Source organism: Triturus cristatus, chromosome 1_2 (genome assembly GCF_964204655.1).
Source record: "Triturus cristatus chromosome 1_2, aTriCri1.1, whole genome shotgun sequence".
NCBI classification, from domain to species: Eukaryota; Metazoa; Chordata; class Amphibia; order Caudata; family Salamandridae; genus Triturus; species Triturus cristatus.
Window position 1 is genome coordinate 435,816,638 of NC_140580.1, and position 72,089 is coordinate 435,888,726.

Consider the following 72,089-nt stretch of genomic DNA (forward strand, 5'->3'; position numbering starts at 1 on the left):
AAATAATATGTTGTCTGATTTGGAAAAACACTATGATCATCACTTTTTGCATAAATCTGCTAATCCTAGAAATGTGGGAACATTGTCTGACACTGCCGAAAGGCAGTTCAAAAACATTTACACAAAAGTTTCCATATTTTTCAGGGTTTAATATGTCTGACCCAGCGTCATATTATTATAAGGTTGCACCAACATTAGCACAGAAGAATATGTTAACCAACACCAAACAGATTTACTCTGCATCCTTTATTACCCAGTTGTCTGAACAAGGTTTCGACTCATGGAAAAACACCATAGACTTAAAATGAGTCTGGGCTACTAGAGAATGGCAAGTTCAGGGAACTGAAGCTTTGTTTAGAGCATGCCTTATCCCTCAACAGATCATGTTTTTGAACGAGACAGTACAATAAACGTCTTGCCTTGGACTAGCCAAGAACAAAGACTTGAACACACCTCGGCTGCCGACTTCATTACACACCAAGGGTAACATAACATCACAGAAAGAGATTACAGTAGATGACATTATCCAATACAACAGGTCAGACCCCGATTGGAAGAAATGGTTGATTTGGCCCACAGACACCAATAGTTGTCAGGCGAGGTTCATGGCTAAAACTGAAGGATTCAAGAGCAATAGGCCAGATCCACATTATGTAGAGAGAGAACATCCAGGGGTAGTGACATCCTACAGTGTTGGGAAGTTGTGCCTCGATTGGCTAGAAACCTTAACACTTACGAAGGTGAAACAACGGATGTTGACGATACAACACAAACATTTACAACGCATGCCTTTACAATGCCGTTTTTACATCGCAACATCCATTACAGCGCATGACTTAAGATCGCACTTTTGGAAACTACATTTACAATGCATTTCATTACAACGCATATTACTTTTAGGGCAACAGTGTTATAAGTGTTGGATAGTGTAAGGGTAAAAATGGCTATTCCCACTCCAGTGAGTGCAACAGTAGGGTAAGTGTTGGATAGTGTAGGGGTAAAAATTACTATTCCTACTTCAGTGAGTGTACCAGTAGGGTAAGTGTTGGATAGGGGAGGGGTACAAATTGCTATTCCCCATTACTTACCTTATATTGCGTTGTAATGGCATGCGTTGTAGTGACATGCGTTGTAGTGACATGCAATATAATGGCTGCGTTGTGATGGCATACGATGTAAAGGATGTTGCGTTGTAACGACTGCGTTGTAAAGGCAGTGCGATGTAATGACTACGTTGTAAAGGTTGTTTCCTGAAACAACACTTATCCTTACTGTCTCAGGATGTGGATCCCAGGGATTTTTTACTAGGTCCCAGGAAGCCACGTCAGAAATGTTTCATTTATGCTGTCTACAATGAAATATGGAAAATATCACAACAAGAGGCCGCAGAGAGATTACGAGAAATAGACCGTATAAATCTAGAAATCTGTAATAGACATACTAGAACAAGATTTGGCCATATTACAACATGTTCTATTATGTTGTTAAGCTGGACGCTGCAATCTTTGCGTGCAGGCTATATGCCTTGGTGTTATATTAACAGCACGTTTCTGTTCTCTGAATACATTCTAACAGATAGAAATGGCACAAAGGGGATCAAAATATACAATGCTGCGTGCGTATTGAAAAACTGAATAGATTAGCATTTACAGTGGCAGAATTAGCGTCCACAGAATGGCTAATCCTTGGCCACATAACTCTACCGGTCACTACTTTTCCGTTTCAGTATTGCCTTGAACAAAAGCAGGCAGACAGATATGAAGAAATGGGTAAGGAATACATTAGGGAATCATTGGTATTACCATACAAATTTCGATGCTGAAGTGGGGATTGAGAAGTGTTTCTAAGCGGTACAAACTGTGAGAACACTTTAAGTGGATCACTCATATGCCAGGATATATTGCTGCACGGGGCTTGTAATGGTTCCTTAGCAAACTTGTCCTGCCATTTGAGGGGTGCACCAGCTGCAGTGATTACTCTAGCATTCAGGCTACTTTCAAATGGGAGTTACTTGAAGCTGAACTGTCAAGGCTGCTGCTCCCGAGCATTGCATATCTGGTAACCGTGAGCTCCAGGGTTGCTTGTTGTAGGCAAGTATTGTTTCCACCAACACATACAGTCAGGGAGGCGCCGTTATGACCTTCACTGAATGTTTCTTTAATACGGTTTGATACTCTAAGCAGAATGAAAGCCATGCTTTTACAGAAGTCTGTGCCCTTAAACTGCGCTCGAGAGACTTTTGATCTCCAGATCGCAAGATCTTCGGCAGAGATACAGGCGCTTATCCATACAAACTGCCCTTTCCATTTAGCAGAAATGGTAAATCGTATCTTTAACATGTCTGATACGACAGGCATAGTCCACCGATTTAAGAACATAGGTTCTGGACTTCTGGGCGCCTTTCAGATGGTACTTGGAGTTATACCAAACTTCATACACTCCGTATTTGGAAGCATCTTTGGAGGACTTCCGCTCATCCTCGTTCTAGTAGCAGGTATCCTGATTGTTTTCCATATGCTACGCAATGGACGTCCCAGTCACCAAGGAGATGGAAAAAGCACTCCTGGAGCTTAAATACCGTGACTGCATGGTACAACATCCAGGCACACCTCGCCTAAGAGAACTAAGTGCATCTTGGTTCTTGTCATTTCGACTAGTCTGGATGGACTGCATCTTACCTGTCCTCCAATGCCTGTTTTGCGGAGAAGAATGCATGTTAGACCTTTGTTTGACACTTCCATCATGTGCGCAACCGGACGTGAATGCTTTACTGGACCCGATAACGGTTCATGTTCTACAGTGTCCCCAGCATATTCCGATGTTGATGGCGACATTCCTTGAGCCCCCACAGGTAGTTATAGCACCTGTTGGTATAGACACCTGCTCCTCCTCTGTCACCCAGGCTTTGGACAGCGCACAGGCTGCCCCAGCACCGGCTGTGGACAGTGTAGAACATCATCAGTGCTCAATTGACGTACTCTGCGAGGTGCTACAGGGGCCGTCTACTGCGGAAGCAAGCAACGAAAATGTTGCATCTACCTGCCAGGACACATATATATTTGACTCATTTGGCTCGTCGTGTGCTGGAAGAAATTCACTCTTTTTAAACAAGCTCAAATTTGGAACTGAAAACAAAATTGACATTCATTTTATTTATTGGGCATACATGGCTTTCTAATGCTTATAGTGATTCTGACTATAATTACGGACACTTTATAGCTATGGATTGCAAAATTCTTTTTTAACATTTTAAAGTTTTTTAGACATTTTTAGAAGTTTTAAACATTTTAGCAAAATAAATGTTTGTGCGTACCAATATCTAGTTAGGCTAGTAGTACGGTGATAAGTTACATATGTCGTCCAGTCGGAAGAGGAGTGGGTGTTATATTCCATATAGGTACCCTATATAGGCGTAGGTAACATTGCAACCTTTCACCTATATTCTTTCCTACATTACATACAAAACGGTTCTTAGGGACTGACCTTTTACCTAGATACAACACTGAATTCAGAACACAGGTTTTTCCCTATTTCAAATTTAATCCATTATGCATGGGGCTTCTTGGAAGCACAGCAGTATTAACAGCAGGACTAACATCTCCTGTATAATATCTCTGTATAAAGTTCAGGCCCAACGTCATCCTTTACGCCGACACACTAACACAGCAAGGTAGGACCCCTGGGGAGACCTATGGGTATATATACATCATATCTTGCTGAAAAGGGCAGAGGAGACCGGGACTTCACGACTGACACACTGACCAGAGATGCTGAGGGTCCTGCATTCAGATGCTCCAGCTCGCAGTGGTACAACATCCCTCGCGGGGTGTCCAACTCGAGACCAGGACGGGGTCCCATATTCTATCATTCACAGGTAATGGGGTTAACTAGATCCTAGAGGGTTTCTTGGAATAACACCTACACAGACGCAAGGTACATTTAGGTAGATCTAGTTAGGGAGGCATCGTAGGAGTACGCACTTTCTTATCATGTGTTTTATATACTTGTATGTATTCATGATTATTACAAAATGGTAGAACTTTACCTTCCCTCACTTTCGTAGTACTTCTAATCATATATCTCTGCTATTGTCTAATGGTTGTTGCAGCTCATCTATCCTACACTAGAATAACAACTGTTCAATACATTCTTATTGAAAATGCCCAGCCTGTTGATTCTGTGTATCTCTCTGAGATAAACTAAGTGAGCACGAGTGACTGAGTGAAAAGTAGGCCTGGGCTAAAATTTCGTTCCGTTCGCGGAAATTTCGATAATTTGACATTTTCGCATTCCGCGGAAAGCGCGAAAATGTCAAAATTTCCGCATTCCGCAGCTTGGCGATAATTTGTTTCTTGCTCGCGCTGTAAAATAATACATTCTCGCGCGCGATCGCCTTACCTGAATCCCTGCGTTCGCCGACAAGTTTTCTTGATCCGGTCGCGTTCTCCATGAGATGTTGTATTGTTTTTAGCCATTTGCGCTATCTCGCGTCAGTTCGCGCCCGCAGTGACGTCATGCGTCGCGCGATCACGTCTTTCTTCTCGCGATCATGCACCACGAGAAAACTGAAAACAAGATGGCCGCGCCCGCGAGCAACCACATGGGTAAGTTGGCGAGCCGCAACCATGCAGAAAATCTCGCAAACATGCGGGAAAAAAACTTCCGCATCTTCACGATATTTCCGCGTGTTTGTGATAATTTTTAACATTTTCGTGATAATTTGCGAAAGTGGATTTTGCAAATTCCGCCCACCCCTAGTGAAAAGTAATATATTGTTTCCACGATTCTGAGCGATCAGGGTTGTCATGTTCTGAGGTTGCCAAGAACTATTCTCTCCCCGATAAGAGGAGATTCTAGTGGCACTGTGAACTAGCTGATACAGACAGGCTAACGTATCCGGTGGGGGTGCACAGAATCAGTCTGCCACCAATCCCACAGTTTATGTTATCCAAATGCGCAGATCCTGTATAGGTCGTATAGGAACTACACGACAGTTTGGCCAGCCGTGAAATGCCGGCCAAACACTAATGCGCACTATGATCTCTTCACCCGAGCTGTGCTTTACAGCCAGGTGGAGAACCATCAGAGGGTCATAGACCCTTAGTGAACGCCTAACTAGGGCGCTCACACCAATTACGGCACTGCTCTCATACTGGGTAATACCAGCATGAGAGCAGTGTCTGGATTGCCGTAGGGGACCCTGTAGCATGCCAGGAGTCAAGGTTGACGAGGAGAGGCCAGAAGACCACTGACGCTGGAAAATGCAGGAAAGCATCTTTTTTTAACATTCATTTCCTCCCGCTCTACCTCTCCCCTCCCGATGCCCTCATCCACGCTGCCCCACCACTTAAATGCTGTATAAGTCACAACAGCCTATTGGTCATTGACAGCAATCCCCTCTCACAACCCCACATTTAGCCCTACCATTAGTCATGTCTGTCCTCCCTCACCTGAATCAAGAGATGAGCTTTGAGCAGCAGCGTTCCGATATACTACTTTAAAATGGTTAATCAGGCATCAGGTGCGATCACTGTTTCAATCACAGACGCAGAAAATTATTAAAAAAAGGTTGATTGATCACCTGCCAGAAGGCCTGGGAATCGTATAGCCAACTAGGCAGTAATAAAGGTTCACAAGCATTTGTTCTTTTTTCTGTTATCCTACTCACAATGGCTTTTTTGTAGGCTTCTCAGCATTTGGGGAAATGGTCAACATCACGTGGGATCAGTTTGATGACCTTTAGCAAGCCAGCATGTGTTTTTGAGCATGGAGCGCCAAACCATCTATGATGAATTTTGGTTTACCAAGAAGGACCAAAGCCATCAGTAGCACCCTAACAGAGAGACCCAATGAGTTAAAATACCTTGTAACGTCAGCCACCTTCCCCTGCTGCATCCACTCTGTTGCTGGTAACAATGCTGCAAAGCAGTTTGGACTAATGAGCATATTGCCTTCTCTGCATCAGACCCTTATTTTTTGTAGCACAAAGGGGTACAGGGACATTTTGAATTTCGGTGAGAAGGTTGGCAAATTGGCAAAGAAATTGCTAGTAAATTGTGGTCACTCAAAACATTATCTAATACAGAGGAATCACAGAAAATAAGTGGAAAGATCGTTGGAAAACAGGATGGTCTATAATATAATAATGATCCCTACCCGTAAGAGTTTGCTTTAAGATAGGAGATTTAGCAAAATAATCAAAGGCAAGATGCAACCCATATTTGACAATACCAAATTAAGAGCTTCACCATATGGGTCATGGCTAAAATGCTTTAATGGGTCTCCCTGAAGGTCTGTCAAATGCAAGTAATGGAACTTGCCCTCTCTCAGTATCGTATAGTGAAATCACCCATCCACAGCAGTGGAGTGGCCTCTCCAAATAATGAAATACCCCCCTCAGTTTCTCCACTTAAAATACAAACAATATTGATGTTATTAGTGTCGAAACAATTATTATAAAAAATAATTTAATAACAGCTTCTTATATTTTAACTCTAGTCAAAGAAGTTGAAAATGAGGTAGAGGCTAGCTTTGACCAGAAAACTCTGCATGGGAATACAATAGAAACTAGAATTGTAAATCCACCCTTGGCTCTTCCTGAGCTCGAGGGAATGGCAGGTGTAAAGTAAGTCATGAAACCCTGAACATGGTGGGGAGCTGTGGCCCATGTCTTTCGTAGTGCAACAATATTGTGTCCACTAATACATTTCATCCACTGTGGATATTTAATCTTGGCTCCCAAACCTGCCAGATTCTAACCAGCAATGTCTTCCTCTGTGGTGGATAAGGTGGAAAGATTATGCCTGCACGGGGACGAAATTATAACATCATGCTAAGCCACACAGGCCAACCCAGCACTGCTGGGGGTCATGTATTGGGCTAATAAAGCTTTGTCGGCAGGATCTGTCATCAATAATATTGGCAGTGGCCATGATGGTAATAGCAACTCTTGAATCAATGGTACTATGGTGGCAACATAGGCCCTCTGCAACCACAGGAATATAAACAACTTCCTCCCTAGTTAGCGATGGGCTTAGACCGCAGTGAGTAGTTTGTCGATCTATATTGTCAAGTTGAGCCAGAGCAGGAAATGTATTGTGGGATGGTATTAGGTAAACTGACAAAGAGGGGTGACCTAGACCTAGTGCCTGAGTGGAATGGGTGACACTGGAACGGCCCTGGGCCTGTACAAACCCCCAATAGGATGGCCTCAATCATGCAATTCTTAATAAAATGAAACTAATTGTCTAGATAAGATATTTCTTATGCTAGATTCTTCACTAAAGTTAACAAAAATGCAATTGTTAGTATCTGGCCTAGGTCAATTTCCTAACCAGGCTACTCAGCAAACCATTTTAATATCATTGTGTAGTGTAGAACTGTCTCGCAGTTGCTTCTTGAACTTATAAGACTTGTAAGTAACCTTACTGACTAGTTTGTCATATTTTCCACTTGACCCAATCTAAGACTCTAAGTGGTGGTACGCCCTTCAAAACTATAGTAGAGGGAGTAGCTTCAGGCCGTAGTTGTAGCACACAATTATTTCCAGTACTGAATGGGCATGGACGGTCCTCATCGCTCCATCATGAGCAGAGGATGCCTGTGCGGAAAAACCAATAAAAAGGAACAGGGGCATTACAGAAGCATCAGTAGCCTTAGAGGCCACAATGACAGAATTTGGCTTGTGAGGCAACCAGTACGCCTGTGTTGATATTGATGCTTCCTTCCTAAGTGAACTGGCCGTACAGACTGCACTTGAACCTTGTCCCTTGATCAGGGCTTCAATCACAACTTGTCTCATGGTCACAGTATGCATAAAGGACTGCAACCTGTTCTCCAGCTTCTCTAGCATAAAGCAGATTAAGGAAGAATCTTTATTGGTTTTTCCCCATCCAGCATTGGTTAGACAATTACATAAAGCCTCAGACTGTGCAGTACTCAATGTTGTTTTCCATCTACCCCACAATATTTTTTGCTACCCTTTGATTTCTTAGCTGGCAGTGGTGTACACAGGGAGTCAGTATTAGACTGGGAATCCAAGTTATCTTCTTGTACTATCAACAGAGACAAATCTGCACCAAAGTATTAACACTTATAGCGCTAACTTAGCTGGGGAGCAAGAGAGAGGGGTAGATTAATGGGGTATGGATGGGGTGAAGAATAAATATATATGATCACATCAATCAAGTTGAGATTTACACAAGGGTTGGGATGCATATATACTATCACTCCAATGTGCTGAGATTTACACAATTGGATATCACATACTTATAATTATATTTCACATATTTACTCTTGTTAAGCCCGAAAAGAATGCTACTTTGCCCAGTCTTAGACGGGGTGGTGCGTCCATTGGGGCGCTTGGGCGTTGCCCCACCAAGCGTTGCCGTGACCGTCACTCTAACTCTCTCACACAATGCAATCCTGGCCTGTATCCGATTCCCAGGCCGCCAGAGCCGGAGGCAGTCAGCTTAGGAGGGGGCGGGGCAGCACTAGAGTCCGGCTGCAAGTGACAGTGTCTGATTGACATCCACAGATTCCACACGTCGGACGGCAGAGCGCACAGCATGAGTGTGCATGTTCTGTTTTGAGCTTAAACATTTTGCGACCAGCCCTGAACATGCGCACACTAGCTGCTCATTAGAAGAGCGAGGGTTGTTCCATGCTGCTCTTCTAATGAGCAGCCTAGTGCGCATGTTCGGGCTGGTTGCAAAAAATGTTAAGCCCTAAACAGAACATGTGCACTACTGCTCATGCTCAAGCCAAGCCTGGCGCTGCTGCTGGAGCAGCGTCTGGATTGGCTGAGAGCAGGTGGTACCAGGACTGGGCGGTACTTGCCAAGGCGCCAACATGGGAGTCGGACCCCACCCCAGCCCAGGAGGACTCACATAGGCGGCGCGGATCTGGTAAGTTTAGTTTTTTCTTAATAATGGTGGTGCTTTAATCTCCCCCGCCGCACTTGATCCCTAACACTCCTACCCCACACGCGAGTATTGGAGCACGAGCCGCGACAATGCTGTGCTTTTTACACAACGTTTCTGTGGAGTGGGGAGGGTTCTTTGAACCTTACTCTATGGTACATCATGACTTTGGGTGGTGATGGGTTTTAGCTTGGGGCACAATGAAGAAACTTTGGGGAGGTTGGTCAAACTTCCTGTCATGGCCACTTCAGGATTAATACTTTTCCCACTTGGCTGCGTTTAATATCCTTAGGATGCTGTTTAGCCACCCAGCTTAATAACGCTCGTATTTTCACATTTTTTCAGAGCAGCTTAACAGTACACCTCTATGAGGTAAGAAGCATGCCATTGTTTTCGTTTTTAACGATTTTCACATATTGGTGAGCTCGTACTGGTTACTTCAGGATCCACTCGTCTTCAGTTACTTTGCCATATTTTATATTCTTGGTATGTTGTTTCTTCACGAATTGCCATAACGCACGTTTTCTTACATTGTTTTTACTATTTTCAGAATAGCTCTGCAACATACCTCTTTGAGGTAAGATGCATGCCATCCAATTAACTTTTAGTGCGGATTACTATTTTGTTCGTTCTATGTAGTTTAATTACCCGTTTCTCATCACACAGGGCACACAATCCCTCACACCTTAATACGACGCGAAGGTAAGCCCAGTGATACTGGTCTTGATTTAAACACACAACCAGTGACAGTAAAATACAGACATACAATCCACCTTATTCTCCATTACTTTTTTTTCAGAGCACCTTACAATAGCGTATCAATTTCTGACTTTTGAGGTATGGACTCTTTAAACATACTTTTCATTCCCACATGTACCCTAAGCCACCATGACATATAAATTGACAGGATTGTTTTATGTTTTCATTTCAGATTTCCCCTGAAGAAGGAACAATAGGTTCCGAAATGCATTGGGCATACAAACAACACTTGTATTTATGTGAATAACAACATATGTATTTTTGTGAATGTATAACACATTTGCACAACACAAGGAATTATTGTAAAAGTATTGAATGTTTTTTCTTGACCTATTCAATTTGAAAACTTTATTTTTTCTCCAAATGTCTGTTAAACAAACAGCACTACATGTTTTGAAAACAAGTTAATGAAAATCACTTTAACTGAATATATTGTTTACGTTGTATTATTATGTGTAAATGAGAGGTGTTTATATAAACACCAGGTGAACAGTGCGCAGCCACAAACAAGTTCACACTTGTTTATAACCCCACGAGTATGGCAGTGGCATGAGCTGTGGGCCCTCTGCTGTGTCTTGCCTCCTGCCAGTTGGTTCAGTGTGTGACATTTCATATGGCCCGGCCCCCACGGCAGGAGAGAAAGGTCGGTGTGACAGTGATTCACCCTGTGTGGCTTCTCACTGAAGTGTGCGTCAGAAGCCCTCCTGCAGAGTCCAGACTCCCAGGGCTGGATTGCTGAACATTTCTCAGGTACTGTAGCTTTAGCTGACTGGTCGTTCATTGAATATTGTACAGATAATAAAGCGGAAGTGAGTTTAGTGCGCAGCGTGCACGGCTCCATCTACTGAAAGTCTCATCTCCACATCCGCTCTCTAGCAGCGGGGACTCTCCTGTACGCAGAGCAATCTGCAGTACTAGAAGGGTGTGTATCCCCTGTTGTTGTTTTTTTTATTAACTACGCAACATATTATAACATCAGTGTGTTAAAAATACGTCATTGTGTTTGGAGGAGACATCAAAATAATGTGATACAAATATTACATATTTTATGAGGAATTTTAGTATTGACTTTTCTTATTTTTAATGCTTCAAACTAGGGTGGGAAAGTCAGCCGATCTGGCTGTGCACACACAGACCTGCAGAAAGGTTCTGTGAGTACATAGCATTTCTCTCAGGTAACGTGTTGGCCAACCAGAGCAAGACTGTCAGAGCAACATGCGGAATTTCTGTGATGGACAGTGTGGACTCGGGTTTCAAAACCTCTGGGCGTTTACTCTTAAATGCGTGATTGCCAAGAATCTTTCAAGCAGTCAGCTGCGGACAGTATTGTGTGATGTTCTGTGCATTATGACATGTATTATCCCAACAGGCAACCTGGTGGAGGATGCAGTTGTGTTCTGTACTGCACTGTACTGTATGTTACTGTGGCGGTGGGTGACAGAAGCCACATAGCTCCTTGCCTTGTTTTTTTGTCTGGAGGTTCCAAGCCGGAGCATATCCACCTCTAGTAGTTTTGCTATATTTCAGGATAGACTGCATGTTCCAGAATGCAAAGAATACTGGCTAAGCAACTGTCACACGGCATAAATACCTGAGAGACTGCATTATAAGTGTGTATGAATACCCAAATCTCATTCTCCTCTGCCTGGTGCATGTAAATCATCAAATAATGGTCTTTGTAAACATTCTTGCATTTGCAGTTATTGATTTTTTTTATCCACATGCAATGTGAGTTGCTGTATGTACCTGATGTAATTTCTGACGCAGATTCTATGTGGTTTTGAGGCTTCTAGCATTGTGGCATGCTTCATGGCTGTGTAGTTACATTTAATGTGGAATTTTTAGCCACTTTGCTGTTTTGGTTGGAACCACACTGTGCACCATTGTTAGGATATGTCGTCGATTGTGTGGTTGTGTGTGTGTGGATTTGAGTTTTGTGGACATGTGTATGCATTTTGATGTGCATGAATCTGCATTTGTGTGTTTTATCTGGTTGTGTGCTAGCGCAATTGTGTATGTTTCTTTCTGTAGGTGCATGTTGTCTGTTTTTGCCCATCATCATAGCTGTGAGGATGAGTGCACTTATTTGACATTATAGAAGAATTGCTTTATTAACCTTCTTGCTTTCTCAATTTTGCTTGTAAATGTACCATTTTCACACTCTTTCTTCAAAAGTTTACCGGGGGAGAGAACCCCCCCTCAAGCTCCCCTAATGGCAGTCGGGCTTGGCCGCTCGCCATAAGGCACGCATCCCAAACTTTTACGCCCCTCCACTTTCAAATCTCACCAGCCACTACTGGTCTTAGTGCCTTCCAGTCAGGTGCCAACCCAGGACTTAGAACCGAGGCCCACAGATTCCAAAGTCAGCATTTTACGAGTGGCCTCATAATACTGAGTAGTGAATATTGAGATCACACAATGTTATGACAGAATACAGAGTACCAAAATATTGTCAGGTAGATTATAGCTGTAGGACATTGGGGGATTAATTGTGTGGCCTGCACAAGTAATATGCCCACAATTTTACTGGGAACCATGCACCCCATTGTAGTGCTTGACTCTCTCAGGGTAGTGAAGCAGAGCAGTCCAAGTCCTACTCAGGGGGTAGTGTGGGCTAGTGATAACCATTCGCTGGCCCGCAATAGTAACACTCAAAAAATGATTATCTAGTCAGTGCTTTTTCTTTAGGAAAAGTAAGGTTATTACACACGCACACTACAAAATATTATGCAGTAATTTGCAAATATATACATTGTCAGATGGAAAATACCATAGGTGATGTTACATGATCACTTTTGACCACATAAAGGGGCCATACAAACATATAAGGTGCTGGCTTGTACTAAGGTTCAAGAGCAGCAAACTACATGTTAAAGACATTATTTTGTCCGTAAATTCAATCATCAATAATAATAATCAAATGTAACAGCACTTATTACTGTTAATAAAGCATATTCACTGTGATCCAAAATCACGGTCAACATTATTTTAGCATTGAAGCATTTTAAAACGTGAAAAACATGTCTGTGTGCTTTTTATATACTTTCCAACCAGGAAAATGCAAACATAAAAACAGGCCCTACAGGGCATCATATTTTGGTCACATAACATGCAACCATAGACTTAGCCCCTGAAGGAGTTCAAACATGCACCATCTTCAACACCTTCAAGCCACAATCAATGCAACCACAGGACATGCCCCTAAAGGGTTCTACACTTCCAGCTATAGAGCAGACACTCCTACCTTGGGAGTGCTTTGAAAACATTAGAAAATCCTAGAAGGGTCCTGGTTTTTATTACACCGTAAAAATAGGTTCATTCCTTTCAAAACTGTTTGGGGAGAGCTTCTGCGCACCTGCATCCTCTCCCATGCTTTCATTTCAATGTTGGTGGTGTCCTACCATCCAAGGGTCACCACAAGTGAAGAAAAGTGTGCTGCAGTGGGGAGAGCAGCTGTTGCTTTTCATTGCCACACGCCCGCATGCTGAATGGCTTTTTCTCCTTTTACCTTGTTGTTTTTGGGGGTGCCTGTTTCTATCTGGGCACCCCCATACCTCCATCCCTAGGGGGCAGCCGAGGGATCCCACTCCTTGCTGCCCCACCGGCTTCAACGTGGCCTGCACATCCGCGTGCAGTTGCGGAACCCGGCACCTTCTGGGCAGGGTTCTCTGTAATTGCAGTGGTTGCCTTCTCCCTCTTGACATGGGCTCGGGAAGCAGGGCAAACCCACCATCACTTGGGGCACAGCGGTCAGGTGTTGGGGTTTTGTATCATTCCTTTGCAGATATGGCCTAGGGGATGGGGTCCCCAGGCCAAGGTAGAGTCTAGGGAGGAGGCACCATGCATGCCTTTTCCCTTGAAAAAAACAAATAAAGGATCCTGCCCTGACCCTAGGGAATCTTCGGACAGGTTGAGGAGCCCCACACCCTCCATTTGGGGACAAGGTCAAAGGTCAACAGTCTTCCGAATGCCTTAACTTGAGCCCGTTGGGCCCATTACTCCTGGTGGTGAGCTCTAGCCACCAGGGGGAGTTTTAGTAGACCTCCAAAGCAGTGTAATCCACAGGGAGCTGGTTCTTCTGGCTCCCTGTGCCAACCTTCCTCCTGGTCTCTTCCTCTGGGTGTAGAAGTCCAGGTCTCTCCCCCAACTGGCCCTCAGGCGGTATGAGGGGGCCAGCCTCACTGGCAACCGGTGAGACCCACTGGTCCTGGGGTCCACTGGGCAGAGCCCTTAGTCCCTCCTGGGCATTAGGTGGTACCTCCTTCCAGTTGTACCCTGGGTCAAGCAGCGAAGTGCAGAAAAACACCGACCAAGAGTCTTTAAAGGGGAGTGGATGGTTCCAGAAGCCAGACACCCCTGGCCAATCCTAGGGTGTCACATCACCTCTACACCCCTGTCCCAACCCTCTTACACAACATGCTGGGACAGTTCACAAGGGTCTCATCCAGGAGTCACTAGTCACATCTCCTCTGGGACTTCGGCTCCACCCCTCATCAGCAAATCTTCAAAGGTGTGCCCCTCCTGTGTTGGCTCCAGAGCCTCCTTTGTTCAGTGGGCTTGGGCAGGCCCATTCCTGGTACAGTGTGACAGCTGATTGATGCAGGGCCTTCAGCACCACACCTTACCTCCTCAAGAGCTGAGTGAGGCACTGTTAATTGCTCCCTTTTTGAGGGGAGGCCAGGTGAGAAATGTAATTAACTTGGCACAGCACGGTGACAAAAGGCCTGGGCTCTGATCCTGAGCCAGAGAAATATGACAATTATGGATGACCCATAAGGGAAGCGTAACTGCGCTCTAAGTCAGTTTGCCCCTATGTTTGTAATAAAGTGTCACGACAGACAAAACAGTAAATCACACTGACTTTCCCCATTAGTGTACACTAACATTATACGGCCTACCCCGGGTTAATATCTAATCCTGCAGAGTCCCCTCTGCACCAGGCTACCTGTGCACCTTTATCAGGCTGTGCACGACAGTAGTCTTGTATGCACAGCCCTCACATGTGTGCACATGTGTCCATGTGTAACCAGCCAGATGCCCCTTTCCCTAGCAGCCTTATCTCAAAAGGCAGACAGTGGTGATATACATGCGCGGTCCATTTACCATGTTATTACCTTGTATGAAACACATGGAGTGAGACTCACCCCCAGTAAAAGTTTAAAAAATGGGTGATCCAAAAAACAAAAAATATGGGCGTACTGAATGGGTGGCACCCAATTGCAACAGTATCTATTTGCTATACCTAACTTCACGTATGCATACCGTGGCGATATATACAGATCTGGAGTTACGAGTAGTAAGTCTGTTCTTCCCTCTGTGCACCTTCTCCTTCTTTCGGTCCTCAAGGTTCTGGTCATGACATTGTGTGACCTTGATATTCCCTCCTTAGTTGTTCATACTACAATCAGCATTTTAGCCATTAATCCACAAAAGCTCTTAAAACGTTTTGAAGTAGAGGACTGTAAATGTATTTTATGTTTTTTCTTGAAGTGATTGGTAAAAACAAATCTCCGTGCCTTGAAGGACTAATAACTCCCTGTATCACACACTTCTTGCTACACAACCTATCTGATGGTTTGCTGTTTTACCTCGGAGGAAGTAAGTAGAGCACAGGAGGGTCACATAGGAAGGGCAAAATTGATTTGTACTTGTGCAGTACAAGATGTACCCCTTGCAAAGCCCAGAGCGGCGATAGTTTCACAGAGAGAAACGATTCCTCCTGCCCTCGTTGTTCTGTGACGTGCACAACAGACATTAGTTGAGTACATCAGAGACACTGCGCTGTCGTGCAACACATCAACCCTTAATGAACTAAACCAGACAAGGAAACGGCTTCATGGCACAGCAGGGTCCGCCTGACCTAGTTATTTTTACATCCAGCATGCCTCTTCAGCAGTAAAAGGTTACAAACGCGAGTTACTCTGCGCCATTTCTCTTGTTGGATACAATGTGGCGACAGCAGTAACGACTCACAAGAGGCTTTTAGTCATTGGCGCAGCAAAAGCGCCATGGGCCAATCTTATAAACAAGGACAATGGTCCCGCCTCACCACTGCTTGGAAAGTTAGATTCCTTAATAGTCAGGGTACAGTGAACATCCAAGGCCTCTGGGCCCGGTGCAGCCGTACCTGATGCACCATTAATAGGTACGCCCCAGCCTTCCAGAACCGACTGCAAGGACCGGCGCGTCTGCAGCCACCCTCATGCTCGCGGGAATAATTAACCACACTTTTAACCTATGCCTTTCCCCACCTTCAATGAGCAATGGGTTGTTTTAAATGTATTACTGAACAGGTGTAAGAGCGGTAGATGAGAAAAAATAAATGCGCTGACCGACTCTAGTTTGGGGCATTTTTAAGAGGTAGGAAGGGCAACACAGCTAAAGAGTTGCATGTTCCAGTCTATTTAAGTTTAGCAATGAAGAGAGAAGCTTTTTATGTATCCTGGAGAGAGTAGGTTGGAAGCAGCTCTTCTGTAAAGAAGCACAGACATAATTCCAGGCAAAAGGAAAAGAACGGCGCAAAAATATCCAGGGGCTCGTGGCGTATGAAAAAAAGTATCATCTATCAGACAGACAGACAGACAGAAGTGGAAATGAACGTGCAGAATTGTTCTGCTCTTACTCAGGCTTTGGCGAAATGCGTTAAATAAACCGATATCAGTGATGACACCGCTATGTCTCTTGTGCTGAATGCAGAATTCAGTGCTGTGCTGTATATTGATGCAACAGGTGCATGGCTCTGGGAGCTAGGTCTGTGAGAGCCTAATACAGCACAATTATAGTTGTGTGTTATGTTTAACTACCCAACCGCTGGTTAAGTGGGGCCATTTTCTGGTTGTTTATCAGAATATCAACACCAAAATGTTGTTCAACAGAAATATCGTATCTATACTTATCTATATATACACTTACCTTCAAAATATTGTAGTCTATATTCTAGTTACAATATTGCTGTAAATTGATATTTAAAGTTCAACACTCTGGGAGTATGTCCATTTTTGCCTTTCCTGTGTTAGGATCCTTGGTGCACTTCGCGGTTACAACACTACTGACTACTTTGAAGCACACCTGGAAGTTCAACTTGCAGATTGCAACTCTTTGTATTTTTTAAACTTATGTTTTTTATCAAAAACCTGCTCTGTAAGTGCTAATGCAAGTACTATAGTAAATTTCAACAACAGTAAATAAAATAAAAAAAGAGTGACCCATACCTGAACTCTTGCCATTATTTAAGGATCTTAGCGCCTGATTTTGACTTTGGCAGACATATTAAGTTTTGCCGCCATGGCGGAGAACTTTACTCCCGCCAGGGTGAGGGTACTCTGTCCACCAAATTCAGCAATGTCCACTAGCCCAGTGGGCATCTCTTGCATTTACAGGAACTGCTGTCACAGCGGTTCCTGTAAATGCACTAAGAGTTTGGCAGAGCGCTCCGTCACCATGACGGAGCCATACGACAAATTTTCACCATTTGTTTTTATTTTCAAAAACATAATCCCAAAGTTGGATTTTGTTTTTGATAATGAAAAAAGTAATGCCCCCCCCCCCCCCCCCATCTTCACCCCACATCATTTCCTCACATGGTGTGGGGACATTTTGTAGTTTTACTGCTCATTGACAGAGAGTGAAAACTGGCCATATGTTCACCTACTCTAAATAGAGAGGACAGGCGCATGGCCAAACCTTTGCCAGCTATTAGTTACAAGCCTCTAGGTTGCTTGGTTAAAACGTCAGCACAAACAAGCAATTCAAAGGATATGTTATCTATAAACCATATTATTCCAAAGGAGCTCCAAAAGGAACGTTTTTTCCAAACAATTTTTGAGAACCATACAAGCTCTATTATTGAACAATGCCTTTGAGCACACAAAATTAGAGCCCACTGTGATGATTCCAATCTTTCATCCATTAATTGAATCTTCAAGCTTCTAGCCTCTAGCCAACACGTGTTTCGTTTTACAGAGGTATTGCCTATGACTTCATCAGGGCTATGAGTAAACAAAGCACAGCTGATTCTAAGTAATTTCTCCCAAAAAAAACAAGCTAACATTGTCTGTCCTCGCATAGCAACATCTTACATTACAAAATGTCATGTGTTAATAGTGAAAAGACACCATGTGTGGGAAACCCATGATTCAACCAACATCAACACCATATATAAAAATGTTTGTAGGAAAGGTGTAACCATATATAAAAAACAAGGGTAATAGTAATCCTGCTAAATGATCCATTAATATACATACAATTTTTTCAATGCACCCAAGTGGGAAACATTAAAAATTGTCTCTCCAATACCAAAATTACTTTGTTGGGCCATCGGTGGTGTATGTAGGTGGCAGAGATGGAGGTGTCTTCACTGTCTGCATATTGCAGTTCCATCTAACCAAATGAGGCACGCAGAATTTCACTTTGGCCGAAAGAGTACTCCGTACCCTTTCCATTCAAGTGTAAATCAGGCCCTAACCGATTTGTATGGTCTGGTTTGACAGCTCAGCTGTCGCAAGAAAATTGTGTGAGAACCACCAGGAGAGGGGCTGTGGCCTCGCCCGCATGTTGGGGGCCAGGAGTACTTGTTTTGATTGTGCAGAAGTTGTGTGCTTCCACAAAAAAAGTGCTTATCCTACACACAGCGTTATCATTTGATTTATTTAGCCAGCTGCCTGAACTTGAACTTTCAGGGCACACACATGGCTTTGTAATGCTAATCAAGTCTTTTAGATAGCTGGAGAATGTTGGATTATTTTCTCCAGCAGCAGTATAAATGGGAGGAGGGCAGTCATTAACCTACGTGGACTTTTAGGTCTGGCTTGACAGAGAAACTGTCATATTACCGTTTAACCGACACCAATGTTAAACTACACTTCTTTGCTTCCACAAAGCACATATCCATTTCCATGCCATTTGTAATGCTTCACATTACCATACAACATTTCTTTGAAGCTAGACCTATTGGCATTGCCAATGATAGTTTGTACCGAGAGCTACCCTGTACCTGTGTTGTGCACAGCTGGAAAAAAATAATACAAAGTTGGTTGATGCTGTACACACCTCAGATTATGGCCATAGATGACAAAGACATCAGAGCAATTTTTTCTTCATCTGTGGGAATTTTGTCCTACATAATTGTGTTCTGCCTAAAATTGTTACTCTATTGAAATTAGGCCCAGGTAAAATCTTGATTGCGCCTGCATAATCATGCGTAATTCCCAACATTTCACTTTATACTTGCAGCAAGAAATGCCAAACATTACACCATTTTGTGTAATTTAGATTGCGTTTGGGTAGAAATCCTACCACGGGAGCACAGCTACAAACAAATCATAAGTGGCTGTTGTTTGCATCACATGTGATTGCGGGTCATATTTTTTAATATGAAATATGTGAAATAAATCCTTGTATGGCTCATTTCATGCAAAGAAAAATAGCACACAATGCCAGATGGCATCTTGTGTAATTTCACATCATTTGTGCGTATTTTTCTAGAATTTCACATCATTTCTGCACAGGAAATTATGAAAATTTCACCCAGGCCTACTTTATCCGGTGTTGGAGGTTGATGATCAATTTGTTGTTTTTAAATTTCACTTGCTTTGTTACTGTTCTGTTCAAATGTGTGGGGCAGATATGTAAGTAATTTGTAGACTACCAAAGTCGGTACATATGCCTGAAGACATAGAAATGTAGCTCTCAACAGGGCTCCTATACTTTCATTGGGGAAGCCCAGGGGGCCTGGAGTAAATCGTAATGGATGATACCGAAACGTCTCAACAGCATTTGCATACTCTAACTCTGCAGTCAGGCACATCAACAAGCCCGCCAGCCTTGTAATGAGATGGCACGGGCATTGCCCCCATTTTAATAAAACACTGACTCCATTAAAACAAATATATTTAGGCAGTTAAATAAAGCAGCACAGTTATTTATTAGCAAAGCTTCTACACTTTCAATGGGACACTACTAGCTCTTTTTTACAGGACTGTTGTACTATGGTGGGATCGAGGTAACTCTTATCTGCAAGGGTGCTAAATATTTCATTGGAAATTACAGTAATATGTAAGCTGTATGAAATACTTTAAAGGGGAAGATACTAACAGTTCTCAGCAGGATTGCTATATTCCTATCAGTACTAGTATCTAGCTGAGGGCATGGCCGCTACATCGTGTTAGATATATCCCTTGACAAAAATATAAAATCGATTACATTATGGTAACCATTACATAGCGGTTGACCTCAAAGCCGGGGAACCTGTTTCGAGACTCAGCAAGGGATGCTCAAACATCCAGTGATTCTGGGCAAATCACTTAATCTCCCCTTATCCATCTGTAATGCAACTTGTGCTCATGTAAAGCGCTCTGATACCTTCGGGTGGGGTTTGCGCTATATAAAACTCATGAAAAAAATGGCATGGTAAGTCTAAGTCATAGGTAAAGTAGTGGATGCAATATTTTTGTAGGTTGGTTGACCTCACTGGAGTGACAAACATCCTGTGGGGGCTGTACCTCTAAAGGAATCTACTGGCACGTCACAAAAGAGTATAGTGATAAATATTTTAATGGAAAGCTGCTGGCACCTCGCATAGGAGATGCTACCCTTTAAATTTATCGAAGCCATCTGAACCAACGCTTCTCAGCAGCATTTCATAAATCTACCTAATCTTCTCTATTTTCTATTATTTATCTTAACCATTGCCTCATTTTATCTAAACATTTCATTTACCCTCCAACTATGTCACAGAGAGGAAACTAAATATTTAACCAATATCTGGACAAAAAATTTCCTTTGACAAAATCTTTTCACACCAAAATCGATCCTATGATTGAAGTTCATGTGCGGTAACCAGGATACCTTGCTCCATAGGTGGGAAATATCTTCCGGTGACTTCTTAAGCTAAAAGTTGTAGACTCACATCTATCTCTCTTTAGAACAAGTCTCACCGACCTTGCCATTCAGCTGCCATCAACCAAGCCAAACATAAATACCTTATGCCAGAAGCCAGAACTGACCAGGTCATCCACTGTTTGAAGAACCTATCCAAGGTGCTTGCCCACCTCAAAATACCAAAAGGCATGTCCCCTCCTTCGTTAGAGTCTACATCTGGGAGCATCAAGATAAGGGGTGGGCCGAATTCGTTTTTACACTCATGGAAGCAGGTGAAATCAGGAAATGTTGGTGTTTCCGGAAGTGGTCTGTTACCTGATTTTTTTTTTTTTTTATTTTATATAGCGCAAACTAGATCCAAGACATCGAGTATCAGAGCGCTTTACATGAGCACCAGTTTTGTTACAGATGGACACATTCATTTTTTGTTTGTTTTTGTTAGGCACGGGGAGATTAAGTGATTTGCCCAGAATCACAGGATGTTGAACGTCGTTGCTGAGACTCTAACCCGGTTCCCCAGCTTCGAGTTCGATCGCTCTAGCCGTAAGTCTACATCTTCTCCCCAATTTCAAAGGACCACTGCGTTCCTGGGGGTGGAACAACCTGGAGCAGGAAAATATGCGATGGAATTTGCACTCAACCAGTGCAGCTTCCGTCCCATCATAAGCGGTGCAGAGATGGTAGTAAAAGGGTGCCGGGCAATGTGAGGTATAGCATGATTGGCAGGGAAAGAAGTACCAGTAGCAGTGCAGGAAAGCCTGAGCATTTGGGAAATCTTAGGCATTTGTGGGTACACAGGAGGGCTTGGCTGGCTAGAGAGAGACAACACTCTGAGGAGTTGGATCAAGAGCTTGGAGTAAGGTGGACTTCAGCAAGGTGGTACCAGCCCCCACTGTGGGTCGCAGCAGTGGGATCAATTTCCCAATGGCACCATATGCATATGTCCTGCCTTAATGTTTTTTTTTTTTAAATAGTAACTTTGAGCTTTTCATAGCCCTTTTGTTTGGTCTTCTCCACTCCTGAAAGAATTCTACAGCTCTACCTCAGTGGAAGGACCTGGAAGCAAGGTTTCTTAATATAGGTCACCACATGGCAGGGCCTGGGCTCAGAAGAACTCGAGGCTGCATAGCAGTAGCTTACAAACGTTTCACACCAGCTGATGTTTTAAAATTGCATAGAATGGTCAGAGAAGAGGAGGTCTTTTTGCTTTTGACTCCTGCTTGAAACTCCCCTCAGTGTGGCATTGAGGAGCTTCCGGTAGGTTGTTAATTGTTTCGGACAGAATTCTGCTACTCTTGGTGTAGCAAATCTCATTAAATTGCTGACTGTTGTGCGTAGGCTAGCCATAGGTAACTGGAACGCAGGAGTCTTTGCCCATGTTTTATGCCGCATCCTAGTTTGCTTAATGCTCGTACACTATTCCAGGACTACTCTAAACTGAGGGGTTTATTTGAAAGTCCTTTGTGCCGCGGTGCGTCACTTTCTATATGGGAAAATGAGATGCACCGGCGGCGCCAGGGGCTTGTAAATAAGCCCCTGAGTATCAGATGTACTTTGACTGGTCTGAAGACATGCAGTGACAGCAACTCACTAGGGTTGGTAGAGCAGACTGTGGTCCAGATAAGGTGAGAAAGGAGGTTAGGTTACAGCAATGGGGGTGGGGGGGGCAATAAATATGGATTCTTGTCTATGGATACTTCGAGCCCTAATATTGCAAGTCAAGCGGAACAAAATTAATATGGGCTTTCATATCTTAATTTCACTCTTCTTGATTTCTAGGTGCTAGGTTTTTCCACATCCGTTTTTTCCGGCACTGGAAGAGCCTGACTTGATTTTTTCAAGTGGTAAAAACGGACTTAAGGATCACATGATACTTCGGCTGCAGCACAACTCTCTTTATCCCCTCCCTCGTCCCCCACCCATGCATTGCCCATGCATACATTTACCACCTGCTCAGAGCAGCTGGTAAATGTAGGCAGAAAAACCCCATGGATGCCAAACTCCGTACGGTCTTACAGCCAGATAAAAACAGCCTGGCAGGGTAACTTCCTTTTACGTGGGGTGTAACTCACAATTGCATTGGGTTTACCTCAGGTAACAGTAAATTTGCATGCACAGTTAATATGCAGTAGCTCTAACCCAGTACCATGCAACTCGTAATTGGGGCCTTAGTGGAGACTTCAGAAGGGAAATCAATTGCTACCATGACGCCACTTTTACTGATTGTTGCATCAGACCACTGCTGTCAGGAATTTAGGAGGATGCCAGGAATATGAAACATGGGCACGGTCAGATCTCCCAGACCAGTGACTTGAATTTGTAAACTCAGGTGTCATGGGATGGGAGCAGATTTAGAGAGGAGGATGAAATGTCGATGATTGGCCTCTGTCGCTCATAGGGGGACCTTATTGGAATGATCAACATGATGTTACTTAATGGTAACTTATAGCAACACATCAATACAATAAGACTTGTAAAAGATAAAATATATTTAAAATACATTCTACAACAAAAGTAAAACCCACAACTCACAAACTCAAAAATACCCACAGTAAAATCAGAATAAACACACCAGTTTCCTATACTTTACTCATCCTTCCCACCACTAACAATAATACACGCATTCCCTACATAAGAAATCGAACACACCCCACCCAAATGATCCATAAAACAACCCCACCAACATTTCCCTCACAACAAGGCAACAATAAAAATGAAACAGGTTTGTCTGTTCAAAAAATATTTTTCAGTGTTATTCACTCTTTTCTCTATGGTCATCAGACCCTCTGCCGTCATCCCATAATTTCAGAGGATGATCTGCAGCAAGAGCAACATGGAGAGCTTGGGTCTATGGCTGTAGCTGTGGTGATTGTTTCTACTTGCTAATTAGTGGGACAGCTCCTCTTGCTTCTTCTTTTTCAACAGCAAGTGGTAGGTCGTAGCAACAACCTCTGGGCAGTCAATTCACAGGCACAGCCTTCGTCATGTCACAGTTTGCTCCTGTATCTTTTGGAAGGATAAAAGGCACTGAATTACTCTCTGCACTAAGCTCATGTTAGTAAAGACACATAGACTGACCGATTCAATAATTCCCTAACCCTACTCTGCCCACATCCTATCAATTATTCTTTACACCTTATTTAAGCTTAGCTTTTTATATTGTTTAATATTATTCTTGGTCGAGGTACGCGTTAGGTAGTTTTACTGTTTAGATTACAGTAAGGGATGGTGTAGAGGAAAATGTTATATCTTGGTTAGGGTTGGCGCTAGCGTTGGTATTGTAGACTTGTCAGATGAACTGCCTCCCTCACAAAGATGCCAGCTCGTTCGGAAGAGGAGTGCTAGACGCATACCCCGGCAGGAGAATGTCATTTCAAAGAAGAACCCACCCAGAGACGGCTCTCTGTTGGAGCAGAGGCGTGTCGCCCCACTTAAATTACCCCCAATGCCCCAGAGATGAAAAATAAAATGGTAATTCATTACCATTTTAATTTTCATACCCCACCCCAAACAGAGCATCAGGACGGGGTGGAGCCTGCTGAGTGACATCAACAGGGAGGAGGTTGGGCTGTCTATGCACTATTTGAACTGTGCATGTCTTTTTGGGTGGCCATCTTGCGACAGTCAGCCACAGATGAGCACTTTAAGAATCTCTAACTCAGTTGTCTTAAGACAGCTGGGTTAGAGCAAGTGCAGGCCTCCAGAGCACTGATGAGCACCGAGTGAGGCCGCTCCCTTCAATCAGGGCGCTGCTCTCATACTGCATGAGAGCAGCGCCAGAATTGGTCAAGGGAGTTGCAGCATCCAGTTCCTGGAAGAAGAGTTCCAGAGCAGAGGACGTCGGGTTTGTCTTCAGGCAAGTGTGAGTGGTTTTTAAAAATATTATTTTCACGGACCCCCATCCCTCCCCTCCCCGTAGATGCCAGCTGCCGCTGAAACTGCCTTTTGGCAGGCGGCTCAAAAAATGACATCTAATACTTTGAAATTTAGGAGGGGAATCAGCTGGACAGGATATTCCTGGAGAACCGCTGTCCGTGACCACCAGTGTCTGCTTTTGTAGCCCCCAACAGGATTTGGAGTGAGCACTGTCCTCCTTCTTAATTGAAAGGGATTAGTGTTGTTGGTTAGGTGAAGCTAAGAGGAACAGATCTCCACAAACCTTTTCAAAATCTGCACAGCAGTTATGAAGATATTTTGATTTAAAGACCGACTGTGTGTAAGCACGTGGTTGCCTGAGGTGTCTCCATGGCTCTATGGGTGGCTCTGGAAAAGTTTAATATGATCGCACTGTTCAGAATTATAGACATTCAAAGAATTGTGCTTCATAAATAACTTGACTGTGCATGCAGTTTTACAAATACCAAGCTTTTGAAATGGGTCATGTTGAAAATGTATTAACTGAACTGAGCAGTTTCTGATATTTTTCTGTTAGATCATTTTTCACTGTCAGGGCCGGGAATTCTAGAGCACGGGTCCTGGAAACATCTTTAGACTCCCTATAGGAACTCTCACTCAGCCCTTTGTGGGATCTCTCTGAAGATTTAATCAGGTGTTTGGAAGGACCTTCTGTGCGTTTGGGTGATGAACTTGATCCGGAGCCTGAGGAAGATTTCAAAGTTTTAGCAGAGCTTGTTGGATGGGTGGTGCAAAAGCCAAGGGGGGAGTGGGTGAGGTGTACAGTCAGTTGCCCTGCTGCGCAGCACCTTGTGAATCCTCCCCATGCTCAGCCATGCAGCACCTTCAAGCCAAAACTCCTACTCCTCTTCTCTGTTTTGCTGTGCACCAGTCCTTATGGGACAATAAAGCAGAATAGAAGACTTCAAGCAAAGCCAGCATTGTTTGTAAGCTACTTCTATAAGGAAACATTGTATTGTCTAGGAGGAGCAGCCTAAAAGTTGGAAGTACTAATGGGGTGGGCATGGTCACAGTGTGGCAGCTAGATTCAACATGGCAGCCATCTTGGAAGCATACCAAATAAAATGGCCACCCTCTGCTTTTGGCTTTGCCAGTGCTTGTGTTGGACTAGGCCCTTTCTGCAGGGTCATCCCACGACTTTATGCCTTCCTCCTCCATTTTTGATGGTCTTGTTTTTGTTGGCCTTAGGACTTAAAGCTAAATATAGTAAGAATGAATTAGCTAATACCCGATTGGCATATTTGATTTACTTGTGAGCCCCTAGTAATGTGGTACTACTTGTACCCAGGGCCTATAAATTAAATGTTACTGGTGGGCTTGCAGCACTTATTGTGCCACTCACTTAAGTAGCCCTTTTAAACATGTCTCTGGACTGCCTTTGCAGTCTGTGTATGCAGTTTTAAACTGCCATTTCAACCTGGCAAATAAACCTTTTGCCGTACCCAAACCTTCGTTTTTAAAACATGTAAGTAAACTCTAGGGCAGGCCTTGGACAACACAGATGGCAGGGTGCAGGGACCATAATATTACATTATGGACTCTAAGGGACATTTTCATGAACAGCATTTTCTTGTACATTTAGTGGTATTACAATAGTACTACTTGGGTGCTACAAAATTCTGTTCACTAATCTATGTGCAGAAGTTTACACTTTCACCTCTCCTATGTTTTCCTTGCAGAGATCTTCATTGCAATGAGTAAGGAGGGACTAGGAGAGGGATAGGAAGGGCTTTAGGGAGCGACATACACCCACTCACAAAAGTGTAAGCCCACTGGAATTCACAAACTGCACTTCTAAAGTTACTATGCCAAAAAGGACTAAAGAAAGTAATCACTGTACTTCAGTTCAGAGCTTGACTAGTCCATGATCATATATCACCTGCAACACCCTCCCATAGAAAATAATGGTGTCAGGATCAGTCTGTCCCAGCCCAAATCTAAGATGAAATCTTTCCTTTGTGACCTTAGATACAAGAGGTTCTCTCTCACTCACCATCTGCGCAGATTCTTTAGCTCCCACAAGAGTTTTCAGGGTAAAGGTGCAAGCAGGCTCATGTAGGAGGGAGGTGGAATTTCAAGATGGCGGCTTCCCGATTTTAGTAACGAAAGGTTAGCGCGCTAGTGTATCAGGATTTAGAAAGAAGTGTTCTGATAACGCGCTTGCTCGCAGTGTGCTCTCCGCACTTCAACTGTTTATCCTGAGGTGAAAGCAGCGTCTACGCCCTGCCCAGTCTTTTCCTGTAAGGAGTTAGACTTCCTGACCCTTCAAGTCCGTAGATCAGTCTGCACTGTACAGTTGAGTTTCTAGCATTCAGCAGTTTATTTTCTGGATTTTACAGTTATTGTAAACCTGTCTCGCCTTGCACCTCAGTCTTGATTGGAAGCGTCTGTGGGCAATAACAAGGTTACTGAAGACTTTTCAAGTAAGTGCCTCATTCCATGAAACTCGTCCAGTTTGAAATCGTATGCAGCTTTCAATGAACAACAGCCTCTGTTTAAGAAGTCCCTTCAAATAACGTCTATTTTGAATGTCTCATTCAAAATAGCCGTTATTTGAAGGGACTTCTTAATTTTCAGTCAGCAGCTCAGCGCTAGAAAGTGCTTTTACACAAGAACAATTTAGACTTTCAGAATATTATTTACACCTTTCTTTTGGACCTGCATGCATAACAACATGAAGCTTAAGCCAGAGCTACTTGTCATGAGATATTTTCAATTTGAGACTACAGCAGTATCTTCTAGAACTACAGCTCAACTCATTTAAAGACTACAATTATATATATATATATATATATATATATATATATATATATATATATATATATATATATATATATATATATATATATATATATATATATATATATATCCGGTAGCGAGACATATCAACCTACATCATGAGGGCAGAATAGAAGAAATATCCTATTTTGTCATTGACAGCATTGCAAAAAACATAAGGGGAGGGAACAGACAATTAAGTCTGAGACGACTGGAATCGAAATACATTATACTTCTGGACAGCAAGATCCCCAATGGGATGAATGCTGACGAATCACTTAATGTACATCTCTAAAAACTAGGAAAGGCCTACTGTGTACGTATCCCGCTCTTGAACTCCGATCCGCAACATGTGGTTCTTTCTCTTTTTCACAATACTTTAATTTCTCATGGCACATACACCTTCACCATATATTTTTTATTTTCAACACTTTGCTTGTCTGCCCACTTGGGCTTCACTTATAAGCATCAAATCAGTTTGACACATTGTATTTCACACAACAGTGTATTATAATGATTTTAGTATTCTATGCAAAAGTTAAACTAAAACATGGTGCTTTTTTTGCTAGAATGCATTAATACTTTTCTCAATACATTTTCAATGCGAAGTGCATTTTAATTCTGCATTGCATTTTTTGTTATATGGTTTAGACATACCTGATATTTTCTTTATGTCTATGTACAGAGTTGCTGTGGCAACCATGGTGGAATGTGCCTCGTTTTAGTGATATAAACAAACACTGTAGAGGGACCAGATGTAGTGAAGAAGACGGTTTTTCCGTCGAAACGCGTCTGGGCGTCCTTGTGAAATAAAATATTTCTTTGATTTATCATCCCACGGAGTCAGCGCCTGGCCTTGTATGTTTTGGAATCCAGGATTGGTTTAATATATATATATATATATATATATATATATATATATATATATATATATATATATATATATATATATATATATATATATATATATATATATATATATATATATATTACCTACTGGCGGTCGCCAGTAGGTAGTTATAGTTAGGACCTATTTTCCATAGGAAATACGCAACATTCTATTCCCAATAAGTCTGGCGCAGGTTGACGAATCCTCGCGAAATTTTCCAAACATTTAGCCAGCTCCTCTCCGCTCCTACCCTGAAAGTTTTGCGGTGATCCGTCAAGCGGGGGCCGAGAAAAAAGGGGGGTCCCAAAACGCGTTTTCCCCATGCAATTTCCCATAGGATCTGTTGTCGCAGCTACAGCCCGAACCGCTGAACGGAATGACACCAAATTTGGCAAAGAGGTAGTCCCCAGTTCAGACTCGTGCCTTTTGCATATATGGTGTGAATCCGTTCAGTAGTTCCTGAGAAAATTAGAGTTAAAAGTACATATATATCTATGGACACGGAGGATCCGCGCACCCTACCCGCACCGTAAGCGCACCCTCCCCGAACCGAGTGCGCACCCTCCCGATCGCACGCTGAATGCTAATTGGCTGTCGAGTGTCTCTCTACATTCGAAATCAGGAACTGTTGGCGGCCATTTTCTGCCTCGGTAGAAGAGAGGCCGAAGAAGCAAGGGGAAAAAGTGTGTAAAACATACAAAGGGGGCAGAGTGGAAATACTCTAACCCTCTAGAGGTGCTTAGGGGTTCCCAGAAGGACCCCCTGGGGCCCCTTTAAAAAAAAAAAAAATACGGCGAAATGCGCACACGGTGCGCGCATCCTGTCGCGTTGGATGCACGGATCTTTTTTTGGAGGTCACATGGGATCCGCGCACCATGCGCTTACGGAGCACGCACCCAGCGCGCATCCGCGAAATTGAATTAAAAAAAATTATAGGATTAGATGTAAAAATATATTAGTTTTAAGACTAGTTTAGAGTTTGTCTTCAATTAATATTCACATGAAATATATATATATGTTTTTTTAAATGTTAAATACTTTGCGGGATCCGCGCACCTACCGCGTCATAGACGCAGATGACGCATCGCGGAAGCGCGTAAACATCACGTTACGTACATCAAACGTGTCGCGTATAGGCTGGGAGTCGAGTACCGGTCGCATAGCGATCGCGCACTAACCACGTACCCGACGCATACCATGCGCGGACGCTATCGCATAGGAATCGTGAACGGTGCACTTAGGGTGCGCGGATCCAAAAACATTAAAAAAAAAATTATATAAAATGAAGTTTTGTACATATAGTTCAAATAATATTTTGAAAAATATAAAAAAATATGTTTGAAAAAGCAATTAACTTCAAATAATATTTTTTAATTTTTAAAAGAATTAATTGAAAAATAAGTTTAAAAAATGGTGATAAAAAAGTCTATAAAAAAAACAAAATTAATGAATTTGAAACACTGAATTTGAAAAATATACAAATCCAATCAAAATCATTAACCATGACATCTTCAGAGATAAGTTAAAGATAGGAATTAGCATTTAAAAAACCTTTTGAAATTCACTGGAAAAACTATAGGTTTCATGCATGTTATAGTTAGGAATTGGCATTTAAAAATCCTTTGAAATTCACTGAAAAAACCAAAGGTTTCAGGCACGTTATAGTTAGGAATTGGCATTTAAAAAACCTTAGAAATTCACTGAAAAAACCATAGGTTTCAGGGGCGTTATAGTTAGCTGGACATTTCCCTCGTACAAAACCCTAGAAATTCCCCTGTTATAGTTAGTTCAGCTAACTATAACTCGCACCCCCGCAATGCACTGCTGATGACGTCACATCTTACATCACTCATGACATGGTCAGTGACATCACTGATGACATCACTGATGACATCTCAAATGACATCACTGATGACGTCATCCATGTGATAAATTAGTGCATCTTCTCACACCCTAATATAACCTTTGATACACCGACTCAAAATTTCAGACGACCATTTTGACAACCATAGATACTCCAATACCAATAACCACTCACCCACTCATTGACTTTTAGGTCTACATACATGTCCACTCACTCACCTCTACAGTCACTCATACTTACAGTCACTCTGTGCATTTATACACCTATATAGACACTCAAACACCGCCAATCATCCATTAAGGTACTGACACATCTAGTCAGTCATGCAAATAATTATAATCACAGTAAAATGTACTCACCTATACAGTTAAAAACACTCAAGTTCACTTACTCCTAAAAATACTAACAAATTCTGTGTCTTCCTGCAGAAAAAACAAACAGCACATGACACAGATATCCTTGCACTATGGCGCATACAGCCACTCCCAAAATCACACACTCTCACATATAGATAGTTATATACTCTTACACACATATACACTGCGTTTCACATATGTAGTTACTGACAAATGTACAACTGAGATATACATTCAATCACTAACACACCCATACATACACTCAACCAACCATACAGTGCATCACAGATGCACTCTTAAAACCATGCACCCACTGAATCACCCACTCACACATCTAGTCACAGAGTCACACACACCCTACCCACACAAATACTCAGGCACCCATACAGATACTCAGACAACCAATCAATAACCCATATAGACACTCATATAGCTATTCCCAAAACCATGCAGCCACTTATACACCAACACACAGACACATACAGACATTCACACAGTTAAGTCACTAGTCTGCAGTAAGATACATTTAATGACTCACTTATAGAGTCAGTTACGCACCTAGAAAATCATCCATTCACACAATTGTACACCCACTTATTTTTCAACAGGCCTTTCCCTATATATATTAAACATATTAAAACTGTTCAGAAACACATACTCAATGGATGATGTCATCAGTGATGTCATCAGTGATGTCATTTGAGATGTCATCAGTGATGTCATCAGTGATGTCACTGACCATGTCATGAGTGATGTAATATGTGACGTCATCATCAGTGCATTGCGGGGGCGCGAGTTATAGTTAGCTGAACTAACTATAACAGGGGAATTTCTAGTTTTTTTTAAAATGCTAATTCCTAACTATATCAGGCCTGAAACCTATGGTTTTTTCAGTGAATTTCAAAGGTTTTGTAAATGACAATTTTTAATGTATTAATTGTTATACTGGTTTTTTTGATACTAATTTACTACATTTTTTAAACTATTTATTTTTAGATATTTTATTTTTTTAATTACATTTTAATTACATTATACATTACAATACAAAATATACTTTCTCAGAATGAATTACTTTAGTTTAAATTCTTTGCAAATAGGCAATAGAATTTTAAGTACAGTAGTTACAGTTGTTGCAATGGTCAACACAATTACAAACACAATGCAACATTGAGCTGAATGTGAATTTCTAGTCAAATGCAATTAGTTACTTTATGAATTACTTTTCTAACCACATGACTGGATCAGTCCTTGGAAATCTCCTGTAAATAGTTGAGTAAAAGCGTTTTGGTTATAGTAGTGATTTTTAAGGAATATTATTGTATTTTAAAAGTTGACACTTAGAAATTTTTTCACATAGAATCACCAATGTTATCCTATGGCAGAAAATTCACTTAGCAGGTAAGCAGTGTTATCGTTAGTTTTTCTTACTCAGTGGTGGATCCTGGATCCAGCACTGGTGCATCTCCTGTAAGCAGTTGAAAGAATGTGTTTAAGTCATACAGATGACTTTTTAGGAATATTTTTAGTTTGTGAAAATAGACACAAAAACTTTTCTGCTGAAAACCACACAATGGATTCCTATGGAAGGAAATACAAGTTACTGGTAAGTACGCTTAGAATAACTTTTCAGGGTCAGTGCTGGGCTAAAAGATTCAGCACTAGGTTCTCTCCTGATAACAGGTCAGTAAATCGGAATTCGTAGTTCGGTTGATATTAGAGGAATATTTGTACGTTTCAAAAATCGACACAGAAACATTTCTGGTGAAAACCACACAATGGATTCCTATGGAAGGAAATACAAGTTACTAGTAAGTACGCTTAGAATTACTTTTCAGGGTCAGTGCTGGGCTAAAAGATGCAGCACTGGGTTCTCGCCTGATAACAGGTGAGTAAATCGGAATTCGTAGTTCAGCTGATTTTAGAGGAATATTTGTACAATGGTGAAGGAAGGGGGCGGGGCCTGAGGTCACGTGTGCAAACACGCCCTGTGGCGCGTTTTAAGTTGGGGAATTAATTCCTCTTCAATCCTGCGGTCCCCTGGGGGCCAATTAGCCCACCAGGTACCTCCAGTATACGCCAGGGAGCTGCGTTGCAGAGAGGTGTTTAGAGGCCACGCCCCTTTTTACAACACTCTGCAACGCAGCTCCGTGGCGTTTACTGGAGGTACCTGGTGGGCTAGTTGGCCCCTAGGGGACCTCTGGATTGAAGAGAAATTAATACCCCAACTTAAAACGTGCCACAGGGCGTGCTTGCACACATATCACCTCAGGCCCCACCCCCTACCTTCACCACTGTGCAAACGCGCCCCATGGTGTGTTTTAAGTTGGGGGATTAAGTCCCCTTGAATCCTGAGGTCCCCTGGCGGCCAACTAGCCCATCAGGTACCTCCAGTATGCACCAGGGAGCTGCATTGCAGAGAGGTGTTCAGAGGCCACGCCCCTTTTTACAACACTCTGCAACGCAGCTCCGTGGTGCTTAGTGGAGGTACCTGGTGGGCTAGTTGGCCCCTAGGGGACCTCTGGATTGAAGAGGAATGAATTCCCCAACTTAAAACGCGCCACAGGGCGTGTTTGCACACATATCACCTCATGCCCCGCCCCCTACCTTCACCACTGTGCAAACATGCCCCATGGCGCATTTTAGGTTGGGAGATTAAGTCCCCTTCAATCCTGAGGTCCCCTGGCGGCCAACTAGCCCACCAGGTACCTCCAGTAAGCGCCATGGAGCTGCGTTGCAGAGAGGTGTAAAAAGGGGCATGGCCTCAATACACCTCTCTGCAACACAGCCCCCTGGCGCATACTGGAGGTTCCTGGTGGGCTAGTTGGCCCCCAGGGACTCCCAGTATTCAAGGGGAATTAGTTCCCAGAGTGGTGCAAGGAGGGGGCGTGGCCTCTGGCCCGATCCCGTTTTTTTTATTTTTTTTATTTTTTAAGAAGGGGGGCTGTGTAGCCCCCCTTCTTTTTCCAATTTATTGGCCCTGGGACCCCATCCCCCAGGGCCTGCCCCAATTTTTTGTAAAAAAATAGAAAAATCGGGAAGGGGGCCGCGTGGCCCCCCTCCGAGGGCATAATTTGCCCCGGGGACCCCATCCCCGGGGCATGGCCTTTTTTAAAAAAATTATTATTTTGGAGGGGGTTGCCTTGCCCCCCTCCTGTGGCCACTTATGGCCCCGGGGACCCCATCCCCTGGGGCGTTACTTTTTTTTTGAGGAGGGGGGCCGCGTGGCCCCCCTCCCGGGCCACTACTAGCCCCGGGGACCCCATCCCCAGGGCTGGTCCTCTTCGTTGGGGGCCGTGGGGGGTCCCCAATCCCCCCATGGTCCCAGCCGGCTCCCCATGTCCTGCGGGAGCCGGTATTGCTTTTCCACATGGGAAGCAGCTAACATGCTGCTCCCCCTCTGGAAAAGCAATCTGCTTTCCTATTTGGAAGAGAGAGCCAAATAGGAAAGCAATTTGCAATGACAGGGTGGGAGACGTGAGGCTCATGCCCTGTTATTGCAAACTACAGTGTCCCGGGGGTGGGCACCCCGGGACACTGCAGGAGCCGGCCCTGGGGAGTGGCGGTCCCCAGGACCTAGACAAGACTCCAGGAGGGGGGCCGTGTGGCCCCCCTCCCACATTTTGAAGAAGCCCCAAGGGGTGGCGGTCGCCGGGGCTGGGGTGGCCTGAGAACCCCCCACCCAATTTTAATAAGCCCCGGGGGGTGGCGGTCCCCGGGGCTGGGGGGGCCTGAGAGCCCCCCCACCCAATATTAATAAGCCCAGGGGGGTGGCGGTCCCTGGGCAGTGTGGGGGGATTGGGACCCCCCACACTATTTTTTGAAAATGCCCCGGATTTGGCCCCCTTCGGGGCCAATTACCAAAGAAGCGCGGGAGTCCGCGCTTCATTTTTTAAAAAATTTCGGCAGAAATTCGCGCTGGGTGCGCGAATCTCGCCAATTTTGTTGTTTTTTACAAAAAATGCTTTTTTGGGCCCTGGGGCTCCTTGTGGGACCCCCTGAGCAGGCCTAGGGGGTCAGGGTGTTTCTACCCTGCCCCCTTTTTGCGTTTTCCGCATTTTTTTTTGTGCTGATTTCTTGTACCTCGGTTCAACGGAGGCACAAGATGGCTGCCAACACTTTCTGATTTGGAGTGTTGACAGCCAATTAGAATACAGCTCGTGCACGCCAGGGTGCGCTTAGGCTGCGCGTAGGGTACGCGGATCCTCTGAGGCCATAGATATATATGTACTTTTAAATGTCATTTTCTCAGGAACTACTGAACGGATTTACACCATTTAAGCAAAAGTCTGGACTAAGGGCTACCTCTTTGCCAAATTTGGTGTAATTCCGTTCAGCAGTTCGGGCTGTAGCTGCGGCTAAAGGTCCTATGGGAAAATGCATGGGGAAAACGCGTTTTGGGACCCCTCTTTTTTCTCTGCCCCCGCTTGACAAATCACCGTGAAACTTTCAGGATAGGAGCGCACCAGAGCTGGCCAAAAGTTTTGAAAATTTCGCGAAGATTCGTCAATCGGCGCCAAAGTTATTCCAAATAGAATGTTGCAGATTTCCTATGGACAATAGGTCCTAACTATATCTAGCTACTGGTGACCGCCAGTAGGTAATATATATATATATATTTACTGAAAAAAACCAAAGGTTTCAGGGGCGTTATAATTAGGAATTGGCATTTAAAAAACCTTAGAAATTCACTGAAAAAAACAGGTTTCAGGGGCGTTATATTTAGCTGGACATTTCCCTCGTACAAAACCCTAGAAATTCCCCTGTTATAGTTAGTTCAGCTAACTATAACTCGCGCCCCCGCAATACACTGCTGATGACGTCACATATTACATCACTCATGACATGGTCAGTGACATCACTGATGACATCACTGATGACATCTCAAATAACATCACTGATGACATCACTGATGACATCATCCAGTGAGTATGTGTTTCTGTACAGTTTTAATATGTTTAATATATAAAGGGAAAGGCCTGTTGAAGAATGAGTGGGTGTACAAGTGTGTGAATGGATGATTTTCTAGGTGCGTAACTGACTCTATAAGTGAGTCATTAAATGTATCTTACTGCAGACTAGTGACTAAACTGTGTGAATGTCTGTATGTGTCTGTGTGTTGGTGTATAAGTGGCTGCATGGTTTTGTGAATAGCTATATGAGTGTCTATATGGGTTATTGATTGGTTGTCTGAGTATCTGTATGGGTGCCTGAGTGTTTGTGTGTGTAGGGTATGTGTGACTCTGTGCATAGATGTGTGAGTGGGCAATTCTATGGGTGCATGGTTTTAAGAGTGCAACTGTGATGGACTGTATGGTTGGGTGAGTGTATGTATGGGTGTGTTAGTGATTGAATGTATATCTCAGTTGTACATGTGTCAGTAACTACATATGTGAAACGCAGTGTATATGTGTGTAAGAGTATATAACTATCTATATGTGAGAGTGTGTGATTGCTGGAGTGGCTGTATGGATGAGTGTGTGCTTGTATTAGTAATTGTATAAGAGCATCAGAATTTGTTAGTATTTTTATGAGTAAGTGAACTTGAGTGTGTTTAACTGTATAGGTTAGTAAATTGGACTGTGTTTAATTATTTGCATGACTGACTAGGTGAGTCAGTACCTCAATGGATGATTGGCGGTGTGTGAGCGTCTATATAGGTGTATAAATGCAAATGCTAGTCTTGTACGGAGTGACTGGAAGTATGAGTGATTGTACAGGTGAGTGAGTGGAGATGTATGTAGATCTAAGAGTCAATGAGTGGGTATGTAGTTATTGGTATTGGAGTATCTATGGTTTTCAAAATGGCCGTCTGAAATTTTGTGTCAGTGTATCAAAGGTTATATTAGGGTGTGAGAAGATGCACTCATTTATCACATGGATGACGTCATCAGTGATGTCATCAGTGATGTCATCAGTGATGTCATTTGAGATGTCACTGACCATGTCATGAGTGATGTAATATGTGACATCATCAGCAGTGCATTTCGGGGGCGCGAGTTATAGTTAGCTGAACTAACTATAACAGGGGAATTTCTAGGGTTTTGTACGAGGGAAATATCCAGCTAATTATAACGCCCCTGAAACCTATGTTTTTTTCAGTGAATTTCTAAGGTTTTTTAAATGCCAATTCCTATCTATAACTTATCTCTAAAGATATCATGTTTAATGATTTTCATTGGATTTCTATATTTTTCAAATTCAGTGTGCCAATTTCATTAATTATGTTTTTTTTAAATACTTTTTTATCACCATTTTTTAAACTTATTTTTTCAAATAATTCTTTTAAAAATTAAAAAATATTATTTGTTTTTATTGGGTTTTTCAAACATATTTTTTTATATTTTTAAAAATATTTTTTTAACTATATGTTCAAAACTTTATTTTATATATTTTGTTCCCATGTTTTTGGATCCGTGCACCCTATGCGCACCGTTCTCGATCCCTACGCGTTAGCATCCGCGCATGGTATGCGTTGGGTACGTGTTTAGTGCGCGATCGCAATACGACCTGTAAGCGACTCCCAGCCTATACGCGATACGTTCGATGTACGTGACGCGGTAGGTGCGCGGATCCCGCGAAATATTTAACATTTAAAAAAACATATATATGTATTTCATGTGAATATTAATTGAAGACAAACTCTAAAGTAGTCTTAAAAGTAATATATTTTTACATGTAATCCTATATTTTTTTTAAATTCAATTTCGCAGATGCGTGCTGGGTGCGTGATGCGTAAGCATAGGGTGCGCGGATCCCATGTGACCTGCAAAAAAAGAGACTTGATTGGTTCATTACACTTCCTGTTCTAACTATTGAAAGACCCCACCCAATTCAATCATTCTTCTTTCACCTTCTTTGGAGGAGCATCTCTTTGCAGAGAAGAAGATTTTTTAGACTAAGTTTACACTTAGCTCTAACTTTTTTCAACTAAAAATGGCTTCAGGGCAGCAGGCATCACCTGCATCTCCTCATTCATCTGAGGATGAATTTTTTGAGGAGGCACCACCCACACCACGTTTTTCATCTGTGGTGTGGAAATTTTGTACGTATCCTGAGGGGCAATCTAAAACCAATGCCACCTTGGTCACGTGCAAGATTTGCAAAAGAATGCTGTCGCGAGGGGATCCTAACAAGAAATACTGGTGCGGCACGGCAAGTATGATGAAGCACCTAAGGACCCTTCATCCGAACAATCTTGCACGAGAAGAGTGCAAACGGATGAGAAACACTCCTGCTCCTGCGCTCTCCACCTCATCGCAGCCAAGCACTTCATGAGTGCATCCATCAGCCCAAAATTTGGACATCCGTCCTCAATTTCAATTTTTAAAAGTGCTCTGCACTAAGTGCAATGCGAATTTGTGCTACGGTGAGCAGTCGATCGATTTGATCTGCCGCCGGCAAGAAAGTCACAATTGCTATTTTTTGGGGTTTTTTTGTTCCCTTAAGTTCATTGTTTGGTTCCTCCTGTTTTGTTTTTTGTTTTTCCAGAAAAACCCCAAAAATCACAAAATTGTTAGAAAACCCCCCCAAAAATATAAAAGAAGAAAAAAAAAAGTTCTTCTAAGAACTAACTTTCCTGGTTTAAAAAAAGAGCTAAATTTCTTTGTTAGTGTGTGAAAGTTTAGATGAATGTATGTGTAGTATGTAATTGAGTGAATGAATGCATTAGTAGCGTATGGTGAATGTATAAGTGCAGAACTATGAGGAAGTGCTGCAGCATCACACAGTAACCTCTTTAACTGCAGTGTGCTGTAGTACTTCCGAAGCACAGGGATGCAACATATGTACATAAATATGTTGCAAATCTATGCTTCTCTCTGCACGGCTGCTTAAACTGCAGCCATGTGGTGACACAGTCACCCTTGCACCATAGTGCAAGGATATCTGTGTCATATGCTGTTTGTTTTTCTGCAGGAAGACACACCTTCCTGCACAAAAACAATGAGAAAATGCATTTTTCTCCTTCAATGTATGCTGAACATTTCAGCATGCATTGAAGATATAAAAATGTGGAGAAATGAAAACAATTCTCCTTGTTGTGCTTTCCTACACCAATTTTAGAATGGTGCATCATTCACACACATATTGAGATTTATGATTTCTGATAAATCTAGACATGTGTCTTGTTCTATGAGTATTCAGTGCAATCATGCACAACAACACCTATAGAACATCCTTTCAACGCAAAGTGGTGTGCATAATGAGGTTGTATTTACATGGAGTATAAAAAGTGCACAGAGTGCCTTTTCCTCTCTTTGTAAATATGAAAGAGTGTCTTGTGAAATAACTATGTTACAAAAAGTTACATATTTCCGGTTTTAAAATTCCTTGCGAATGATAGAAGGTAAGCATAGAGTTTTGTCTGCAAAGATGTTCAAAGAAGAATGATTGAAATGATTGCGGTCCTTCAATAGGTACAATGGGAAATATTATGAACCCCTCAAATCTCTTTTTTTGCAGGTCACATGATATCTGATTATGGTCAGATTTCAAAACTACATAGGTATAAACAGAGTGATTTTAGAAACGTGTTTCAACTTTGTAGCTTCTTGCAGACCTCCTCATTCTGCATATTGAGACTTAGTTAAACTTACCTTCACAATAATAGGAATAAAAAATGGTATAGATTTTTTTCAGATTTTCATTGCAATCTAAATTCATATAAATTGCTTATTTTAAAATTTGGATCTGTGAAAGAAAAAAAAAAATTATAACATGTAATAATAAATTTTTTACAACACAGCATAATTTCCACAAAGTAATTCGTTTGCCTTTTTTGCTGTTCTCAGAATATATTAAATTTCACTAGAAATAGTGATTTCAATCGTACTCATCACTTAACAGCGGGCAAAATAAAAACAATCAGAAAGATTGTTAAAAAAAAAACAACATGCTTTTCTCAGTAAAATACCACAAGATACAAATCACACATATATAAAATGCTTATAGCTAACAAAATTTTATAAGTTTAACTTACAAATACTGTAAATGTTGCCGCTTTCAAATATTCACCGAATCTAAGGATGAATTTTTGGAGGAGGCACCACGCCCACAGCGTTTTTCTTCAGTGGTGTGGAAATTTTTTACTTTTCCCGAGGGGCAAACAAAGACCAATGCCACCTTAGTCACGTGCAAAATTTGCAAAAGAGTGCTGTCGCGAGGGGAACCTAACAAGAAATACTCGTGCGGCACGGCAAGTATGATGAAGCACCTAAGGACCCTTCATCCGAACAATCTTGCACAAGAAGAGTACAAACGGATGAGAAACACTCCTGCTCCTGCGCCTTTCTGAGTTTCTTTTCTTTTTCTTTTTTTTCTGCCATGATTTCTCTATTTTAACGTTGAAAAACAGTATCTGTAAAAAAGAATCACAAATAAATGTATATTAATAACTTTCAAATTTATACTATTCCATTACTGTACAAACACATTTTATATAAAAACTGACTAAGAAACTATAGCCCTGAACCACAAGTGTGACGATGGTTAAAACACTACATGCATAGTGCATATTACTTTGAAGCAGTTCATGCCCTGAAGCCTACCTCACTAAAAGACTACATGCTAACTGACTGAATGATTACAGTACTATAAGGAGATACACTGAGTGAGTAACAGGGTGTTTGCTAGAAGTGTATGAATACTGACTGGGGAATTGAAGGTGTGAAAGACAACTGTGTAGGTGGTTAAGAGGACTGCATACATAGTGGATAGGCATTTGAAGCAGTCCATGTGCTAAGGCCTGGCTCACTGCATGAGTACTTGGGTACTGACTGAATGATTAGAGTACAGCAGGGAGAGTGCCTGGGTGAATTTATACGTGGTTGGCTTTTGACACAGTGAATGGATTAGTACTTGGTACTGAATGGGTCACTAGAGGAGTGCAAAGGGAGTCACAGGATGTTTGCTGGACTGTATGGATACTGACTAAATCATCAGACTACTGCTAGGACAGTGCCTGGGTAAAACTTTTAAATTTTCAGTTCTGGCGCAGTGAAGAGAATAATACATGGTATTGCACTTTAGTGTCAAACCCTGACTCATTTTATCAATGCATGAGCAAAGACTAGCTTCTAATGCTACTAAAACTTGACAACATGACCGGTTTTAAAACAGTTATCTGTCAGCAATTACACGATGTTACCAAATGCTTCTCTCACAATCCTTACCCAAATGCACACAGACTCACAGTGTGATTTTAGACAAGCAACACTATCCTAGGAGTTTACCAAAACTCATTCACTAGTCTAGAAGAGGTAAGGGTACTGCACACAATCTACATATTTAAGTACTGCACTTTAGTGTCAAAGCCTGACTCATTTTATCAATGCATAAGCAAAGACTGGCTTCTAATGCTACTAAAACTTGACAACATGACAGGTTTAAAAACAGTTATCTGTCAGCAAATACACAATGTTACCAAATGCTTCTCTCAGAGTGGTTCCCAAATGCAAACAGACTCACAGTGTGATTCTAGACAACAACCACTATCCCTAGGAGTTTACCAAAACTCATTCACTACTGTGGAAGTGGTAAGGGAACTGCACACAATCAACATATTTCAGGACTGCACTTTTGTGTCAAAGCCTAACTCATTTAATCAACGCATAAGCAAAGACTGGCTTCTAATGCTACTAAAACTTGACAACATGACAGGTTTTAAAACAGTTATCTCTCAGCAAATACACAATGTTATCAAATGCTTCTCTCACAGTGGTTCCCAAATGCACACAGACTCACAGTGTGATTCTAGACCAGCAACACTATCCCTAGCAGATTACCAAAACTCATTCACTACTGTGCAAGGGGTAAAGAGACTACACAAAATCTACATATTAAAGTACAACACATTAGTGTCAAAGCATGACTCATTTTATCAATGCATAAGCAAAGACTGGCTTCTAATGCTACTAAAATTTGACAACAAGACAGGTTTTAAAACAGTTATCTGTCAGCAAATACACGATGTTACCAAATGCTTCTGTCACAGTGGTTCCCAAATGCACACACTCACAGTGTGATTCTAGACAAGCAACACTATCCCTAGCAGCTTACCAAAACTCATTCACTACTGTGCAAGGGGTAAGGAGACTACACACAATCTACATATTAAAGTACAGCACATTAGTGTCAAAGCATGACTCATTTTTTCAATGCATAAGCAAAGACTGGATTCTAATGCCACTAAAACTTGACAACATGACAGGGTTTTAAAACAGTTATCTGTCAGCAAATACACAATGTTACCAAATGCTTCTCTCACAGTGGTTCCCAAATGCACACAGACTCACAGTGTGATTCTAGACAACAACCACTATCCCTAGGAGTTTACCAAAACTCATTCATTACAGTGGAAGTGGTAAGGGAACTGCACACAATCTACATATTTCAGGACTGCACTTTTGTGTCAAAGCCTAACTCATTTAATCAACGCATAAGCACAGACTGGCTTCTAATGCTACTAAAACTTGACAACATGACAGGTTTTAAAAGAGTTATCTGTCAGAAAATAAACAATGTTACCAAATACTTCTCTCACAGTGGTTCCCAAATGCACACAGACTCACAGTGTGATTCTAGACAAGCACCACTAACCCTAGGAGTTTACCAAAACACATTCACTACAGTGGAAGTGGTAAGGGAACTGCACACAATCTACATATTTCAGGACTGCACTTTTGTGTCAAAGCCTGACTCATTTAATCAAAGCATAAGCAAAGACTGCCTTCTAATGCTACTAAAACTTGACAACAAGACAGGTTTTAAAACAGTTATCTGTCAGCAGATATACGATGTTACCAAATGCTTCTCTCACAGTGGTTCCCAAATGCACACAGACTCACAGTGTGATTCTAGACAAGCAACACTATCCCTAGCAGCTTACCGAAACTCATTTACTACTGTGCAAGGGGTAAGGAGACTACACACAATCCACATATTAAAGTACAGCACATTAGTGCCAAAGCATGACTCATTTAATCAAAGCATAAGCAAAAACTGGCTTCTAATGCTACTAAAACTTGACAACGTGACAGGTTTTAAAACAGTTATCTGTCAGCAAATACACGATGTTACCAAATGCTTCTGTCACAGTGGTTCCCAAATGCACACATACTCACTGTGTGATTCTAGACAAACAACACTATCCCTTGCACTATACCAAAACACATTTCTTCATCTAGAAGGAGTACTACATTTTAGTGTAGAAACATAACTCATTTCACAAATTCATAAACAATGACTGGTTTCTAATTCTACCAAAATATAAAAACACAAATGCTCATCACAGAATGGTTTCTACATGCACATACACTGTCAATAAGATTGTAGAGAAAAAAAGTACTCCCTACACTTTAGCAGGAGAAATACATTAGTCTGATTAACATCAAAATAGTCTACATACACCCCCTCACAATTAAATAACTCACCTTTCAAGTTGTTTTGTAGATTAAGAAGTATATCAGTCACACACCAGATATCAGTCACACACCAGATTTTCTTATACAGAATCTCTGCACTGTGCACCTCTCAGCAGAACCAAAGAATGGCAAAGTTTCCCTCTCATTTCCCACACATATACATGTAAACATCAAATCACATTCCTTCCCACATAAATTCAAAAGCAAACACACATTTCTGTTGGTTAAACATTTCAACCCTTTCCAAATGACATAAATTTGAACCCTTCCCCCAATCTGCCTTCTGCCCGTTACCATAGAAACAGATCATGGAACACTGTACTGAGCACACAGGTCACAAGTTCAGCACACAATGTTGCTAATCAAGACAGCAAGTGTGCTTGACTTTTCAACATATCAGCTTATCATATATAATGTTCCTTACAATCAGTTTTTATTAACCAATAAGAATCATGCATTTAAAAAACAGAAATATACACCCTACCTTTCAGTGTAGAAGGTTGGCATACAACCAATGATTTCTTGTCTTTTTTCAAAACTGCATCTTAGCCACCATTTTAGAAACATCTTACTTTCCAAACTGCAATTTCATTTACAGAGACCATCTGAGTGCATCCAGACCTCCTTTCAAGATGCTTAGAGTGTGGATTGTGGGACACAGCTATATTTTCTGGAGCCAAAGGTATGCAGAAAACAAAGGCATTCACAAATACCTAGGTTTGCCAAATGTAGACATTAAATGGATTGGACAGAGAGGGTTAAAGTGGCACCAATTGATACCATTGGTGAAATCCTTCATGCATATCGAACACCCTGACCTCATAATAGTGCACTGTGGTGGCAATGACCTAGGCACTTTGACTGGGGTAGGTCTGGAAATCCTTATGAAGGACACCTTTGCAGAACTGATTTCACTTTTCCCCAAAACTGCCTTTGTTATGTTATGTTATGGTAATTTGTAAAGCGCGCGATTACCAAGTAGGTGTCCTGGCGCTGTCCACAACTCCGAGATCTTTAAGCTAAATTAGTTACTGAAAAAGCCAGGTTTTCAAAGCTTTCCTAAAATGTAGTAGGTTCTCCATGCGTCTCAGGTGGAGAGGCAGTTCGTTCCAAAGCCTGGCTGCCCCATAGGAAAAACTACGTCCTCCCCAGCGTGCTTTTTTTATGACTGGGACCGTGATAAAACCAGCTTCAGCAGAACGAAGACGCCGGGCATGAACATATCTTGAGAGTCGTTTAGTGAGGTATTCAGCGCCTTCTCCATTCAAGGCCCTGAATACCAAACACAGAGATTTAAACTGGATTCTGCTTTTTATAGGTAGCCAATGTAGGTCGCGAATGGCCTTGGATATAGGGGAGAATTTCGGGATGCCAGTAAGCAGTCTAGCAGCCGCATTCTGCAATAGCTGTAATCTGTGCAGCAAGTTATCCTGTATATTCAGATACAGACTATTGCAGTAAGCGAGCCTGGGGGTTACCAGGGCCGAGACCACCGTTTGTCGAATCTCATAAGGAAGCAAAAACAGGATCTTTTTCAACATTCTTAGAATAAAACCTGTTTTGGAAGCTACTGCCTTAATCTGTAATGCCATGGTGAGTTTGTCGTCCAGCACCATCCCGAGATTTTTTACTTTATTAACCGGGCTGGGAAGCGTCCCCAGTTCTTGGGGCCACCATAACGGGGTCCAGAAGCTAGGGTTATTCCCAAACAGCATTACCTCGTTTTATTCGAGTTTAACCTGAGGCAATTGCTAGCCATCCAATGGGCCACCTCTGACATACAGGCCTGGAAATTATGGTCTATCCCCACTTCACGTCCGGGGTGTAGAGACACAACGATCTGCGTGTCGTCCGCATACGAGGTGACACTAAACCCGTAGCCTCTGATGATGGGGGCGAGGGAGGCTACATATACGTTGAACAAAGTGGGACTTAGTGAGGACCCCTGTGGGACCCCACAAGGCAGAGAAAAAGGGCTATGTATTCTAACATATGCCAAAGGCAGAAATGGAACTGGTCCGATCATTTTTGTCCACAAATTGAGAAAGCCAGGAAACATGTGAATAAATCTGTTTCTGCTTTTCTCCAAGACTATAGAATGGGGTCCATTTACAATAACAATCTGCGCTTTCATATGCAAGAGATGTATAGGAGAGATGGAGTACACTTTACTGATGAAGGAAACAGAGTCTTCCTCAACAACTTTAGACTCTGTATAGGTACTTACTTATAAGTACCAAAAACTCTCAATGAACACAACGGCTCTTTTAGAGCCACTCAAGAAAAAAACACTTAAGCTTGATCTTTATCTCCCAAAATTTACAATTTGTTTTTCCTTGGATCCGCGCACCCAACACAAGAGACTCTGTGCACCCAACGGGTTAGGATTAGGCCCGGGCGAAAATTTCGTTCCGTTCGCGGAAATTGCGATAATTTGACATTTTCGCGTTCCGCGGAAAGCACGAAAATGTCAAAATTTCCACATTCCGCAGCTTAGTGATAATTTGGTTCTTGCTCGCACTGTAAAATAATACATTCTCGCGCGATCGCCTTACCTGTATCCCTGCATTCGCCGACAAGTTTTCTTGATCCGGTCGCGTTCTCCATGAGATGTTGTATTGTTTTTAGCCATTTGCGCTGTCTCGCGACAGTTCGCGCCCGCAGTGACGTCATGCGTCGCGCGATCACGTCTTTCTTCTCGCGATCCTGCACCGCGAGACAACTGAAAACAAGATGGCCGCGCCCGCGAGCAACCACATGGGTAAGTTGGCGAGCCGCAACCATGCAAAAAAATCTCGCGAACATACGGGAAAAAAACTTCTGCATCTTCGCGATATTTCCGCGTGTTTGCGATAATTTTTAACATTTTCGCGATAATTTGCGAAAGTGGATTTTGCAAATTCCGCCCACCCCCAGTTAGGATGCGCACACCCTGCGCACATTTCGCTGTTTCAAAAAAAAAAGGGGGGCTCCAGGGGGTCCTTCTGGGACTCCCTAAGCACCTCTAGAGGGTCAGAGTATTTCCACTCTGCCCCCTTTATATGTTTTACACACTTATTCCTCTTGCTTCTTCAGCCTCGATTCTACCGAGGCAGAAAATGGCCGCCAACAGTTCCTGGTTTCGAATGTAGACAGACACTCGACAGCCAATTAGCATTCAGCGCACGATCGGGAGGGTGCGCGCTCGGTTTGGGGAGGATGCGCTTACGGTGCGGGTAGGGTGCGCAGATCCTCCCCGGCCATAGATATCACTAACTTTTTTACCCTAATTTTCTCAGGAACTACTGAACAGATTCACACCATTTATGCAAAAGGCACAAGTCTGAACTGAGGACTACCTCTTTGCCAAATGTGGTGTCATTCCGTTCAGCGGTTCAGGCTGTAGCTGCGACAACAGATCCTATGGGAAATTGCATGGGGAAAACGTGTTTTGGGACCCCCCTTTTTTCTCGGCCCCCGCTTGATGAATCACCACGAAACTTTCAGGGTAGGAGCGGAGCAGAGCTGGCAATCAGTTTGCAAAATTTTGCGAAGATTCGTCAACCGGCGCCAGACTTATTGGTAATAGAATGTTGCGGATTTCCTATGGAAAATAGGTCCTAACTATAACTATCTACTGGCGACCGCCAGTAGATAATATATATATATATATAAATTATGTAAATATATACATGCTTCAATATTTTGGTTTATATATACTTAAAGTCATGCATTTAGCTCATGTTTTATGGTTCTTGGACTTTATCCAATATACAAAACATAAACACTTGGGGTTTTGTAAAAATGTTTGGAAAACAGACTATGCGGATTTCAAACTGAGTAGTATGTCATCACTTTTTGAATGTCACATGGTGCTGAGAAAAAGAAAAAAATGCAACCAATTGTAAACCTTTGGGTACTTAATGGGCTTCATTTTTACTAACTGACTGTCTATGAGCAAGGGCGGATGCCTGAAACGCTTCAGATTGGTGAAACTCGGCTCTAAATAAAATAAAATAACTGTGCCTTACTTTGGATTTGCGTGGCTTCCATTCTTCGTGGATACGGATCTCTGTGGAGCTACAATTGTGGAATTCAAATTTTGGAAAGTGATTGCGTCCGAGGCATTTCCACTCCCTGGAAGCTCGCTGCTATATACAATCAACTCGTTTGTTTTCCTCAAAGGGATTTCTCCAACGGCAGCCCCCGTGATCGCTTGGTTCGTGAAGCTCAGGCGAAGGTGATTAATGAGCGGCGTCCTTTTCAGCATCAAATGGCGTCCTGCTACAAAAGTAACCTTTGCGGTGAGTGAACCGGAGTCATTGACACGGTGGGGAGGATTGTTTTGGCACACAGCGTTAGGAGCCTTGAAGCGAGTTTTGCTCAGATCTAAGACAGCTGTATATAATATAGAGCAATTCGAGTGTTTTGCCACAACGTCGGATGAAATTCTTCGTGGCAGAGAAGCGGCGGCGGCTGCACTCTATTCAAATCTGCCTAAAGTAACGTTGAACTCAGGAACAAGCAATACAATTCAACAAAGTGTGGGTGAGAACACTGATGAAAGCCAAATACAAGCGGCGCTAAAAAGACTGGAAAAAAACATGTATCAGGAAATGTCGAAGTGGTGGGAACATAAATCTTTGACAATGTATTTGGAGGAGAAACGTGTACCTCGTGGGCTCCGTATATTATTGGCTCCAAGTTACGAGAAGCCTAATACGAACATGCTGAAAGAATGGGGGCATACAAATCTAGAATCCTCGGCGAAACTATTGCAAATCTTAGTCAAATATGCAAGCATTGATAGGGAGTCACTCATGAAAGAAATCGAGGAAATCAATGATTTACTGGCAAAATTTGAGCCCAATGATATGATTACTAAAACGCGAAAAGAAATAAATGAGAGACTTGCTAAGCAGGTAGAAAAAATGAAGGCGCGCAAAGTATATAAATTCGCCCGGGATAAGGAGGACTATGCCCAGGGTCGAATTTACACTTTTGCCCGAAAATTCGATAGCGCTAAAAGAACGAAATTTGCGCAACAAGCACAGCAGGCAAAATCAACAAAACAAATTAATTTGACAGCAGCGTCTACTTCTGCAATAGCAAATAAAGAGGGCAATGCGCATCAGGAGCCAAGTGACAATGAATCACTAACGAGTGGGCCTTCATTGGATGAATAAGGCTGCAGCACATGGGACCCCAATACAATTATTCTTGATTTAGGTGAAGAGGTGGATTTTTTAGTGTCGGACAGGCTCCAGACACTACGACCTCGGACCAAACCACCACAAAAGGGTCAACAACAGCAAAAAGAGCAAGATGAAACAAAAGGAGGGGTGAACGCCGGAAAAAACACAAAATCGCCCAAAAAACAAAAAAAGCAATATTGGCGAAAAAAACACTAGATAACAATGCAATTATAAATTTATCTACAATCACCCTGAGCGAAGCCGAGAAACAACTTTTGAGTCTTGGACTGACATACTGTCCGGTTTCGGATTTCAACTACACAAAAACGAGAGTTGATATCTATTTGTAAATCAAAAAGTTAAAAATAAAAAAGTTCTTCAGTATCAAGGAGGGCCTGAATGAAAAGGATCCATCCATCAATACTGCTGTTATAGTGAACCCTTTACCCTACCAGCTAGAGACACCAAAACTTTTTTGGCGCTGCACCAATTGGCGACCAATGACATGAATGATGGGGACATGGCGTCCACACAGGAGGAACTCAGAATGGCTTCAATTGAGCAGGTGGGAGCAAACATCAGCCCATTCAAACCGAAATCAAAATTCATCCCTACTATGCCAAGGGACTCAATTGACGTTTTCCAAGATGTAGTGGTGGAGGATCTCAAAAAATTGTACCACAAAATAAAACATAGGAAAAGACATAAAAGTCAACATGAGAAAGATTATTTACTGCTGACTAAAAAATTGGGTAAAGATCATAGGATCATTGTTACCACCGCGGACAAAGGAGGAAACGTGGTAGTTTGGCCTCAAGGAGCATATATTGAGGAAGCAATGAAACAGTTGAATAATCCATCATGCTACTCTAAGACTACCATTAAGAACTTTAATGAAGCCAAGGAGGTACTAAAAAAGCTATTGAACAAATGGAAAAAGGGAAGGCATGATTTCAAAACAGGAATATGAATTTTTACACGTTGAACATCCTGTATTACCCAAATTTTATCTTTTACCCAAAATCCACAAACAAGTTGTTCCAGTTCCAGGCCGCCCAATTATTTCAGCGATTGCAGGAGTAGCGGAACATGTGACAGAATATATCGACTACTTCCTGCAAGATTTAGTGAAAGGCCTATCTACCTACATTAGAGACACTTGGGACTTTATCAGGAGAATTAGGAATACCTCATGGAGCGACGATATGCTATTTATCACCTTAGATATCGAATCGCTCTATACTAGTATTGAACATGCATCTGGGCTCAGAGCTTTAGAATTTTTCCTTGGCAAAAGACCCATAAATTGTTATAATCATAACAAATTATTGTTAGACCTTACTAGGTGGTGTCTCAATAACAACTTTTTCTTATTTGGTAGTGATGTTTACATTCAGAAATGTGGCGTTGCAATGGGGGCATGCTTCTCCCCTAGCTATGCGTGTTTACACGTAGGCTGGTGGGAGGAGCAGGTCCTCAAGCGAACGCACAGTGACATCTACAATGAACATGTGGTGCTTTGATTTCGTTTTATAGACGATGTTTTTGTTTTGTGGCGGGGGGATCATGAAAGTGCAACTAATTTCATCAATTCCCTCAACAACAATCAGGAGAATCTAAAATTCACTTCTTCTATCAGTAATTGTGAAGCAGAGTTTCTAGATGTCAAAGTGTTTATACATGATAATCACTTGGCCACCAAACTTTACCGGAAAAGCACTGCTGGAAATAATATCCTTCATGCCAGCAGTGCACATCCTAGACATGTAGTTGACAACATTCTGTTTGGAGAACTACTGAGGCTTAAACGGATATGTAGTACAGACAGGGATCTCAATCTGTACTATGGAAGCTCTTGAGAGATTCAGACAGAGGGGATATAGCAAATCAGTCTTGAAACAGGCAGTTCTTAAAACAGAAGCTAGAACTTGGGAATCACTATTTTTGTCTACATCTAATACATCTTTAGACAGTGATTCTACCAATACGGACCAATCCCCTAGATTAATCATAGCCTACAGCAAACAGGCAAGACAAATTAGATCAATTGTCCAGAAGCGTGGGCCTGTACTCAAAACGGATTTAGTCTTAAAACCTAGACTACCGGATGGTCCAACGATAACTTATCGTAAGGGACCCTCCTTAAGAACTCATGTCTGCCATGACTTTCCTGAGTTAAGAAAGCAGGAGGAGTGGTTAAAATCCCGGCCGGGATTTAAACGCTGCTCCACATGCAGAGCGTTTAAATTTGGGAAGAACACCACCCAATACCGTACACCGTTTAGCCCAGATCTGTTGGATATACATGGGTCTTTTACCTGCAAAACTGAATTTGCTATCTATGTGCTAACATGCACTTGTGATCTTAGATATGTTGGGAGTACCCGACAACCAGTGCATGTCAGAATTCTTCAGCACTTGCGTGCTGTTGTAAACAATGATGCATCATATCCGGTGGCGAGGCATTTCAAGACCTGCCACAACAACAATTTGCAATGCCTCAATTATTTTGTTATCGCCTCGGTTCCAAAAGCCAGAAGAGGTGGAGACCGGGATAAGATGCTAAGAAGACTAGAATCTGAATTCATTCTAGAATTAGATAGCAGATTCCCCAATGGGTTAAACACGACGGATGACCTGCATGTATTTCTTTGATATAGAAACGTACATTATTAATGATTAGATCTTGGTAGAGTGTTATGTCACTTCCGCTTTCACGAATATTTATAAGAATTTCTATGTTTTAATAAACCATTTTCCCCTTTTTTTATTCTAATTTTTCCCTGTTTTTGTAGGATATATAATTCAGGGATACACATTTTTTTCACTTCATTTATTGACATAGACTCATTGATTTGCCGGTTTAGACTCTGATTCTGAACTAATAGTCAATTCATCTCGAGTGTTTTGTTTAGAGAGCTTTATAAATATTATTATTAATGTTAAAGCGTCAAATACAAATTTTGCATGACATTACAATTGCATTTTATGCAGTAGAATAATGAGGCTTCAATGTGATGTCTAATACAGGTTTCCATATCTAAAAAATTGCAGAATTTGCACATTTTTTCTCTGTGTGTTTACATTATTGCATAATTTGCACATTGAACTTTTGCACTTTATTTTAGCATATATATTTATAATTGAACTGGATTAATGAATTTTAATCTGCGATATTTATATATATATGTTTTAAGTGTTTGCTATTTTTGCACAAATAAAAATTTTTGCACTTTATTGCGTTATTTGCACAGTTAATCCGATATGGATACTAATAAAACAACGGTCTTAAACACACTGAGTAGGATTTTAGCATTATATGCGAAAAATTATGTAAATATATACATGCTTCAATATTTTGGTTTATATATACTTAAAGTCATGCATTTAGTTCATGTTTTATGGTTCTTGGACTTTAACCAATATACAAAACATAAACACTTGGGGTTTTGTAAAAATGTTTGGAAAACAGACTATGCGGATTTCAAACTGAGTAGTATGTCATCACTTTTTGAATGTCACATGGTGCTGAGAAAAAGAAAAAAATGCAACCAATTGTAAACCTTTGGGTACTTAATGGGCTTCATTTTTACTAACTGACTGTCTGTGAGCAAGGGCGGATGCCCGAAACGCGTCATATTGGTGAAACTCGGCTCTAAATAAAAGAAAATAACTGTGCCTTACTTTGGATTTGCGTGGCTTCCATTCTTCGTGGATACGGATCTCTGTGGAGCTACAATTGTGGAATATATATATATATATATATATATATATATATATATATATATATATATATATATACATATATATATATATATATATATATACATATATATATATATATATATATATATATATATATATATATATATATATATATATATATTACCTACTGGCGGTCGCCAGTAGGTAGTTATAGTTAGGACCCTGTTTCCATAGGAAAACCGCAACATTCTATTTTGAATAACTTTGGCGCCGGTCGACGAATCCTCGCGAAATTTTCTAAACTAATGGGGCGCTACGCTCCGCTCCTACCCTGAAAGTCTCGGGGGGATTCATCAAGCGGGGGCTGAGATAAAAGGGGGGTCCCAAAACGCGTTTTTCCCATGCATTTTTCCATAGGACCTTTAGACACAGCTACAGCCCGAACGGCAGAACAGAGTTCCTTGAAATTTGGCAGAGAGGTAGTCTACAGGTCAAGGAAGTGCCTTTTGTAGGTTTGGTGTAAATCTGTTCAGTAGATTCTGAGAAAATAGCCTTTAAATCAATATATATATCTGAGCCAGCTTACGGTGCGCTTACGGTGCGCTTACCGTACGCGTACGGTGACGTGCGCGAGCGCGATTCTGATTGGCTGTTAGATCTTAGTAAACATTCGAATCGGTCGAAACCAGGAAGTGGCGGCCGCCATTTTCTCTCTCGCACTCTGAGAGGGGGTAAAAAACAAAGAGCAAAAACATGTAAAGGGGCTGTTTAGACAGCTCCTAAGCACCTAGCCATGTTGAGGGAGTCCCCAAAGTTCCCCTAAAGCCAAAAACGGAATTTTCATTTTTTCGATAATTTCGCCGATTACGCTTACCGTACGCGTACGATAAAAATTAAATAAAAAAAAAAATATCCACACTCTCCCCACCCCATGTGCAAAAGGTGCCCGAGAGTCACTATTTGTGCATGACTTATCGATACAAGTGAAAAATTAAAATATTACCTTTCACAACGAAGCGCATCATATTTCCTCCATGTGCGCACGGTGCGCGAAGCGCATTGTGTGTACATGGCCCATCTAGCGTAACGTGGGCACGCGGTGCTGCCCACCGTGCGTGCACGGCACTAACTGCGTAAAGTGGGTGCGTGGTGCGCGAAGCGCACCGCGTGCTCACTGTGCGCGCACGGAACGAACTGCGTTAAGTGGGCGCGCACGCCACGAATGGCGTAAAGTAACTTAGCATTTAAAAAAACGTACAAATTCACTGAAAAAACCATAGGTTTCACACACGTTATAGTTAGGAATTAGCATTTAAAAAACCTTGCAAATTCACTGAAAAAACCATAGGTTTCACACATGTTATAGTTAGCGGAAATTTTACTGATAAAAACCAATGAAATTCCCCCGTTATAGTTAGTGCAGGCAACTATAACTCACGCGACCGCAATCCTCTGCTGATGCTAATACTGTATTTAGACACTTATTTGCCCATGTCTTCTTCCATAAATTTTTAGCTATACATATATTACAAATATTTTTTTTTCATAAAGACACATATGTCATCAGCAGAGGATTGCGGTCGCGTGAGTTATAGTTGCCTGCACTAACTATAACGGGGGAATTTCATTGGTTTTTATCAGTAAAATTTCCGCTAACTATAACATGTGTGAAACCTATGGTTTTTTCAGTGAATATATATATAAATATATATACTTACCATAAGCAGAACTTGTCAGCCGTCTTCTCCAACAAACTTGAAAAAGAAAACGGACATTAGAATAATTGTTGTAAATATTTTATACGGTCAACTGAAACTATCACAGAGCGGCTAAACCACTGTTAAGTACAGGTACCGATAATTTGAAGGATAGTACTTGTTGAATTGTGGGGGTGGAGGGTCAGTGTTAAGAGTTAGTAATGTTGTGCTTCTAATTACAGACATCTAAAAAGACCCTCGCAGAAAACCAGTGAGGGCAAGGCAGTGGCAGTCTCTCTGTTTTCTCTTCACCAACCCCTCCCCCCCCCCTCCCTTCACTGCTAGTGGATTTATTGTCCGCGGACAGTGGAGTTGGGGAGTTGGGTAATAATCATCTGCTCCTGTGGAAGCCTAGTTCTCAGGTTAGTGGTACTTGACAAACGGAGCCAACAACTTAAAATAAAACCTCAAAGGAAATAGTATTAAATCATAATGTTATTTTTACTATTTAAACTACAATTGCATTCAATGTTATGCACAAAATATAAATACATGGTTATTACTAGTTTATGATAAAGTATTTAAATAAAGTTTGGGAAATGCAATAAATAATATAGCTTTGATTGTGCATAACTTGCAATACTTTGCACTAGATAATAAATAATTATAAATGGTCTACTTTTAAAACCACATGGTGTGGATTTATATAAGAAGGCTCACAACACTTGCAACACACCCTGTAATGAAAGAAGTGATTGTTTTCAACTCTATCACCCATCCCAGCTGAAACACATTTCAACACTAACCAATCACTGCCAGGCTGACCACATAAGAAATTATCTTGTACCTTTATCCAAGTAGGGACCCTTGTTAATCAGAGTAAGGGAGATACACATCTAAATTAACCCCTGCCTACTCCCTTGGTAGCTTGGCACAAGCAGAGAGGCTTATCTGTGAGGCAGTGTGTAAAGCATTTGTACACACATACAGTAATACAGTGAAAACACTACAAATGGAGACCACACTAGGTTAGAACCTTAAGTAATCTTTATCTAAACCAAACAAGACGAAAATGCTAAAAATTCAACATACACTTATTAAGATATGACTTTTAAAAGGTAAAAATAGTTCTGTTCATAACCAGCTACAGATGCGACACTTTGAACACAAAGTACCATGGATGCGCCAAAATCATGAACAAAAACAGCTGCAGAGAAGGAATGCGTCGGTTCCTTATGCACAGGGAAGGTGATACATAGGTTCCTTGCTCCAGGGGAGCTGATGCGTCAGTTCCTGACTGTCATGCAGGGGAGGTGATGCATCGGTTCCTTACTGAAGAGGAGGTGATGCATCGGTTTATTACTGTGCGGGTCGGTGCGATGCTTGGGGATTCAGGGATGCGTCAGTTCTCGATGTGGTGGCAATGGTGATGCGTTGATCTCTCCAGCAGTGGTCCCAAGATGCATCGCGTCTTGCAGTCACACAGCAGGGCCTGCGTCGGAGTCGGTGAGGTGATCTCAGACTTCGGAGATTGGTAGACTAGACGCAGCGTGCAGCGATTTCTCCAGCTGTGGGCAGGCGCCGCGTCGGTTTCTTCAGCGGCACAGCGGTGTTGCATCGGAAACGGTTGCATCATGCTTCTTTAGTTGCTTCTCTCTTCCCAGCTCCATGCAGCAGCAAGAACAACCTCCAGAGGTCCAACACAGGAACAGGCACCTCTTGGCAGGCTAGAACTCCCAGCAAGGAAGTTCAGGGGAGCTGGTGGTGAAGTCTTTGGGTCCCTGAGACTTCCAAACAGCAGGCGAGCTCTACTTCAAGTGCTTGAAGATCTTCTTCAAGCAGGATGCACAGCACACAGCAAAGTCTTTGTCCTCTCCTTGGCAGAAACACCCACTGCAGGTCAACCCCAGACAGCACACAGCAAAGGGGCAGTACTTCTCCTTCAGCTTTCCAAGCTGTTCTCTTTGGCAGAGGTTCCTCTTGAGTTCAGAAGTGATCTAAAGTTCTGGGGTCTGGGCCCAATATTTATACTGCATTTCTGTGTTTTGTTATGGTGGAAAGCATCTGTGGTCAGTCAAATCCAGTTCTGCCCTCCCTGGTCCAGCTTCCCGGTAGGAGGTGGAGACAGCATTGTGTAAGGCAGACCAGGTCCATAGACGTGCAAGAAAATCTCCTCCCCCTACAGCCTAGGTCTATTCAGCCCAGCCATGACTCACCCAGGAAAGGCAGGACACACCTTAACTGCCCAGTGGCTGTCTACAGTGAATCCACATCCCCAGCCCCTATCACTCCAAAGCAAGATGGTCAATCCACAAACCAGCAGAGGCACACAGGATGGCTAAGCAAGAAAATACCAACTTTCTAAAAGTGTTATTTTCAAACACACAATATAAAAATCATCTTTACTAAAATGTGCATGTTTATATTCAAGCATACTAAACTCCATCTTTCCATCTTGTTCCAATGGGAAGTTATACTTATAAGATGTTATAAATAAACTCCCATTCTATCCTATTGGACAGATAGCCTTTCAATAGTGAAAAACGAAATACACTGTATTTCACAATCAGGACATGTCACACACATCAGTACATGTCCTATCTTTCACATAGACGGCACCCTGCCCACAGGGGTACCTTAGGCCTCCCTTAGGGGTGACTCACAAAGGGAAGGTTAGGGCCTGGCAAGTGGGTGCACTTGCCAGATCGACATGGCAGTAGAGACTGCATGCAGCCACTGCACTGGAAGGTCTGAGACCCATTTGAAAGGCTGATTGTGTGGGTGGCACAATCAGTGCTGCAGGTCCACTAGCAGAATTTGACTTACAGGTCCTGGGCACACACAGTGCGCTGTACTAGGGATTTCGTAGTAAGTTAAACAAGCCAATCATGAAAACACAAATCCATACTCACAGGGAGCACTTGTGGTTTGGCACTGATCAGCAGTGGCAAAGTCCCCAAATCATCTAGACCAGCAACAACGTAATCCAGCACACAGCAAAATTACAGGAGGCAGAGGCAACAAAAGGGGATAACCATGCCAAGGATGCCAGGTCTAACAATCTCACACACCAAACCCTTTTCCTGCCTTCATTATGTCAGTAAATGTGTTTGTTACTTTGCCATTCATCTTGCATAGCGGAGGTAGAGAAAGTGAGGGGTTACAGACAGAGGAATGACATTTTTGGCATGGCCAGAGAAGCAGACTTCGCCAGATACTGATTCTCACCTGATGGATAACAATATACATCTGTTCTTCTGCACCAAGATGCACCAAGGGATGACCATGTGCTTTATAAATGTACATGACATGTTAAATTTCCATTTTGTCAAAGTTAGTGTATGTGATTTTGGCATTGTGTCCCTCTACCTTAATACCTAACCACCATATTTGTCTAAGCCATTAAGTTCCAAAATAAAAATTAATACATGATGTGTAAATTATTTTGATAACATTTCAATACACAGATACGCCTTTTACAATTCGTTGTGACCTTGAACAATTGCACGCTCACCTTCCATGTGTGGAAAATGTTGAATAACATCTTTAGAAACATTTTACAGAGGAAATCTGAGAAAACTAACTCTTATCAAAACCCTCTAGCCTCCCTCAAATGGGTAATTCCACAACAGTTGTAACAGATATAATTGTTACCTATTTTGAAGGGCACAAATATGAATTTCATAGTACAGGATAGCAACAAGTTTGTTTAAGACTCCAAAATGTCAGCTCGTGTATTGCAATATTAATGATCCCTTTTATTTAAATTTATGTTGAAATGCATTATTAAGAATGAGAATTAAAAACTTCCCCTTTTAGGTCGAGCATTCGAGCCTTCTTGTATGTACTTCAGTATATACTTCTTTGTAGGCTTCCAGCCTGCCCACTGCCTTTCATTTGTTTGTTTCAGTGTCCTTTAATATATCCATTGTTGCTAGTTGTCGATCCTCCCTCTTTGTACCTCCTTTTGGTCATTCATTTCCTCCCACAGGGCAGGGCCCAAGTACTGTATCTTTGCACTTTAGTTGTTTATCTGTTTGTTTGGGAGCAATTTTTTCAATTTGTTTCCTGCTTGTGTTACTGTTTGCTTGTGTTCAGCTTCGGCACCCATAGTTGCTTGCATTTTAATGCAGCATTTGTCCCTACCAACTCCTCCCATTCAAAGTGTTTGTGTGTTTCTCTTGATCAGCGTGGCGCCTGCTTCACTGACGCTGCGCTTCAGCTTTCAGCATGTGGCTGCTTTAGGAGGCCATGCCTCTTTCTTTTAATCAGCATGTTTCCAATATTGCCAGATTATTTGGTGTCGCACTGACCTCTATGGTCCTAACTCTAGTTTTCTGTGTGCATGTTACATTTTGCAGATGAACAGTATGGTGCCCTGTTCTCAGCAACCACGCTTAATTTTTAGGCATAGGGCTGGTTCAGAAGGCCACGCCCCTTTCTTGAGCTTTGCATAGCATGGCGCCGGCTTTGCGAGGCTGCGCCCCTTTCTTTTAAATCAGCTTTGGCTCTTAGGACCATCCAAAACTGCTGCCTTAGTTTTGTCTGGGTTCTTCCCAAAAGGCTAGTGTCTCCACATCTTTGACACAAACCTGCACAAGGTGACAATGCAACAGGTCTTCCATCGTTCTGATCTATGGTTCCTTGTAGTACTGCATGGGAGCATCCAATCTTTCTAAAATATTCTTACAGTGTGCCCTCTTTCTAGTTCCATGGCACAGTCTGGATCAGCTCCCTCTGATTGGCTCTGTCTCTCTCCTGAGATTCCTTGCGTATCATGGTCTGCTTACGCTTACCTTGGTTTACATTTCCGTTTACTTCCTGCTTGTGTTGCAGCAGAGTGCGAGTGCAGTGAAAAATACACCGGCATGAGGTTGGGGCTGGCACCATCGCGGAGAAGAAACTGACAGAAGGAACCTGTAGTGGCAATTGTGAACTTGTCTAACCCATACATTCTGCAGTCACCCTCATTATTTTGTCGTGCTCTCCAAGGCACAGCTCATGCCAGAATCCAACAATTGTTGCAGGCACCTTGACCTTAAAACAGGAAATCTAAAGCATCTGAGGGTGAGCTGGCAACAAAGATTGCGCTTCACATTGTTTGAAATCATGCTATGTCATTGCCATTTGGATAGCACTCCCAGCCATTATCGTGACTCCGTAGCACTATGATCCTCTCTGCGGAACTGAAGGAACCATTGGTAAAAATCTGTGATGGGATTTGGTTGTTCGTGGTTAGTAGACCTTTTACTCACTCAAACTAACAGTAGTTGTAATAGTACCCAGGATAATGTGCTGCATGGCTAAATACTTTAAGGTCCCAAATGTGAATTATGCCAATGCTTGTTTCTAATTCCTTTACAGCTAACTGGGCTGGCAAAGCTTTACTGCAGAAGAACGCAAGACAAGAATAAAGATCTCTGATTGGGAGGCAGGCACAAATACTTTATAACACCAGTGAGGAAGAAGAACAACAAGGTGCCAGGCAGTGCATGACCCCAATGAGGTGTCAACACTGTTTCCAGAGTAGGATAATGGCTTAGGCTCTCTGGCAGGATGTGCTGGGTGTGGAGCATATGATCCCTAACAGCTCAGGAAGGCCATTTAGGGTGGGCCCTGGCAATCATTAACTTGAAAGTGAAGTGACAGAGGTCGAGCCAACCCAATCATAGTTTGGTGTGAGCAGAAAACTGAGGAAGGGAAAGTCTTTGTTCCCCAGGCCCAAGCTGGCCAGGCTTGCTCTGAACCCAGTGGGAGAGAAGCTACCCGCAGAAACAGTTTCCAGTGGACAATGGGGAGGGGACTTCTCATTTCCCTAGCTAACCCTTTGGGTGGACACAAGGTCTCTGCAAAGCTAAGAGGGGCTCCCCCACCTTGAATTTAGCAGAAGGGTGCACTGTGTGATTGTATGCCTTTGGACAAACTGAAAGGGCTGAAAATGTGGATAGGGTTACCCCTGGGAACATTTATAACTAAGGCTCCCTCTTTTCCATTTTTACAAATGTATACAGGTAAATACAGACAGGATTTTTTTTTCTGGTCTGTATTTTTATTTTTATCTATGGATAACAATACAAATGTGGGCTCCTTTTGAGGGATTTTAAATGCTATCACTCAACACTGCCAGCCAATAGCTGGGTAGCTTGACAGGTAAGAGGGTTAAAAAACAGAAAGACATTTTAGTAATGAGGTCTGGACAACAGTATATAAGCCCAAGGTCGATACTAAAATTTGTATGTTTTCATGTAAGTGTATTGATTTATCATCTATTGTGTGCATATCATTGAAACTTGTCAGGCATTCAAGTAAGAGTGTATGTTTATTGGTTAAATAAATGTGGAAATATAAAAGTTTCAGCTTTTTGTTTTCACAATCCCCAAAATAAATGTGAATAAATACAGATAATATTATCGACAAATAAACAGGGATAAGAACAGAGAGAAAGGTGAAAAAAATAAATACCATAAAACCGGTAGCCCTATTTATAACATTCACTGGCTAGATCAGATAATAAATGTGGCACCCCAGGTGACCCTCATCAGAACACTTACTGGACCTGCAGAAGATCAGAAGAGGACTGAAGCCTACTTTCTATAACCTGAGAGGAACCCTGAAGAACTGGGCCAGCTCCCTTTTATACCTAGGACAAAGAAGCGGACTCCAAGGGTCAGCTGGCAGACTACCTGTGTGGCAACAAGGATACAACAAACTGGAAGAGTCACTTTTTCTGAAGTGACTAGTTGACCAGATGCAACTGGGCTCTGACTGCACCTTACTGGTGGCCTCTTTAAGAGTGAGCCTTGACCCCTCAGTGCTGTATCTGAGGTCCTGGGACCCGTAGCTGTTTCTAGCAAGACGTCTGGTATAAATTCTAAAAAGTTGGCACTTGGGAGATTATTAGGCTTATAAGACCTCCAGAGTGTCCGTGGGACCTCGCGTTGTCCGATTTCGATGGGACTTGCTCAGCTATAGCTTCAGGCCTCCCCTTCTGGATTATTTTGAGCTCCATAAAAAAGACTAAATCAGAACGTAAAATCTTTGATTAAGATAAATCTGCTTTGTATATTGGACCACCGCTCTATGGCAGGAAGCCTGAAATCACGCCTGGTCTGCTGCTTCTATAAACTATCATTGGCATTTAGTGCTCTTTGGTACAATTTTTAATTAAATCTTTAAAAAATTGTACCTCTAGTTCCCCATATTGGATTTTTATCATTTGGTGTGATTCATTTTTATTAAAGTTTACTCGATTTTTCTAATTTGTTTTGGGATTAACATTGTTTAATATTTTGACTTTATTACTGTTTCTGTACTGCATACATACCTAAACATTACCCTAGGTTAAGTGTGTGTGCTCTGTGCCATAGTTACCAGGGGGATGAGCGCAAGTTAATTTAGTGACTTTTGCAGTTTACCTTGACAAGTTAGTTTTATTCCTTGAAGTGTGTGATCCCCCAATTAATAATCCACTTTCTATCAATGACATTCTGTGTCAGGGAAACTATATCCCCCTTTCATGTCCTCCTCCTCCTTCACCTCGACTAGCTCTTGCTCCTTCTGCTCCTCTTTTTGTCAATCAGGGCATTGATGCTTGGAGAAGGATTGGCTTTTCCTCTGGAACTGCCTGACATTTTCTTCTTGTAGATGCTTCTGTCTCATCATCTGGTGCAATGTCCCCAGTGCCTGGAAGAATAAGATTTCAACATTGGAAGTACATTAAATTCATTTATATCTTCATTTCAACACAGTAATTTAATGAATATTGTTCTGCAAATAAAACAAATAAGTTATTATTGTGAGCAAAAATGTTTATAAAATTAAGAGATGATCAAGGGATGGTATTATTATCTCAACCATGTGAACTGAACAGCTTTAGCCACAGATCTTTGAGTGTGGGGGAGGGCCATGAGGTCAGCTGCTGAACCTGTGTCTTTGTAGTTGATATTGCTTATCCAGATTCAGCATCTAGGGAGCCACACATTGTGTACAATAAATGTAATCCCTCTATAAAATTCAACCAAGAGCATACATGGTAGTTGACACATTAGAGATACATACAAGAATGGAAAACAAACAACAGCAATCAACATACGTTGAACACTTGATTTACTTTCAAAACAGACCTAAGTGACTTATTGAAAGTACTAATGAAGAGATACCAAAGTAAAGAACATAAATGACCAGACTTAACTAGCAGACGGGTGGCAGAGGGTCAAATAGTTGTTCTTAAGGTGGACACCAGGGGCTACTGTATGACAGAAGCTGACAGAAGAGAGAGATGTACATATGGGACTAAACCATCCAAAAAAATACAAAAAGGTACTATATAAAAGGTTTAAATACATGTTTTGAGAGACACAAAGATTCCTTTCCTGCAAGTTTAGATAAGGCCTAATGTATTCTATAGCGCTGCCCCAACATTTGTAAGTCTAGGTGCCATTTGATAAGGCAATATATCATATCAAGCACAACATCATAACATAAGGAGCATAGGGGAAAGAGGGATGTACAATAAAAGACACACAGGTACCCTCTTATCATTAAAAATTGATCCAAATGCAAAAGAGCTTTCTAGAAATTTACCATCTCAACCATCATCTACAATCTGTGTTGCCAGTCTAGGTGTTTATGCACTCTCAGTAACAGACGTCATAGTTTTGGCAGGTGGGTGGATGTCACAAAAGCACAGGGCCATTATAGGGTATGAATATTCATGTCAAGGTCACATTTGATTACAGTAGAACAGCAATGACAAACATATTGATAAGAATATCCAAATAAGTCATAGAAATAGGCTATAGTTTGATAGTGAGGTTGTTGGCATGCAAACATACCTATGTGTGTAAATGGGTGGCATTGCAAAGGAAGGCCAGTGTGTTGCCCTGCTGTTGTTGTAATGACTCCTGTCCCATCTGAAGGTACAATGGACTTGAAAGAGTTCCAGAATGTGGTGTGTGCCAAACAATGCAGGTATGGGTAAAGGATAGGTATGGGTGAGTGATTGTAGGTTTGCCTTTAGTGAGAGACACTTAGAGAGAGTGAAGACGGTGAAGTCTAGATGCCTGATACCACATTAATGTTCTCAGAAAGAGGCAGTCCACACAGAAGTTGGGGCGAATTGTAGAGAGGATAGTCTTCTTGAGGTAGGTGAGATGGAGATGCCCTCCAGGGACAGCATCAGCTAGCCGAATCCCAGAGAACTTCTCCTTCACCTGTCTCTACTCATTTAGCCATTTGTTTTAAATATCCCCATGGTGCATGCCTCCTTTCTCAATGCGTTGACAGATTCTGTGACTGTCACCTCCTGCCTTAAGGCTGCCTTCTGTGTTTCACCAAGGGAAAATGGAGGCCGCCCATGCACTTCTTTGTTGTGCTTTACAACACACTTAACTACAAGTGTTGTCTCCTCCTATGTGAAATTTATTTTCCTCTTTAGCAGGGCAATCTTTATGCTTCTGCCTTATTGTCAGCAAAACAAGAAAAGAAGGTAGCAGATCATCCGTTGGATGAGCAGCATTTATGCTGTTGGAAGGTGTCTAGGATAGTTTTCAGGTACATAACATTTTCCTACTTCCTTCCAATCAGAGGGTTTTGTTCTGTTTGTGGAAGTTCCACAATGTATGCGGAGGTCTCTGCTTTGAGTGTGGTGATGCCTCAAAGTGTGCAGAACATAAAGTTACTAGTAGCAACTTTACGGTCCTAAATTATGTTTCTTTCATACTCCACCCCTAAACTGTGGTATGGAGACATGAAGTCTACACTTTGTAGTAAATTTACACTTGTATATAGCCTAAAGCAAATGTACTAAAGTGTCAGAAGAAACTAACATGTATAGATTTACACAGATGTAGGGTTACCTTTTTAATTAGCCCTCTAAGACTCTGCTTTACTATCAAAGTCCAAAGTAGAAGAAAATGCATTTCACAGTAATTCACACCTCTCTCTGCTTTTGAGGGCTTCTTTTACCAATTCTAACTGAGCCTTATTGTCAAAAGTGATATTTTGAATATAGTCTTTTTATGAAAATGTTCTACAACTTTTGCAGTATAAAATGTGCATTAGTACGAAATTCGATTTTTGCACCTCTCTCTTCTACAGCTTCCAAAATAAACCCCTGAAGAAGAAATCGGAGCCTCATGTCAGCTCCAGTTTATGCTCTAACACAATTGGTTTAAGTGTGTTTCTCTTTAAAAGCTTCATAATGGAAAAAATAAAATGAGAATGCATTGTGTCCTAATTACCCCGCCTGATCTTATGTGATCATCCCTAACCCCTTCTGTGCCACGCCCTTCCCCCCTCCTGTGCCACGCCCTTTCCCCCTCCTGTGCCGGGCGTTTCATTAGTGGGTGGGGTTCATGACGAGATAGTCTCGTCATGGGCACAGCGCGACCGTGCTCCATGACGAGACTATCTCGTCATGGGCACAGAAGAGGTTAAAAGAAGCTTTCATGGGTACTGCAAAGAGAGTCTTTGGCACTATCCACAGGGTTGGTTTACTGTAGTATATGTTTTGATTGGACAGAAGCTGTGTACTTCCACAGAAAAATGCGTACCCTCAAACAGCTATAATCATGTGTGTATCAAATTGTGTGAGCCAGACCTCTTTATTTAGTTTAGCTAGTGTGTTACAACAGAACTGGACCCAGTTCTTAATTTGAGCCGGTTGTTTCAGCACCGGCACTTAATTGTCCGCACCGGAGCTTGCTGGACCTGCTGCCACAAGGTGGCGCTGTCTGGCTGATTTACAGAAGACCACAACAGTTAATTATTAATTCAATATTCATTAAAAATATACTATTACCTGCCGCAAAGCAATTCCTATAGCTTTGGAGGCCTGAAATAGTTGAATGGTCACACTTGTAGGAGTGTGATAGTTATTAGCTGTGTTGTTACTATCATTGGCAGTGGTGGCAGGGGAAATGTGTGGTGCAAGCTGCAGTGGCGTCCTAACGAGAGCCCTGGCACTTATTTATTTACAAATTAAGCACTGACTGGACCCTTAGGTCAAATACATGCCACTGTAATGCAATTTGTTTGCATTATAATTAGATAATTATTGTGTTTGTTGTTCTCTGGTTACAGCACAGATGGGAGAGGGCAATCAGAAGGCATGCGTTGCTGTATTGCAGTCCCAGGCACCTTTCTCCTTCTTTTTCCATTATCAGCTTCAGACATACTTTAACATGTTACTCCTTAAGAGAATAGTGTTTTTCGTTCTAGCTTTTAGTTTTAAGATTGATGGGCTGCAGAGACCTTTTTGAGCTCCTGGGCTCCCAAAAGTTAAATGAATGATTATCTTTAATGTCTTTTTTATATTTGTTAAAATTACATTACCATTTGTATATTTAATTTCCTTCACATGTAATATTTTATATAATAAATTCAATTAATATACATATTTATTATACAGTTATTTTAAGTTACCCTTCTCTTAATCTTTAAAACACTTAACTGCCCCTTAAAGCCACCCTCCCTGAACCCTACAATCTCCTTGCTACCCCTTAGCACTCCCATTCGCTGAACTCTCAAAATCCTTTACTACACCTACACACTACTCATCACTGAACCCTAAAACCCCATTACTTCTTCGTAACGGTACCCATCTCTGAACCCTAAAAACTCTTACTACCCATCAATGCTCCCATCACTAAACCTTTACAAGCTCCCGACTACCCCTTAATGCTCACTTAGTGACTCTGCTTGCTGGAGGCAGGGGGAGCCTAAGGGTGAAATACTGGGAAGAATTGGAATCAAATTACTGCTTCCTCCAGTAATTTCCCATATATAAGGTGATTACCCATTTATCATCCATGGTATTTCTATAGCCACCTCCCTCACTGCAGTTATCAATGTCCCTTGAATTAGAAACTTTGGGGAGGAATTACCAGGTAGTTTGAGGAATTTTGTTACAAGATAATTACCATTAAAGTTATCACAACATTACTGCAAATTTAGAGATCAAAGTACAAGCATTGTCTCTGTCTCTTTTTCGCAAGTATTTGTGTAAAATTAGCACCAGCCTTTTGTTTGTGCTCTGGTACTAATTGGCATGAAATGCATATTTTTATCTTAAAATAAATCTAATCTAAATAACCCATATAACTAGTGCATGGCTGCTCTACTTTTCATAATAATGCCCAATCTAGGTAAGGTAAACTTACTGTTATAGGTTTGACTTAGTGCAGCTGTTTAGATTACATATTTTAGCAATTCTTTAAAATATGCATAGAGTGGTCTTTGGCTTGGCTCCACACAGAGCAGTATTACTCTCTATCCTTATGCTATCAGCTGGCAATGTATTGCTTTGCCTTCCAGCGAGTGCTTCCTTTAGAATGTATGAGGGATTATTCTAAATCTGAAAATGAAGCTCAACTATGCTGTTTGTCACTTCCAGGTCGTTTTCTCCTGTTGCGTACTACTCAGAAAGACATCTTTTATGCTACATTTTCCCAGCACTGTCAAAAGGCAGTAGGACAGGCTTAAATGTGATAAACAACATTTCTCTATACAGTGCATCCAAACATCATTTATGAATGTGTATGTTTACATGTGTTGGTACATTGAAGCAAACCCTGATTTTGCCAATGCGTATGTTCATTTTAAGTGACAGAACAATAGCGTAGCCCTACAAATAGCTAGTGGCGACTGCAGTTTAAGTGTATGCCCCCGCCACCATTTAATTTTTTATTTACATTGGAGTTTAGGGTTTACAATCGTTTGCGTTGGTTTAATCAGGGTATTCACCCATGGTTTGGGTAATTCTGGCATGTTGTATCGTCGCAAGTAAATTCAACATTTTAGGCTTTGTTTAGTTAGCAGTGAACACAGCGTTATATTTTTATTGCATGGTGCACGTCTAACCTTGGTGAAGGGTTTTGGCACAGAGCGCTCACATATGGTGGCAATTACGATCCGTTAAAAATTTTCCCCGTACGACTCGTATCGGGTCTTTTTACCGTACGAATCGTACAAGTGCCGTACAAACTGCCAATTACGATTCGCATGGGAAAAAGACCATACGAATCGCATTGGGAATAATTCTCCACACGTCCTCGGGTCGGAAAATGTGTCCGACACGTCCTCGGACGAATCTCCGTACAAATGTGAAAAGTGAAGTCCGACCGCGGAATCACGATCCATCCCGTGCGTCAGAAGTTACAATCGTATGGAAAAAACACCGTCCGCACCGAACACACATAGCAACCATGGAGACATGTGCCCGCATACGCGCCGACCCCCCCAGCCCCCGTACGTACGCGCCAACCCCCCCAGCCCCCGTACGTACGTGTCGAACCCCCGTGTATGTACACCCGTGTACGTGTCGTACCCCCCGTGTATGTACACCTGTGTACGTGTCGTACCCCCATGTATGTACACCCCTGTACGTGTCGTACCCCCATGTATGTACACCCCTGTACGTGTCGTACCCCCCGTGTATGTACACCCGTGTACGTGTCGTACCCCCGTGTATTTACACCCCTGTACGTGTCGTACCCCCCGTGTATGTACACCCGTGTACGTGTCGTACCCCCGTGTATGTACACCCGTGTACATTAGAGTCGTACCCCCACCCGTGTATGTACACCCGTGTACGTGTCGTACCCCCGTGTATGTACACCCCTGTATGTGTCGTACCCCCCGTGTATGTACACCCGTGTACGTGTCGTACCCCCGTGTATGTACACCCGTGTACATTAGAGTCGTACCCCCACCCGTGTATGTACACCCGTGTACGTGTCGTACCCCCGTGTATGTACACCCCTGTACGTTTTGTACCCCCGTGTATGTACACCCCTGTACGTGTCGTACCCCCGTGTATGTACACCCGTGTACGTGTCGTACCCCCGTGTATGTACACCCGTGTACATTAGAGTCGTACCCCCACCCGTGTATGTACACCCGTGTACGTGTCGTACCCCCGTGTATGTACACCCCTGTATGTGTCGTACCCCCGTGTATGTACACCCGTGTACGTGTCGTACCCCCGTGTATGTACACCCGTGTACATTAGAGTCGTACCCCCACCCGTGTATGTACACCCGTGTACGTGTCGTACCCCCGTGTATGTACACCCCTGTACGTTTTGTACCCCCGTGTATGTACACCCCTGTACGTGTCGTACCCCCCGTGTATGTACACCCCTGTACGTGTCGTACCCCCCGTGTATGTACACCCGTGTACGTGTCGTACCCCCGTGTATGTACACCCCTGTACGTGTCGTACCCCCATGTATGTACACCCCTGTACGTGTCGTACCCCCCGTGTATGTACACCTGTGTACGTGTCGTACCCCCCGTGTATGTACACCCCTGTACGTGTTGTACCCCCCGTGTATGTACACCCGTGTACGTGTCGTACCCCCCGTGTCTGTACACCCCTGTACGTATTGTACCCCCCGTGTATGTACACCCCTGTACGTGTCGTACCCCCCGTGTATGTACACCCGTGTATGTACACCCGTGTACGTGTCGTACCCCCCGTGTTTGTACACCCCTGTACGTGTTGTACCCCCGTGTATGTACACCCGTGTACATGTCGTACCCCCCGTGTATGTACACCCGTGTACATTAGAGTCGTACCCCCACCCGTGTATGTACACCCGTGTATGTGTCGTACCCCCGTGTATGTACACCTCTGTACGTGTTGTACCCCCGTGTATGGACACCCCTGTACGTGTCGTACCCCCGTGTATGTACACCCCTGTATGTGTCGTACCCCCCGTGTATGTACACCCGTGTACGTGTCATACCCCCGTGTATGTACACCCGTGTACATTAGAGTCGTACCCCCACCAGTGTATGTACACCCGTGTACGTGTCGTACCCCCCGTGTATGTACACCCCTGCACGTGTTGTACCCCCGTGTATGTACACCCCTGTACGTGTCGTACCCCCATGTATGTACACCCCTGTACGTGTCGTACCCCCGTGTATGTACACCCGTGTACGTGTCATACCCCCGTGTATTTACACCCGTGTACGTGTCGTACCCCCCGTGTATGTACACCCGTGTACATTAGAGTCGTACCCCCACCCGTATATGTACACCCGTGTATGTGTCGTACCCCCCGTGTATGTACACCCATGTACGTGTCGTACCCCCGTGTATGTACACCCCTGTACGTGTTGTACCCCCGTGTATGTACACCCCTGTACGTGTCGTACCCCCCATGTATGTACACCCCTGTACGTGTCGTACCCCCTGTGTACGTGTCTTACCCCCGTGTATGTACACCCCTGTACGTGTCGTACCCCCGTGTATGTACACCCCTGTACGTGTTGTACCCCCCGTGTATGTACACCCGTGTACGTGCCGTACCCCCGTGTATGTACACCCCTGTACGTTAGAGTCGTACCCCCACCACAACATTCTAAGTACGGAGCGCACCCCAGGCCCCAACATCACAACCGCATGTACGAGTCGTACCAAGCCACACATAAGGACAGCACTGTACAACAAAATGGCCCATGTACACACCGTACACACGCTAAAAACGCCCGTACACAACCAGGACAAACCAAAACAACACAAGAATACACCATTCGAATGGCACAAAGCCACTAAACATGTCCAACAACCACTAAAACAACACATTCACTGACCTGCAACTGCCAAAAACAAACAGAGGCCCAAAACACCACCACTCCTTATAACACACCCACCCAAACTTCAAACACAGCCACACCCACCAATGGACCAATAAAAAGGGCCCACACACACAAACCATGAGCCTTTGCAACAGACTCACTGCTGCCAGACCCCACAGACAACCTACAGCACCAAACTAGAACCTTTACTACACCTTACACTTGCACACCTTCACACACACACCTTCACAAACACCCCCTCATCACATTCACACACACACCCACACCCACACACCCACAACCATCCACACCCCCCCACCATCCACACCCTCACCCCTCAACATGCCCACTAACAAGAATCCAAAGTTCAGTAACCGAGAGTTGGAGGTCCTTGTCGATGAAATCCTCAGAGTCGAGCCACACCAGACAGCCAGACAAACAGTGTGTCCCCACACAGGAAAGACTCACCAGCAAATGGCGGACGCCTTGCATTAACACATGGGGGTGAAGGCACTGTTTTGCACATGACAGCAGCTAATGAACAGCCAACACTGTGAAAGAGTGGCAGCACACACCACCACAGCAGCAGCGCAGACACAGACACTACACCCAATGGGTGCCTGGAGATCAGAAACAAACTCACATCAACAAGCCAAGGGCCATTCAAAGATCTGCTAACAGTGTATGCCCTGGGCTGAGGTGACAGAGGGTGACACACAGAGGGAGGGAGAGGGGGACAGAGAGGGAGGGAGACACAGGGAGACGGACAGAGGGAGGAGGCTGACACACAGAGGGAGGGAGAGGGGGACAGAGAGGGAGGGAGACACAGGAAGACGGACAGAGGGAGGAGGCTGACACACAGATGGAGGGAGAGGGGGACAGAGAGGGAGGGAGAGGGGGACAGAGAGGGAGGGAGACACACGAAGACGGACAGAGGGAGGAGGCTGACACACAGAGGGAGGGAGAGGGGGACAGAGAGGGAGGGAGAGGGGGACAGAGAGGGAGGGAGACACAGGAAGACGGACAGAGGGAGGAGGCTGACACACAGAGGGAGGGAGAGGGGGACAGAGAGGGAGGGAGAGGGGGACAGAGAGGGAGGGAGACACAGGGAGAGCAAATCAGCCTTGTGGTGTGTGGGAATGTCTGCTCGTGAGCAGGTGGACTGCGTGCATGTAGACAAGGGTGGCCAGTGCCAGCACCCCCCCTCTCCTCCATGGCAAAACACAGGGCCATGTCACAACCTGTGCACGAGCACAACGACAGCTACCTGCATCATTGAAGTGTGTGGAACAACTTCATGTGCCCACGTACAGTGCAACACGGAAGGCGCCAATGCACGGCTCGCCACACTTGCCCACTCCACTGCTGACTGCAGTCACACTTGACGCAGCAAGTAAGACTGTGCCACACATAGTTAAAGTCGCCAAAGCTGTGCCCAAGGGACACACCCATGCACAAGTGCACTGTGAGTGGAATGCAAGACAGATCCAAATTCCCAGAGGAAATGTTCCAACTTTGAAACTAATGAAACATGGATGTTGCATGGAACAAAATTAACATTGTCTCTCTCACACACAGGTCAACCTCGTGGTTCACCCCCAACACTGGGGGGGAAGACTCACAGGACCCGGCTCTGCGGGAGGCCGATCCCACCGGCAGCGACGACTCTCACCACTCTGTGGACGACCCCGACCAACCTGGCCCCTCTGGTGTCCAACGACCTGCAGCACCTGCGTCAGGTACAACGGGGCCAACCACCACCCCCACTCCTGCCACATCCCAGGAGACACCCAGGATCCCTGCCCCACCACCACAAAGCAGCCAGTCTGTCCAGGAGGGAAAAGGTTCTCCGGGCACCCAGGAGGAGGCAGGCAACACCGCAAATGCCATCCCTCAGGGGTCCCGGAGACCCGATGTGCCCACAACGGCAGGCCAGGCGCAAGTGGGCAGGGGTGGTGGGAGTGGAGGATGGTGGAGGTGCCAGCCTGACCAGTTGGCTGGGGAACCGGTATATTTCCATGTCCGAAACATCCTGGACACATACCGGCAGGACACTACGGGCATGGCCCAGGTTGTGTCCACCCTCAACGATATGAAGGGGACCCTCGATGAGATCAAGACCCAGCAGGCCCAGCAACATGCGGAGCAACATGCCTGTCTACTGCAACACCAACGGAGGATGGAGGACAGACAGGCTGAGCTCGTGACGGTGTTCACGGGAATTCACAGTACACTCCGTCGGATGGCCGACAACATGGGCAACCCTCCCTGTGCCAGTAGGCGTAGAACATCACCACCCACAGGGAGGGATCAGGAGGAGGAGGAGGAAACATCCGATGGAGCATCCCAAACATCGTCACGGCCTGCTTCTGAGGGTCCCCGCAGGAGGGCGGGTCGTCCACGGAAAAGACCGTGAGGGTCGGCGCTACAGCACCATCTCCCAGGACACCTGGCCTGGCACCTGGCCCACTGGAGCAACAGCAGCACAGCATCAAAAGACATTCTCTGCCACATGGCCTTGCTGGTCACTGTCTGACCAATGTTGACAAAGACTGTGGCATGGACTCTGAGGATTTCCAATGGCAAGGACACCAACTCCCCTACTGAACTTTGGATTCCAAACACCCGGAACGCCCCTCATGTCATACCCCCCCCACCCCCCACTAAAATAAAAAGTCACACCATGAAGAGAAGATGCCTGCTGGTTGCATTATTACCTTACATGTGTCTTGTAAAGTCTAAACATGCCCGAGTTCTCTTTTGACTTCAACCATCCACACCCTGGGGCCTGAGTCTGGCACAGGACACACGGGTCACAGTGTATTAGGCAAGACAGACATGGAGCACCATACACACCCGTGATGGGCCCAACCAGCTGAGGGGGTGGCCGCACAACCGTGCCGACAGACATATTGAGTACAGCAACAGTCATGCGCAGAGGTCAGGGATCATGTGGAGTGTCCTGGGGGGCACCCAGGTATGTGTAGACAGGTGGCAGAACCATGTCCTGCAAGCTTGAGTCCGGTGGATGCAGAGAATGGGGGCCTGGCCAACGTTGGATGCATGGGGATGGCACATGTCACAATACCTACACAGTCATGGACATCATGCACAATACACAGTCTAATCCCACACACACAGCTTGCA